The sequence below is a fragment of the Candoia aspera genome, chromosome 1 (genome assembly GCF_035149785.1).
Source record: "Candoia aspera isolate rCanAsp1 chromosome 1, rCanAsp1.hap2, whole genome shotgun sequence".
Taxonomy (NCBI): Eukaryota; Metazoa; Chordata; class Lepidosauria; order Squamata; family Boidae; genus Candoia; species Candoia aspera.
In genome coordinates this window covers 238,666,862-238,738,950 of record NC_086153.1, presented here as the reverse complement: position 1 = coordinate 238,738,950, position 72,089 = coordinate 238,666,862, and the positions used below count along the sequence as shown (strand labels likewise).

The 72,089-nt window shown below is 40.4% G+C and overlaps 2 protein-coding genes across 3 annotated transcripts in view; both read left to right on the top strand.

The window, feature by feature from the left end:
- SLC25A22 (solute carrier family 25 member 22) overlaps positions 1 to 35,646 on the top strand; it is a 79,130-nt gene extending 43,484 nt beyond the window's left edge. The window contains exons 5-10 of the mRNA XM_063289297.1: positions 3,331 to 3,421; positions 12,907 to 13,025; positions 17,261 to 17,432; positions 18,066 to 18,220; positions 19,409 to 19,484; positions 23,039 to 35,646. Of these exons, the coding sequence (XP_063145367.1) occupies positions 3,331 to 3,421; positions 12,907 to 13,025; positions 17,261 to 17,432; positions 18,066 to 18,220; positions 19,409 to 19,484; positions 23,039 to 23,192 (767 nt within the window). The 3' untranslated portion in view covers positions 23,193 to 35,646. The remainder of the gene's footprint in view (positions 1 to 3,330; positions 3,422 to 12,906; positions 13,026 to 17,260; positions 17,433 to 18,065; positions 18,221 to 19,408; positions 19,485 to 23,038) is intronic.
- Positions 35,647 to 39,022: 3,376 nt separating this feature from the next.
- CEND1 (cell cycle exit and neuronal differentiation 1) lies at positions 39,023 to 64,413 on the top strand. 2 transcript variants are annotated; one of them, XM_063289316.1, is made up of 2 exons: positions 39,023 to 39,163; positions 61,705 to 64,413. In XM_063289316.1, the coding sequence occupies exon 2, from the start codon at positions 61,917 to 61,919 to the stop codon at positions 62,337 to 62,339; it is 423 nt and encodes a 140-aa protein (XP_063145386.1). In that variant the 5' UTR covers positions 39,023 to 39,163; positions 61,705 to 61,916; the 3' UTR covers positions 62,340 to 64,413. The 2 variants fall into 2 exon arrangements, with proteins under 2 accessions (XP_063145386.1, XP_063145387.1); XM_063289317.1 differs by lacking the exon at positions 39,023 to 39,163 and adding an exon at positions 57,906 to 57,973.
- The last annotated feature ends 7,676 nt before the right edge of the window (positions 64,414 to 72,089 follow it).

Genomic DNA, 72,089 nt, shown 5'->3' with positions numbered 1-72,089 from the left:
CCATTGTGCCAAGATTTTGTGTAATTTGGGTTTGGTCTTGTGCATTGTGCTGACTACTATAATCTGTAAACCATAGTTTACAACTTGCCATGATTTGTGTTCAGGGCAGTGAAGCAATTAGCTGAGGGTGGAAAGTAAGCTCACTGGAATGCACACAACGAGGCTTGAACTGGTTAGCTGGGCCTTCTCTTTTAGGACTGGGAAACCTAGAAAAGTAAAAACTGGAAACTTCCTTCCTTGTTAGAAAATGCTGGATTCCTTTGCAGCCTCTTATGCATCATCCCACTGCCATTCCTGAATAGCAGCTCAGAGCCTGGTAGGTCATCCGTTTGGACCAGCCTGCGAATAGTAGTGGCATGAAATTGCCTACCAGCTTGCTCGGCTTCTTCTCCTACCTTTCTTTGGACTGGGAACCCGCCAAAAACTTGTCTTTGCCAAGTTGTCTCCACAGCACAGAACTGCTGCAGAGCAGACTGTGCAAGACAGACAGCTGTCTTACTAAGAATAACCTCTTCCTCATCCCTGGGTTTGCAGTGAAACAGGCAATTTCTAGCCAATGGGAACAAAGTGAGCCTTTCTTTTATTCAGTACCCATGTATTTATATACTTCATGCTCTTCCAATTGTGCTGTACAGGAGCTTGCTGCATAAGACAGCCAGTGCCAGGCCTTTTGATGTAAAGGGTGTGCTGGCATTGCTTAGGACTTTTGTTTTGTTTTTTACCCTGAAAAATGCAAATAGAGACAAAAATTGGCATAACCTTGTTCTCTTTCCACACATACATTCGGTGATGTTGAGAATTACGTAAACTAGGAAATGGCATACTTCCCTGGCGACAGGAGGTTGGGAAGCAAAGCACCAGCCCTTGTTCACTCCTGTGGCAGAGAAATCTGTTCTGCTCTATTGTTACTTTTCTCCCCACTCTTCCTCTAAAACAGGATTGGCCTAGGCCCATTGCAGCGGAATAGTTTTAATGCCAGTTCACCGGTCCTCATGAATAAATGGCATTACTGCTGTCTCAGTATCTTGCAGAGACAGCAGAGCTCGCTCATATGGTAAACCTTGAACTGCCCATATTTGTAGGCAAAGGTTTTAAAAACATTTCCTGTCTGGTGGCCTGGGCTTTCTCTTGAGGGTCACCTGTGGTGATCTTAGCTATTCAGGTGGCAGAAACAGAAGTATCAGAACAGAGAATACTGTAATAGAATGATTTGCCTCTAGTTGGCAACCCCAAGGGCATCCTTAACATTTGTAATAATTCGTACCTTGTTTTTGTGTCCATCCCAAGAGAGCCGAACACCTCTGTATTCTAGCACTGGCTTAACTTTTGCTGTGAACCGCTGTTGCCGAAACAACAACAAAAATCCCACAAAATAAGAAGCTGACAGTATTAATGGCACTAGGTATAGGAGCATGCTGGTTTTTAGATTATGCAGACCTCTTCATAATTAGTTGTTAAAGTATACTAACAACCAGTTGAATTTTCCTTGGGTTGACTCAGTAATAGAGACAAAACAGAGTTTCATGGTGCTGTTGTGCATGCCCAGAAAGATTATGTAACCATATCTATTTTAATTAGAAGCATTAGCAGGGGTTTTGTGGGGAAGCGCAAGGGCTAGTAAAAGAGTGAATGTTGCATGTAGCTCTTCTCAGTTGTATTCAGCCAATCTGTCAGCAGAAACAGCAGCATCTTTCTAAGTAACAATTGCGTTAGAGACAACAGTTTCTTTGCAGAATGCCAGCTTCCCATTTAGTTATTATGGCCCTTTGTGAAATTGGTGGATAGAGCAGATGAAAGATTAAAATGTTTCAAAGGCAAACACAGGCTTGGCAGATGCTGGACTCTCTTCCCTGAGTGATTTCAGTAAAGTGGGTCACCCTAGCATTGCTAATACCCCTTTCCTTTGTTCTCCCTGAGCTGAGCACAGCTTGGGATCTTCTCTGCAGCCCTGGGATTTGTTCTTAGGTTCTCTATATAACAGAGTCCCTCTTTCCCATGTTGGTGTAAAAGGCTGTTTATGTGCCAGGGAGCAGAGCTGGCTGAAAATGGTGCTCTGATGTGGTTTCCTACAAAGAGAGAATTTCCTCTGAACAAGATTTCATTCAAAAGAAACAGGTGTCAGGCCTAAGGAAGGTCGACCTGTATTGTCAAGAAAATGTTAACTGATGAATATAAATATTTATGCAGAGTTTCCTGAGGAATGAAAATATGTGAGCCTTATATGCATGATTTTGGCAGCCCTTAAGACACCGTTTTAAAGAGGTCTTAAGCATTATTTGGGAGAGAGGAATGGAGTCGTTGAAGGGGGCTTGCCTAGGGCGCCCAGGTAAATACGTGACAAATAAGATTTGAACAAGTTTTTCCAGTTTGTACCCATCCCTCTTAAGGAGATTGGAGGAACCTACCAATAACATGGATGGATTTTGGACTGAGTCAAATTATTTTGAAAGGAATAACAGCTCCTTTTAACATGTGGTGACAAAGATTACATATTTTGTAAACTGAATAAGTCAACCAGGGCAAAGAGAAATGTTTCTGGAACTCTCACTGGCGATTTCTGGCTTTGTCTAATGAAGAATGCTGTTTCTTTTGCCAGTGGTTATTGCAACATCAGTTGGGTCCTAAATTGTAGAGCTTGATTTTGGAATGCCTGTCCTGAAAAGGTGTTTACATTCTTCAGTGCATTGACTTCACTGTGTGCAGGTTCAACCTGATCCTGTGGATGTGCTCTAATTCAGGGGTGTGGAACCTGGGGCCCTCCAAATTTTGTAGAACTTCAATTCCTATAGCCTCCATCTGCTGGGCCAGTGGGGAGGGATGAGTGAGTTGTCGTTCAACAATATTGGAGGACTGCCAGCTCATAAACTTGTTCCAATTAGATGCAATGCAAATACCAGTTTGCATTTCTGTAGCTGAAGCATTACCTGATCAGTGGCACTGGAGATGACTGACCCTACCCTGTCCAAGGATTAATCTCCCTTTCCCCACCATCAGTTCTTGGGAAAAAATTGTACCCTTCCTCTTTTTTAAAAAAAAAATCCTAACGAAGTTCTTCCACAGTTTAGCTGTCTCCCAGTCGGTGCTACATGTATGAATGAATGACTGTCTTTATGTAGCACAGTTACAACACAATATGGGAAAGAGGATAAGTACCAACACAGTACTTGCCACTATTTACTGGCTGCCAATCATAACATGCCTTTTTCTGGGTGTGGCAACCACTCCTAGGATTGACTTTTTATTTTGAGCACAGTGGATTGTCACCATACAGAGATGATTTAAAATCCCTGAAACCACTAAGCTGTACGTTCTCTTCTCTTTCTTGTCCAGGGGCTGCAGTGAATCTCACACTCGTGACTCCAGAAAAAGCCATCAAGTTAGCTGCCAATGATTTCTTTAGGCACCATCTTGCCAAAGATGGGTAAGTGTATGTAGAGATTTCCAACAAAAATGGGAGGATATAAGATGGAATATGTCACTGTTATCCCATTGTTGTGTATGCCCCATTACAGTGCATGAAACAGCCAAACATCAGTATCTTTGTTGATTTTGCTGCTATAATCTTCAGCTGCTCTACTCTGCTCACAATATAGAGATGGACACATCTCACCTCTAGAACAGGCAATTTGTGTATTTTTTGGAGTGGGACAAACTAATTTTGTAGCTTTTGACATACCTTATTTGGTAGAGGCCAGTGGTCAAAATACAGTATCCTCATTCCAGTCCAGGAATGGCTGCTCCTTCCTCTGGTGTTCTAAAAGTAATGTCAAGGTTAGCTTGTTGCATGATTGTTGATGCATCATATTGTGGTTTAATGAAATTCCAACTTCCATATTAAGACAATATCTTTAATAGGCCAGTTAATATGAAATAGCACACAAGTTTTCCAGTTCACCAACATTCTTTAAGCAGTATAGCAAGGCAAGAAAGCCAGCTTGGAAGCCATGAAAACTTCACATTGTCATGGTTTTATGGCGAAATTTGGGAGAAGATTGCAGATCTCCAAATTGTCTGACAAGACACAGGGAGGATTTCTGCTTAGCACCTTTCCTAGAACTGCTTACTTTTTAGAAATACAGTATTTGCAAAGGAAATAATACAGCACTGACCAAAATTTAATTATTCAAATCTAGGTGTGGAGCTTATAATCACAAGATAAAATTGTTATCAATTGTCAGAGGGAATTCCTTTCTCAGGGACAATTAAATCATTGTATTTGGTTGATATTTGCATGACATTGCCTTTACTATATTAGCAATGACAATCTTTTGAGTTCTTTTGGGGAACTCAATGCCAAGTCAATCAGTTAAATATGCAAATGTGTACTTTCTGTCTGTTTTCTTCTTAGAAATAATAGCTTGGGGCAGGGCTACAAGCAATACCAGTGCTTAATTCTTCTCCATGCTTATACACCATGCAGTCCTTTTAAATATCTCCCCCCTCCAGTAGTTGCTATTCCCTCAAGAGGAAATCTGACATCAGCACCAAGATTTGGGATAGAGAAATTAAGGGAAATAGACCCTTCCCCACCCCCACCCCCCGCCATTTCCCTACATGTTGCAATCCTAAGCAGTCCCCCCTATTTTTTAACTGCTGTTTTTACTTGCACTTGTCTATGATTATCTTGTTGATGATCAAAGTGAAATGTCAGTAACACAAACATGCAGTTTTTCTTGACTTAATTTTGGATTGCACAAAATATTTACATGGCTGTAGGATGTCATTCTGCATACCTGATCAAAATGATGCATGTGGGAAATGAAAGTGAATGCCAGTCCCCAGCTTCCAGAAATAACAATATTTCTGTCAAGGTTACTTGCTGCCCAAGTTCCCATGGGAAAATATCCAGAAAGGCAGTGCTTGCAATTATTACAGCTAGTGTGGCTCAGTCCTTTATTCCCATCACTAATTTGGGCTGCTAAAAATGCTGTGTTTAACAGGAACAGACTGAACTGAACTGGCTTAATTTTTGACAACATGCAGTAAATGGTATAATTGTGATATATATGTGATATATCACATATGTCACGTATTATATATGTGATAATATATCTGTGTATATTATCACATATATTCTTCAAAAACATTGTGAATTTGATTAATGCTTGTTCCATTTTCTTCACAATTCCTGGGAGATAGGAGACAGAGCACATGATGTCTTTTCATGATACCCAGTATGCAATCAGTGGGGGGTGTGGGGAGCAGGTTGCAGGTTAGATATTGACAGAAAGAGGGGCTTAGCTAGTCCTTTCCTCCCAAGATATTTTCCCCATCAAAATCAGCTCCCCCTGCAAATGCTATTACGTTTACGGGTGAAGAGAGAGGGTGAAGTTGCTTAGGTCCTGTGTGTTAGGAAGGAGCTACTGCATAAAGCCCATCTTGTTTGGGAAAAGGGGCCAAAGGCAAAAGATTATATATACAGTACATGTGTATGCACTCCTGGAGATATTTCTGCTCTGGTCAGATTTGTTAGCCAGAGAAAGAGGCTTTTGAGGTTGGGAGAAACCATCAGTTTTGCATTTCCTAGCCTTCAATCCAGATCTATCCTTGTGCTATTTGTCAGAATAAATAATTGCAAAACATTATGATCCTTACTTACACTTAACTTCAGAATGCCTGCATCTGGGGAAGGCTTACTAGAACATGGAATGTGAATCCATAGGTTTGAAGCTTTATTATCTTTGCATGAAGAGTAATTGTGGAACAATGTGTTGAAATAGAAGTCTTTGCTATAGCGAAAGCTGGACCAGAAATAATGCTTTGATTTGGGATGAAGCTGTTCATTGTGGGGCTCTGGCCATATCTTCTCTGTGCCTGCTAGATAAGGGCCTCTGCTCTTTCCTCAGGTCACCTAAAAAGATACAAAATGTTCAGTTGATAATCACACCATCTGAATTTTAATGGCCCATGTAGAAGATGAATATTGTTTCCCTGCAGAAGGTGACTGGCAGCTTGAATAAATATTATCAGTTTAATCGGTATTGTAGCACATGATAAATTACTATTAATTTTGCAATAAATAGAGTAAAGCAAGCCCTAAAATCATCCATGCAAAGATTCAGTGTCCGTTTTCATCTGAAACTCTGATTTCTATTAAGCGACCACAGGATATTGCTTTTTTTCAGGGGGTTGCATAAGTAACGGCAGGATTTTTGTTTAAGCAAAATTGCAGGGGTTATTAAACTCAGTACTGTATCTGCTTTCATATGTTCCCTATACGCATTCTCAGTCATGAATCCGTGGGCTGATCTATAGGACCTTTACAACCTTGGGTGTTGCAGCCCCTGTATTTGTGATAATCTAAAACTGTTGAGGATGGGATTGGCCTCAGAGTCAGATTTCTTGTGGAATGCATGGAACTGCAGTCTTGACACACATAATTAGCAAATTAGGGCTGTTAAATGGCTTGTTGATAATAGCAGGACCAGATTTGTGGAACTGGTTTTACCTGTTGTAGACATCTGGCTGCAAAGGCAGTTTTGTAGCATCACAGATATATTTGTGTTAGAAATAGCAAGAAACCCAGTAGGATGGAATTGGTTCCACTGTTAACCTTAAGTGAATGTGCATTCATATGTATCTAGATATAGCGAAAGTATTAGCACTCTGTTTATTAATATATGTGCTGCTTTTGCAAATGAGTGATTGCAGAGGTAACAAAAAAATCTGCTGGCACTATAGTTGGAATTTTAATGATTTGATTAAGCCCTGCAACACTCAGGTCAGTTTTGGAGAATACCGAGCTATGTTTTTAAATTTCAAGACCAGATATAGAATTGTTTCAAGTGAACATCATGTTGCTGCTGATGTCCACACCTTAGCGCCCTCAGTGTGCCAATTGGAAAAGCAAGGAAGAAGGTGGGAAGTTTTCCTATACTCCCTGGGCATCTTGCCTTTGTCCCTGGGGTTGTGTTTGGAGAGGGGAGTGAGGATGATCAGCATAGAGAATAGGGGACCATGTGTGGAGGGAGGTGGAATGGGAGGACTGCTGGTGGGGACTCTGTATTCCACAGAGTGGCACCTTTTGATCCAGTTAATGTGATCATGGGCTGCCAGAACCAGTGGTAAGGAGGTTAACTGGGTTAGTGACTAAGTGGGTTAAGCATGTACAAACAGTGTCATAAAACCAACTTAAGAATAAAATTGGAGAGTTATATCTTGGGGCTTTGTATGCCCTAGGTATTCCCTGAATATAATTAATCCCTTTATTTGTTTGCATGGTGTGCACTGCAATATATGTGCTATCTTAATTTTAGAACTTGCTGATTTTTGCCTAAGAGAACTATTACCCTATTTATTATTCTTAATTATATCCTCTCTTCCATTTTGTGTCTCTACCAAGCACTGTGACTTAAAAATATCCAAGAATGATAAAACAAATAATTAACCACCAGAAGCATAAAAATACTCTAAAAGATCCAGTTAAAAGTGTAACAAGTCAGGGGCCAGCCTTAACTCCAATAGTCAGCTGTTCCATAGTCCAGCCTCACCACAAATAAACAAACAAATAAATAAATAAATAAAATTAGCTGTTGACGTCAAACATAAGATCTAGGAATGTGGGGTGGCCTATTAATTTAAGTGGGGACATTCAATATTGTCTAAATAAGTACCGCCATTCAGGTGGAGGTAAATTAAGTCCCAGCAATTGAGACTTAACCATGTCCTTCTCTGGGTAATTTGATTATATAGGTTCTGCTTCTTCCTCTTAGAATCAGTTGGAGGTCTCCATTAAACCTCCCCAACATCTACCTAAACATCCCTTGTAAAGGGGAGCACTTCTCTGAGTAATTGGTTCCACTGTCAACCAGATTACCACATGCGAATGGTAAAAATAGCATATAGTAAAATGTTGGAAGGATGTGTTAGGCTATTGTCTTACCACAGTTCCTATGGCAGCCTTCAACAAAACGTTGCAGTGTATTTCCAGTCCTTCTAACAGATGTCACCCAGTTCAAGGTGCTATTTGGGATTTATACCAATGATGGTAGGTCTCAGGAGGGGAAAGAAGAATGGTCAAGGCCTCTGAAAGACACAAATCCTCTCCAACACTTTGAAATTTCCATCTAAGTAAATATTTATGGGGCTTTATTATCAGAACAATGTGTATTTGCAAGAGTCTGAAAATAATACCTTGCTTTGTACTGCATAACTGTAATTTCTGCAGGTGATTTTGGAGCAAATGTACACTAGACCATTTGGCCCCATTGGTTATTGTGTCTCAGAAATTGCTAGTAAAAAACATTATTTTTCATGAACTATTTTCAAACATTTAAAAAACATTCTGAATACAGGTCCTCATTTAGCGACTGCCTCATTTAGTGACTTTGTAATTACGATGGTGATGAAAAAGTAACTTTGAGACCAATCCTCGCATTTATGACCTTTGCAGGTCTGTAAAGCAAAGGAAGGCTGAAGTAAGATCATAAGCACAGTCACGTTTTCACTTAGTAACCACTTTGCTTAATGCCTGAGTTGCCGGTTCCAGTTGTAGTCGCTAAATGAGGACTATCTGTATTATTTTTTCCAAAGGAACTTTTTCTTCATTAATATTGACTCCTTCCTGTGGTGCAATATAATCTTACTCTTTATCTTGACCTTCACATTGTTGTTTAGGAATGGCCAAAGAAAGTTGCTGAGCTTTGTTCTTTCTCTTCCTAGCTATTAAGCATGGTTGCATTAGCTGTTCCTTGATGCATGCTCTTCTAATCAGCAGGGAAACTGATACCTTTGCCCCCTCCCTTTTATGTTTCTTGTAAGTGATACTGTTTTGCTTGATAAACAGAAATGAGAGAGAGCTTATGCTTATGATGCCTAGTTCTCTATAGTGTGGGGATGGAAACATCTTCATCAATTCACTTTCTGGTAAAGGATGTTCTCTGACTGGCTACACACACTGTAACAGCTATTCTTCTGAAATGCCCATGACATGTTTTCAAAAATCTAAATGTGCCCACTGGCCCATCCCCCAAATTTGAAGTCCATTTTACTAGGTTGTAAAAACAAATCAGATTAATTTGGTTGAAAGAGTAGAAGCAGAAAGGAATGGGATGATGAGAGATGGGATAATCAAAGATAAGTGTAGTAGTATAACTTTGATACTGTAATGGTATGTGGGAATGACCTTGGGAGACAGGAGGAAGAAGCTGCAGCCTAGACAATAGTCTGATAAACAAAATCTGAGTCCAATGGAGTAGTGGAGGTGGAGAAAGCATCTCAGAAGGGACCCTCCTTAATTTTCAGGAGTGTAAAAGTAAGGGAGGGGAGAGGTACTTTCACACTTGCAAGATTCTGTTACCATAAAGTTACAATAAGGGTAGTGTTGGTAGTCATGGTTGGTGCTTCTTGTCTGGACTAACTCAAAGGGCTGACAGATACATAGACTGGCACAAGAAATTCTGAAGATCACCTGGACGCCCTTTCCAACCTTTTCTTTACTCATCAGTTTGAGAGTCTAGAATATGTGCTAGTTTTATAGTCAGGAGAGAGAGAAAATTTATTTTTTCTAACATTACATTTATTGGAAAATAGTTTGAAAATACTGAATGTTCAATTTGTTTATTTTTAGTGCAACTGTAATTATGTACATGTTTTTTGCTAAATATGGTACGATATGCTCTTTTTTTTTTAAGGGTCTACCATGGGTCTTCAGCTTACTTATTTACTCAAGACCTCTAATTTGGGAGTAAAGGCTTATTTAAGGGATTTCTGATTAGTGATAATGCATTCTTGAGTACCTGTAAGTAGAAGGGTGGTTTATAGATGATGATAAAAAAAATAATGATTAGAAGATTAGATAATTTTCATCTAGTCAAGTATTCTTTAGAATAGTGTTCTTCAGAGCTGCATCCACCAAACTGCAGCTTCCAGAATTATTTCAGCGTTCTAATTAGAAATATCAGGAATTGTGGTTCTAACATATTTGGAGAGTTTTTCCGAAGTAGCCTTCTACTAGTCAGGAGATACTCAATAGATACCACAAGTAGGCCATGACCTAGTTTCTGCCCATCCTGATCTAGAAAATAAGATTATATCAGTCATGTTTCAGTGAAAAATTTGGGGAGAAAGTTTCAGAGGCAAGTAACAAACTAACTCCAATTTTTAAAATATTGTAGCTCATTTTAAAAGGGTTAAAAGTATTTTTAAAATACCTAGTGCTTACTTCACAGTTTTTGAGTGCCCAGAATAATTTTCAACAGATATTCAGAAGAAAATCTAAACCTATGAGGGAGCTAAGAGGTATTTTGTGAGAAATATTGATAAAGAAAACCAACCTCTTAGAGAATTTGATTCCCTACCAGATTCTATTCAAGGAGGGAACCAAGTGCTTTAACAGATTAAAAAGGATGTTGCCAGCTCTCTGGTTTCGTTTTGTACCAGTGTGACTTGGGTATAGTGAAAATTCCTTCCTATGTTCTCAAAGGAGAAATCTATTTTTAGTGATTTGATCATCTTTGCTGTGGCCTTACACCTATAATCTCCTCAGATGGGAGAGCACCGCACCTAAGCAGCAATCATGCAGACTGAACCAGCTGCGTGTGGTTGTCTGAAGCTATTATTCTGAACTGGAGCAGAAGCTTGAAGCAGTGGCAGTCCCTCTAGGTAAGCGCATGAATGTTACACTGCTCCACGCTTCCCACAGGGTAGAAGGTATTGATGGATCACAGATGCTAAGCTCCAGCTATGTGGTGTGGGCTTTGAAAAAGTAATGGGGCAATGCACCACCGCCTTTCCAACTCTAGCCAGTGGCCGGTGGCCAAGGTCTTTGGCTGCTCTGAATTCTCTGAGAAGTGACAATTGACCCCAGTGCCAGAAATAGGCCAGCCTGTGCATTCAGAACGAGGAGTCTTCTGTGGATCTGTGTGTGATTTAAACTAGGCTTACCTACACTGTTTTTTCCTGATCTTCTTTATTCAGTGTAACTAAAGTGATTTAATGGTCTCCTCTCTTTTTTTTCCATCATGTATAGTAGCAGATACCATAAATTAAATATTCAAAAGAATGAGCAAACTAAAATGTGAAAGCATTATTTCAAATCATTCTTCCTGATTAGGTTGGTCATTGGTCCATCATGGACAGAAGCTGGACTATTTAGATGCCTAGTTAAAAATCCCTTTTAAAAAACCGTATAAACATAGTGATCCTGGAATTTACCAAAAATAAAATAAAAATATTTCAGAGCATGAATTCAAATATTATGTTAAAAAGAAGAAAACAAATTCTCTGAGTTCTAGAAGAGGGCAAGAGTGAGGGAGGATTTTGTTTTTTTAAGCAGGTAACATGTTATTTTAATTCTGGCTCTGACGTAACCTCTTGATGACTTGAGTGTGATGGGATTTCAGCCTCTTCTGCTCCAGATACTGTGAACTAACCTCCTTTTGCCTACTATCACAGGCTAGGAGCTTGAGATTTGATCACTTATATTATGCTGAGTTACCAAAAGTATGTGAAACTTTCTGACCTAATCCTGTTTGTTTGCAGCCAGTAGTGGAAAGCAAATAGTTCAATATTTAATTCAGTTAATTCCCATGTATTTAACAATTTTCCTTTTGTCTCATGAAAACATTACAATGTGGTAGCAATTATTAGAGGACAGAGTTATCTATGAGGCTTTTAAGATCAGCAGATTACAAACTCTGGTAGCAGTAGATTATATGTGAAAGGTGAAAGGTCCCCGTGCAAGCACCGAGTCATGTCTTACCCTTTGGAGGGACACCACTTTCGCGACATTTTCTTGGCAGACTATAGCGGGGTGGTTTGCCATTGCCTTCCCCAGTCGCCACCTTCCCCAGCAAGCTGGGTACTCATTTTACCGACCTCGGAAGGATGGAAGGCTGAGTCGACCTGAGCCGGTGACCCGAGAATCCAGCTTCCGCTGGGATTGAACTCAGGTCGTGGGGAGAGTTTTGGTTGCAATACTGCCGCCTACCCCTCTGCACCACATGAGGCTCTTATACCTCTGTGTTAAAAGGTAGTTTGATGGAAAGGGCTAATACCTAAAGATAATATGCCTCAAGGTTAAAGGGAGGACCCACGATGCAGTTGCTTTTCTCCTTCATCACCCTTATATTTGCTCTCTTTGAAAGTGACTTCTTTCCCAAAGCGTTGTCTGACTAAGAAGACCAAATCCCTTTCTTGTCATCTTCCTTTGCTCTGATGGTGATGACATTCCTGGTGGGCACAGTCTTCTATCACATTTTGACTTTGTAATGTCATCAGGTGATGACAGCAGCATGTAGTATTATGATTTGCATTACACTTCTGCAGAAACAAAATAAGGGAGAGATTTAGTGCCTAGCACTGCAGTGGCTTTGTTTCCAAAACAGAATTCTTGTCAACCTCTTAGGGCTTTAGTATTTTGCCTTTTGCCTATTACAGATTAACATAACTAATTCCCTGGAATTTTTTCCCTTCCTCCAATGTTTATGGTTCATTTGTTTGTGTCTCCAGTGTCTTGCCAAATAGTATGTTTGGATAAGTTTGCCTGTAGTTTTTTTTTAATAACAACATAGAAATGGTCTTTAAACAAAACAAGGACAACATACCTGCATTCTTCTGAGTGCTGCCTTTGTACATTAAAAAAAGCTTTGGTCTTTCAAAATTGTCCTGCAGTACTGTATTATTGAGTTGGTAGCCTTCAGATTTTATATTTCATTGGATTCATTATCAAGAAAACCAAATCTGAACAGGTTTGATGACTTTCATTCTCTACAGTTTGTCATTTGATTCCTTAGCAGTGAGAACTGTGCTTTCGACTGAAAGAACAAAACTTGGCTGGTTTGTTCTGACTGTTGCTTGGAACCAGGTTATGCTGGGTGGCTGGATCACTTAGCTGATTTATTTTCTTTCTTTCTTTCTTTCTCTTTCTTTCTTTCTTTCTTTCTTTCTTTCCCATCTTTTCGCCAGGAGGAAGCTGACATTACTAAAAGAGATGCTGGCTGGCTGTGGGGCAGGGACCTGCCAGGTGATTGTCACCACTCCCATGGAGATGCTTAAAATCCAGCTGCAAGATGCAGGCCGAATTGGTACTTTATCTGTCTCTCTACTCTCCTTTTAGTGCTCATTTAGTAACAGAAAATGCATCCGATGGTTCCCCGAATAATGGGAGTGAGCTACCTCATGGGTAGAGGGACTTGAGTTGAGCTACCCTAGTTTAAGACTTTACAAAGATACAGCTATCCCAAACCATCCATCTTAGACTTAGATTAAAATACCCAACATGTCCTACAAATGGTCAGTAGTCATGGAGATAACAGGAGGTCTTCTACAGAACAATTAAAGGATGCCAGATTGGGAATATTGAGTTAATTTGTTACTTATATTTTTTAATCCATTGCAGTTAATAAAAGACTCAGCAGGTTACAATCACAATGCTAATAAAACATCCATGGTACAATTATACATTTATAAAAATAATAATGGCAGGATAAAAATTAAATAAATAAATACATCCAAATAAACAACCCCAAGACTATTAAAATCATTAAAATAAAGATCATAGAAACAACTCAAAAATAAGCAATAAATATAAGAAATGGATGATTACATTAAGAACTGAAGGTTCTCTTAAATAGTTCCATTTTTAATAATTAAATTGAATAAGATCTGGGAGTGAATTTGGAGTCTGACAGATTAGTTCTATGATGACATCAGTCCCTCCTCTTTGTTTATGGAAAAGTTTTTTCTCTTTCCCAGATATGGGTGATCTAGCCTCGTGTGGCACAGAGTGGTAGGTGGCAGTATTGCAACCGAAACTCTCCCCATGACCCGAGTTCGATCCCAGCAGATCCCAGCGGAAGCTGGATTCTCGGGTAGCCGGCTCAGGTCGACTCGGCCTTCCAGCCTTCTGAAGTCGGTAAAATGAGTACCCAGCTTGCTGGGGAAGGTGACGCCTGGGGAAGGCAATGGCAAACAACACCGCTATAGTCTGCCAAGAAAACGTGAAAGCGGCGTCCCCCCAAAGGGTCAGAGATGACTCGGTGCCTGCACAGGGGACCTTTCACCTTTCACCATCTCATTTATAGAATCCCTTCTTAATGAAACTAGACCTCTAGGTATTTAAATAGTGGAGAAGAGACAGGCAAAAGAATAGCTTTCTTCGGTGGTAAATTATTAACCTGGAAAACTCACACAAGGAGGAGGATTAGTCACTCGATGCTTTTATTGAACTTACTCTTTTTCCCCCCCTTCTACAATCACATTCCCAAGCCCTAGATCTGTATCAGTTTTACCCTTGGCAAGTTTTATGTCCCACTATTATGCCGTCTCCCCCCACCCCACCCCACCTTTTTTTTTTTGGGTGGACTGGTCTGAACTGGTCAACTTCAAAACAAAATCTAGTACTGAATCTGTGTGTGAAGCATGAAAAGGATGAATGTGTGTGCTCTGAAATGGTGTAATTCACTTCAGCTAACTACTGCATTAAACCTTAATTTTAATGATTCAGGAATGGGACATTCATCTCTTCCCCAAATGGACACCTTCCAAGTATGTGGATGCAGCTGCCCAAGCCAACAGTCCACAGGGCTTCTGAGAGCTGCATCCACCTCCTTCTGGGGGGATGTTAGTGTGGGACATAAAGTTGGAGTTAGTGTGGGACTCTTCCTGGAGCTGAACCAGCCACACTGTTCATTTCATAAAGCCCTTCTACAGTACAGATATTATGTCAAGCTGGACTGCTGTGAATGAGCACTAGCCTGCATTCTCTCTTTATACTTTCATTTGCCTCTTTTTTCTTATGTCTCTGCATTTTGCAGCTCAAATAAGCTAAAGCAGATGTGTTTGTTACAGAAAATTCTCACTGCAGCACAAAAGTGGACCTAAGTTCCTTGGTTGCTGCAGAAGCTACCTTAACTCTGTGTATTAGCTTTGGTCGGGCTTCATGTAGTCCTCTCTGTGGAAAAAACAGGAGGATTATAAAGGGAGTAGTTAATGGGAGAAAGCAGAGGATGTCAATCTTAAATTAGAATGGCTGCCCCTAATTAAGCAATACTCTCTTGCTGCTGTTCCATTTATTTTTATGTCAAATACAAGATACCTTATTTATTATTTTTATGACAAATTATTTTATTAAAGATTGCAATTTACAACTATAAAAACTAAGAAAAAAGAGGAAAAAATAGAAAGAAAACTAGAAAAGAAAGAAAAAATATGAATATAATAAAAGATAAGGAATATATAAAGAAGTGACTTTCCCCTTCATGACAACAGGTATAAACAATTTTAATAACTTACCATCTTCTCTTAAAATACAGCAAATGACCTCTTCTTCCCATATAAACAAATCCATAAAACCTCATCATTTCAGTCCTGATGTCAGCAAGTCTATTAAGGGTTACCAGAGATGATAACATACATATTTTAACCTTGATCAAATAAACCAAGTTTATATTCCCTCCTTTTACTTGTAACAGTCTTGTTCTTTAGTCCATTCCAATAATGTCCTAAAACGTGATTTCTTTTCATTTTTTCTTTTTGTCCCTTCTCACAAAATTCTTCAAAACTTTAACAAGCCTCTTTTGTAAATGCAATATAGGAAAATTATCCAGGTCACTCTCTTGGTTTGTTATTTGTATATCCCTTTTAATTACTAAGACATCAGCTGATTTCTTTTGTATGTCCAGTGTAGCATCTTTTTCCATATAATTCTTGTAGCCTGTTGTTTTTAAATCCACTTTCAGATCAGTCTCAATCTTGTCAGGTAAAACTTGTTCTTCTTTCATAACATCTTTGAAACCAGTCTGTCTATAGGGGCAGACACTCTTAAAATTAACTTCTGGGTCCATTGTTCAAAAAGTGTTTTTTTCCTTTAGTTGTAATCTTTAGTTCCTTCTAGTTCCCTCCAGTGTCCAACGTTCAGAGTCCCATCCTATCATTTTTTTAAAAAGAATTCAAAACAAAAGCATTTTCCCATCAGAAGAATTCTTATAATTCATTCCAAAATCTTATTTCAAATCTATCTGGAGCCTTAGTCCATTTGTAAGTTTCCAGAATCAAAGTTCTAATCACCCTTTTGTTGTTTGTTTAAAAAAAAAAAGCCAGTGTGAAGCCAGTGTCCTTTTAAAGGAACTGACCGTGGTTTGAGCAAGATGGCTATTCGCTCATCTCCCAGAGCTCTAATTCTGCCGTAGACTGCTGTCTTGCGGTCTCCTCACAAGGAGCAACTGTCTGGAATGCTTGTGGGCGATCTCAAGTCCTCTCCTTGTCTGGAGAGGAATTATTGAAGAGCCAGTCTACTTGCTGGCTCTTCCTTCTGCTGCAGCTTTCAGCAGAGCCATCTTCAGTTTGCCATTTCTTTCCCAGAAGTCTTATTCATTATTTTTAAATATATTTATTATACTTCAAAAACATTAACATTTATTTTACAAAAAAACCTTTAGTTACTAGTTCATAATATTCTGTATTATCTAAACAGCACTATAACTATAAATATTATAACTATATTATTAATGCATACAGGACTACATACTATATGTTTTTATGTAAAAAAATATATATGCAAAGTTATATACCTATAGTGAGTTATATACAAAGAGCGAGAAATTTTTTTTAAAAAACAACTACTCTAAACTACCTAAGGAAGGGAAAAAAAGATAACCACCCAGAAAAGGGGGGGAAAAACTTTAAACAGAAATTTGAAGCAAAACTAAAAACAAAAACAAAAACCCACACCTACATTGTATCTAATTATAAATATATGGGGGGGGGGGTGGAGTGTAATAACAAAGAAAACAATATATCAGATTTTTAAGCAGTGAATTAAACCTAAACTTTATACAGTGATATTTTCCAGTCTTGCCTCTCCTTTGGTGCAAAGCTAAGTCAAAGGCTGAGTGTTGACAGGTTTTATTACACCAACATTTGGAGTCTCAGACATAGATATTCTTCCAAGAGTGTATAATCACCTTTCTCACAACAGTCCAAGCTTGATATAGCAAGAGTTCTTCATAGATAGGATACCAGATTTTTTGGAATATAGTCAACATTAGCATGTTTAACCCTTAATGCCTTCCAGAAACCTGGCTCACCACAGTGGTAATAGCTAACCATTAAGAAATTAGAAGCGAGCACACCCCTAACATACAGTACATGCCAAAGTAATCTTTTGCATGAGAATAAGCAAAATTCTGTCTTGTGCTGTTGTTCTCTTTATTCTGAGGTCCAAGAAGGATACCTTATTTAGCAGCTTAACCCGTCACGGTGCATCCTCAGACTAAAATGGAAGAGTCTAAGTGATCTTGTTCTTTTGATTCCTCTGCAGCTGCTCAGAAAAAGTCCATGATAACACAAGCGCAGCTCAGCCCATCCACTGGCACTGGGGCCGCCGAGTCGGTGGTGGAGACGCGAATGACAGCGATGCAAATCACAAGAGACTTGCTTCGGAGCAAAGGCATTGCAGGACTGTATAAGGGACTTGGAGCCACATTGCTCAGGTTGGCCAGATGCAACACAACCATCTCAGTTGTGTTTGTGTGTGTTTAGGTAAAGGGTCCTGGTGCATGGAAGTTCCTGCCTTTGAGCACAGCCGTTTGGCTGCATCCATGTTGTTCAAATTAAATAATGTAGCATTGCTGTCTGTCTCAGAAGTGTGGTATTTAATATTTCTCAGGTATTATTAAAACTATGTTAAGAATCTCTATTATTGCTGCTGCTGCTGCTGCTGATTTTGTTAGTTACAAGCAAAATAAAAATAAATAAAACAAAAATCCCCAGAGACGAATCTTAGTTCCTTAGAAATTTCCTTTGCATGCAAATTGGAAGTGAGAAAATATTGCAGGAGAGAAGAAGGGGCTTGGCTGGAAAGGAGTGGATCTGGATGAGTGCCATTACCTTCACTTAGGTGTTCATTCAGTCAAGAAGGCCAAAAGCTACCCAGGGAGGCTCTGTGGAGTCAGCTTTACAGAGCTAACTGCAGCTGTATTCCTAAACTGAGAAACAGAATTACATTCTCATTGCACACACGAGATAGTTACAATGAATGAGTGTGTGGCCAGCTAGTGCTATTACAAGACAGAAAGGAACAGCTCTTCCCTCATGCCACTCATTGCTTGCCTCTCCTCTTGCAGGGATGTCCCATTTTCCATTGTTTATTTTCCACTGTTTGCCAACCTGAACAAGCTGGGGCAGAAGAGCCCTGAAGTAAAGGCTCCATTCTATGTCTCCTTCCTGGCTGGGTGCATGGCAGGCAGCACCGCAGCCGTAGCGGTCAATCCTTGCGATGGTAAGTGCTGCTGTCGTGTTCAGCTGAGGTGTGGTGGGCAGGAAGATCCATCAGCATTGCTGGCTATGGATGCTGAGGGGAAACAACCAAACCAAACCAAAAGCACTAAGAAAGATGTTTTTAAAAAATTATTTAATTAAAATAAGCCCTATGTGTTTTGGTCCCAAAACATCAAAGACAAATTTACCGACACTGGAAAAATCTTGTCCTTATTAGCAGGTGAACATCAGAATTTTGCTGTGTTAACACTGTCCAGTGAGTTAGCACAGCTGAATTCTGATGTTCATCTGCGAATAAGGACAAGATTATTAGGATAATTTATTCTCTCCTGCTATTCGTGAGAAATGCAAAGAACCAGCTAAGGCAACCCATGTAGAACAAAGGGTTAACTCGAGGTCATCTGAAAGCTCCACATGGCTTCCTCTGAAGCATCAGAGATTTCTCAAGGAGTTGGCTTACACGTGTTGACATCTATAATTCTCATGAACCATTCTTTTGGACATAGTTTATGACCATAATATAGTTCACAAATTGTCAGCCCTTTGAGGTAATCCAGACAAGAAGCACCAGCCAAGGGTACTAACACTATCTTTACTGTAAGGGTACAGTAACATAATCTTGCAAGTCTGAAAGCATTTCTCCTCTCTTTTACTTTTACTTTCCAGAGAACTAGGGAGGGTCCCTTCTGAGATGCTTCCCACACCCCTTTTCCTTCTGTGGGCTGAGATACCTTTTGCATAACAGTTGTCTAGGCTGTGGCTCTTCCTCCTGTCTCCCAAAGTCATTCCCACAGCCCCTTATACAAATTGTCCATTACCAAAGAATGTATGATTCCCAAGGAGACCCATTAGTTACATCAAAGATGTAAGGGCAAAGATGTAAAGTCTTACATCAAAGACTTAAGAGCTCTTTTCCCTCCCAAAGAAATGGTTGTTGAGGGGTCTGCACAGGTATAGTGGAATGTTCTAAGAAGGATGTGAGTTGCTGCTAATAGAAACAGTTTAGCAAAATCAAGATTAAATGTTGATATATTCTTGGAGGGAGAATTGTAAGCAAATCATAAGATCTCTTCTAGCACAGCTTTGATAGATTGCTTACAGGTACCTGTAACAACTAAAAAGCTTGCAAAAAATAATGACGTGGATTAAGGCACTGATTGTAACAAACTCTGCTATCATCTTTCTCCAGTAATCAAAACAAGACTTCAGTCCTTGCAGAGGGGAGTCAATGAGGACACCTATTCAGGGATAATAGACTGTGCCAGGTAAATCATCTCTGTCCTAAGGATGTTGTTAATGAGTAGTTAACAGAAGGTTAGCAATGGAATGTTAGTGTCCTGATAGCGGTTGGCATAAAACTCGATCTGCTGCTGAAAGGAGTGATGGCTGCTTAAAGAAATGGTGGGGATCCTAATAAAATGTAAGGGGTTGAGATACACAGCTGGGTAACATCAGCGTAATGACAACACCTGATCCTGAACTGACAGAGGACCTCACATACAGTAGATGTCAAACAGAAGGGGCAGGAGCACTGAACCCTGTGGCATCCCACATATCAGGAGCTCTGGGCTCTCTCCCCTGCCAGCACTGACTGCAGCTGTTCACAGAGAAAGGAGGAGAACCACCGCCTCCTGGTGCCCCCCACTCCCCCGAAAAGGGAAGGTTGGAGACTGGACAAAAGTCCAGAACCATTGGCCTCTTGAGAAAGGATGCACCGCCGCTTTCTTCCTTTTTTTTGGGAAAACTTTATTAAAGCATTTTCAAAATATACATAAAAACTAAAAAGACTGAAACAAAGCCTACAAAGAAAAAGAAACAGAACTAAAAAGGTGTGAAAAAACACAAAGCAAACTACTACAAAGTGACTTCTGACTTTCTATAACAAGATATGGTGGAAGGTGAAAGGTCCCCTGTGCAAGCGCCAAGTCATGTCTGACCCTTTGGGGGGACGCCGCCTAAGTCAACATCAACCTCTTACTCCAATTCATATTATAGTAAACATTATTTCTATAAAGCATTTACATTTTCATTATTACATTCCCTTCTAAAACAAAATTACCCTCCCAGTTAAAGAAAAACAAACAAAACCCTTCACACATAATTTGGAGCCCAACATAGTAACAGACACGACCCTTCTGCACTATATTTTGCTCCTATCGGCCAACTAAACTAACATTAACCAAAAATATAAAAATTATCCAGACAGCATAGACATTTAACTAAACCCTTAAAAAACCATCTTGATAACCACATTTAAACAATAACCTAGGCATTTACCAAAAATGTAAGAATTTTCAAGACAGCATAACCATCTATCCAAACCTTTAAGAAACCATCCTGATAAACACAGACAATTATCCCACTTCGAAGTAAACCAGGCATTTACATGTCTCAGTATTAGGTACAGAGCTTTCTTCTTGTCAATTTCAAATTCTACAACCTGCTTTAAAAAGCCCAAATATTTGTCCAAAATCTTCCAGCCTTAGAGTTTAATTCTCTTTCTTGATCATGGTGTGGTGGCAACACTGTCTTCTTATCTTCAACGTTCGACAACTCAGTTTTCCTTTGACTATTTAAACGTAAGTCACCAATTCTCATCTTTTTCTTTGGAGAAACCACTTTATTCTTAAGGTAGTTTTCAGCCTTATCAATTTCTCTCTATTCTTGTGACAATTTGGACTCCAAGACTTGAATAACAGCATTGTAGAGCTCTTTAAATATCAAATTAATTTCCTCCATATTTCTTAACAGTAAGATAGATTATGGCGCCCTCTAGTGCCTCAGGAAGGTAAAGTCATTAATGCTGTAACTGAATACTCTCTCCAGCCTTTTTATCTCAGATGTGGCCAATCAGGAAAATAAAAAGTAATAACAAACAGCATTCCCATGGGAAAGTGAAAACAAATAGAACTCCAGTCCACAGATTCAATGAAGAGAAAGTTTTATATTCCTCAAAAATCACTTTAATAAAAAAGTAATTAAAAAAACAAAATTCTTTAAACCTCAATACAAATTGTATCTAAAAAGCCAAATTACCAAATTAATAATTTTCAAAAATAATGAGAGTAATCAAGAGATTCCACATTTCTTTGTTGTAGAAAGCCTCTCTTTGGTAAAATTCAAACAAACAAAAAAGTGCTGTAGAAATGGGGTGGGCAGCTTTAAGGTCCGTTTTGGCTTCAGAGTGGCTTGGGAAGAAGATGACAGCCCTGCCTCCCAGCTGATCGCATACCAAACGATCGCAAAATGCCGTTTTGCGGTCTTCTGGCTGTGACTAGTCATCTGGAGAACACATGGGGTGATTCCTGAGATTCTCCTTAATCCAGAGAATGCTTCTGGGCTCCAAGGAAGCCTGCCTGAGCCCAAGAAAAGAAGCCACTCTGACAGGTCAGTCCATAGACAGTGGAAAAAACCAGCTCAAGCCACCATTGTCCCCACCAGAAGTCCACCACCACTTCCTTCAAGATGGACAGAACCATCCCTCCCTCAAGGAAGCTGACACTACACTACAGCACAGACCCAACCACACATGATCTCCCTCACAACCTTCACCAGCCTGGAGGACATGGATCTTATACGTGGTTAGGTTCACACTCCCAAGAACTGTGTCCACTTTCTCAGGAGTTACAGATTCAGACTTATCCCAACTAAACATGTAAGGCTGAGCTTCAGTCACCTCAATAGGACTTGCCCCAGTGGAGTCCAACTCTGTGCAAATCTGAGTGACTTTATTTGCCAGATAACTAAAACATTACTTACAGCAGCCCTGCAGATTTTTGCTGCTCTTTTTGCCGCCATGTAATCCCTGATGTGGGCTCTTACTCATTCTTGATCAGGTTCACTCTCTGTCTTTCTCCAATGATGCCCTAGGTGTCTCTTCCAGTGCATCATCTCCCAGAGTTCCTAGGAGAACCAAGGAGTACTCTGGGATTGACACACAGTGAGAGAATCTGATCCAAGGCCCTCATTACATGCCCATTCCAGTCTGCAACTGAGGCTACAGTGGAACTGCCCACCAGCTCCTTAAGAAAAATCTCAAGCTCCCTCTGGAACCCATTTAAGTCCATTAGTCTCCTGTGGGTGGATCACTCTAACTACCTTCCTGCAAGCCAAAAAGCAATCATAGAGTGATCCAGCTGTGACAAAGGACTGATGGTGATATCCTCCACATTACAACTGGCCCGAGATAAGACCAGATTTAGTGTGCGACCCCCAGTCTGTGTTGGGCCCTCAATGACTTGGGTCAAGTCCATGGTTACCATGGTGATCATGAACTCCTTAACTGCCCCAAATTGCATGTCACCCAGCAGCAAGTTAACATCCCCAAGAACTCTCAGCCTCAGGGGCTGAACTGCTAACCCAACAATGGAATTCAGGTAGAAATGTTGCTGCACAGCAGGGAGGCCAGTACAACAGCAACAAATCCAGCTGCTCCCTAAAACCCATCTTGAAGGGTCTCATATCTGGTTATCTCCAGAGAAGAACCTCTGGGAGCCATCAAGACCTCCCGGATTGCAATTGCTCTCCCCACCCCGTTTCACAACTGGTGCCAGATTTGAGACCTAGGTGGGCACATGCCCAAGAGGGCAATTCCCTCTTCTGGGCTCACCCAGGTTTTGAGTGTGTAAACCTGGTGTGTAAAGTGGTTGATTTGATTTTGGTTTAGCATATTTGGCAAATCCAGACAGTGTGGTTTGTAAGCTATGGTTTATGGATTAATGCAATGTATTCAACAAACCATTATTAAAACCAGTCATGGTTTAACATGATATGTGAAGCCAGCTATGGTGTCATCTCTTTTCTTTGTGTCCTTTTCTAGGAAAATCTGGCGTAATGAGGGTCCCTTGGCCTTTTTTAAGGGGGCTTATTGCAGAGCCTTGGTCATTGCCCCACTGTTTGGTATTGCACAAGTTGTCTATTTCATCGGCATTGCTGAATTCATCCTCGACATGCTTCCAGGGCACCGGGATTAACCTCCCGCACTTCTCCCCATCCACTTGGAATTCATCATAGTATTCTTGTCATTGTGATGTCAGAGCAACAGCACAAAAAGTTTCAAACAGTAATAGTGGGAATGAATGTTGTCTCCAAACAAAGTTATTTTTCCTCACATCAGCATGACCCAGGAGGATCCCTAAATAGTCACATCTGTTTTTTAATTATCAGTTTTAAAGACACTGCTTAGCACAGACTGTCTGACTGGCCTGCTGTTCCTCTTGGCTAGGGGAAGATGAGCCCCTCCCCCTGGAACTGCCAACAAATTGAGAAGGAGCAAAAGAACGGGACGTGTTTCCCTGCCCCTATTCTTGGGGTTAGGTCTCTGGGGAAAAGAAGGGGCTGGTACCCAATAAAAGGGAGGTCACTTTGACCGAGGCAATTATTGAGATCAAAATAGTTGTTTTTAGATAGGTCTCCTGAACATCCCTCCTAATGAACTTTTCAATATTGCGAGAGGGCAAAGGGAAAGCTGCACCTCAATGTTTTGGTTTTATGAAAGGGCCAGCCTTCATAACGGGCATGCATGGGCAAATGTACGCAGGACAACCGTGCATTTGCCCTCTGAAGCCTCATCCGTGGGAATACGGTGATGTCCAGGGTCATGAATTAGCTGTGAGCCATGAGAGTTGGGAGAAACCATATTATTTTTGGTTTGATCATTTTCAGAAAATAATATGCTGGATAAAACTCCAGTCTGATAACATAAATACTCCTCTCTTTCAGCCTGAGATGTCTATGCTACTTTTTACCCCATCCTGGGTTTCATTCATCTGTGTCTTTTTATCTGTCTGTAGAATATGTATGTGGCTCCCTTATTTTAGTCTGGAATTACAGATGATGGCAAAGGCAACTGAACTTTCTTGTGGCCAGTCAGCGCTACAAAAGAGCAGATGGAACAGAGAAGCAGAGTTTGGTGGGAAAAATCTTGCATATTCCTTGATGTTTAGGCACACCAAAGTCAAAGAAGTTAACCTATTTTATACCACCTGGTTACCAATTTTTCCCCTGAACAACACATTGCCTTTTTCAGATGCCAGTTTTAATTGTAAAGGGGAAGTTTGCCTATTTGTCTATTGTTTCCATAAAGTCATCCATGCATACATGTTCTCATTTCAAGCTGGCTTTCCTTTGTTTTTCCCCTGCATTTGCTGTTTTGATGGAAAAAGCCATTCCATTATTGGCTGTTTCTTTTTTGTTTCTTTTTCTTGGCTTTGGTTAGTTCAGGCAGCTGCTTCTCAGCGCTCTTTGAATATCCAACACTAGAGGGCAATTTTTTAAAAGGAAAATATTTCTTTTTAAAAATTACAACACTTTTATTCTTGGGGGACAGAAGATCTGATTTTTGGCATGTAAGAGGGTTTTTGCTTGCATTTTGGATTTCTTTTTCTTGTCTCTGTAGATTGTTTTAACTGTTATTATCTTTATCCCATTCCATAGAAAGGAATTTTATATAGATATGCCTTCTCTGTTCAGAAATGTTCCTGGATTCCAGATCTAAACGTTAACCATGTTCACATTCCTTATTGGATCCTTTGAACAATAAGAATTTTTTTTTTAATGTGGCATTTATTTTTCTACTTGCTCATTCAAATTCAATGTTAAAGCCATGTCTGTTTTGGAAAGTTAGTGTAGGGTTGCAAATGGTCAAAATAACTGCGGAGCTGCTAAGACTAGTTTAGAATAGGACCTATATTTAATAATATTTGTTTCATTACACCCAGATTTTTCTTCACTTTAAGTCCTTTTGTAAGCATTTAATCATGGTTTAAAACTTGTTTTGCGGTATTTGTCTCACCCAGCTAATCAGATGTCATTCAACGAAGGGATGCCTTAAGGATTCACTGTTAAACCACCAAATATAATGGCACATATCTGAGCTCATTGCAACAATATATTTTGATATTTATGAAACAGAGATCAAGCAAATGTTTGGTGTTTTAGGAAGCACAAGCATTAGGATTAGTTGATGCACTTTAATAAGCAAAGATTAGATGAGACCTTGTTTTAACCAACCCCTTGGTTAAATGAAAACTTTTAAAAAATATATTTGTCAATTAAAAAAAAACCCAGATGTTTAATGTCATCTGCAATAGTGTCTACAAGATTAATGGTCTGAAGTTCTATTTTAATTACAGGTGAGCCTTTGCCTGGGTGAAAACATGGATAAAGAAAATTACCTGTGCCTCAACTATATCCAGATTAATAAAGTTGTCACTAGATTGCAGCTGCATGCTTTATCAAGCAAATTTCCTGCTGAGTTGTGGGTCAGCACTACTGCTGGAAAAGGGAGAAAAAGCACTACTTTTTGGGGATAAGGAAAACGTTCCCGTGCCCCAGATGTAGTAAAATAAGGTGTTATTTCCCAGGCCTTCATATTACCTAGCAATTTAATGTTTAATGCTAATATTCTTATATCTATTTTAAGGCATGCTTATGCTGCAGAGACAATCTAATTGGAGTTTAATGTTTTTAATATTAGTGTCTGAATGCTTGTCAGAGGGCCTTGTGACTCCATGGGGCCATAGTTAGCTGGGTTCTTTCCTTCTACGGAAATTGTGAATCACTGCAGTATAGACAGCCTCTCTCCTGGAGTTTCCTAGGTTTCCTGATTCCCAAAGGATTACTCCAAAGTGCTTACTTTAAAAAAACAACAACAACCTCACGATGTGACTTCAAGCATATTTTAAGTTATGGAAGTTTTCAGTCTTTTTTTAAAAGATTAGAGTTTTTCTAGTTAAGGTCCAAGGGCTTTGACAGGCTCCTTGAGGTCTCTAAAGGGCCTACAGTGACTTTTCCACATTCCATGTAACACGGTTGTTTTTAGGATAATCTTGATAGACCAAAAAGACTGAACTGACAATGAATTGCTTGGATTCTTTTTAAATATGTGATTCTATGTGCTACCTAGTCTGTGATGACCAACACAGGCTAAAGTTTGCAACAAAAGTAAGATAGAATCCATAGCCAACCTGCTTCTTATTTTTATACAATGAGCTTCCCATTGCTTCTCTTTATCAATGTATATTTGAATCTTTGCATGAAAGCACAGGAACTTGTTTGCAAGTAAAAGCTTTCTTAATTGCATGTTTGGAAGAAAATGTGCTGGAGGTGAGCATCTAGAAATGGCCACTTGGCACAGTAGGGTTTGGGACTGCCTTAGAAGAGAACCGTGTAGGCTCTGTCTGTAGCAATATCCACCTGGAGTTTGGGGGGTGGAGATAATTAGAAAGGGAAAGGGAGAATTGATGTTTATCAAACTCAGGTGGAATGGAAGTTAATGGTTGTTGGTTTTTTAATAGAATAATGTGGATGTGATTTTGAACTCCTTTGCTTTCACTTTGGACATAGTATGGAAGACAACACGTACACCATAAAATGCAAATATCCGCCCTGCTCTGCGTGAACTCATCTAATACATGATATCACATTTTACATTGTTCCCCACCAGTGTAAGCATCAATATAAAGCTCAGTCCTAGGTCTAATCATGCACTGGTTGGTTGTCATTTTTTAATGACATATCTCTTTGTCCACATTTTTGTTTGTACTCTTAGGGTACAAGTGTGTTAAGCAGGTAACATAGATTAAAAAAATAATAATGGTTGGGAGATGGAAAGAGTAGAATTAGTCCCTTTCTAATTATCTCCACACCTCAAACTCTAGGTGGATATTGCCATTCCATGCTGAGAAGCAAGAACTTTTGAGGACTGATTTCATTTAGTAAATATGGATTAAATATTCCAGTTTGTGTATTATCTCAGGTCTTGTGCTCAAGAGTCCAGAAAGGGCTCAGGTTGACCAAATAATAGTACCATGACTGAACACAACAATAACAAATGTAGGCTGCGTGCTGGTCCTTTCTCCAGTTCTAAAAATATAATGCTGTTTAATTAAAATGGGTATTCTAGATTAAACATGAGAATTTAAAAAGCGGATGGAGGGGGTCCATAAGAGGTCTGAAGGCTCCAGTAACCCCTCCAGGAAAAATGTTTGTCCCCTTTGTTACCCTCCTCTCCCTTAGGAGCTCTGAATGGCATCTGACATTAACAGCCATTATTAACAGCTGAACAAATCTCAACTTAAGCCCAGCTGTATGTGGGAATATATGGGGTGACATTAACAGGGAAATGGCGTCACAGGGTGACTTTTGTGTCCTTCTTTTGAGATAAAACCTCATTTTGTGACTGTTACCACTCAGATACTAATTTTAAGAGAATTCATTTTGGTTAGTGCTTCAAAATATTTTAAAATAGAGCCAGAGAGATAGAGTTTCCTGTAAATGATTATATAAGCTAACCTGAACATACAATCTTTACCCTGTGAGTTTCTGCTGAAACCTTTTGCAAGGCAAGTCTAATGCTGAAGCTAACAAGATACCAGAGTTCATTTCTACTCTTTCCATTTACCAACTATTATTTTTTTATCTTAATATATCATTAAAACAATATTAAATACAAATAAAACCATCTAATGAACAAAGCAATCTAATAAATACAATCAAAAACCCATTTGTGACAGGTCTGCCTCTCACATGCACTTTGTCCTCTGAAATTCTAAAAGCAACTAGGCTCTGAAAATTACATGATTGTAATTAATGATTACAATATAACTTATCCGTAGAACTTGGAAAAAGTAAAGCATTAGCAGATTCATCTACTTGGGCATGATTCTGATGGTTTTTATGAATCGATGGTCTTTTACTGAGTGACACTGACAGAAGAAAATGTGTCTCTCACATGGACAGTTATACTTTAAAATAATTCTTGGTTATGGATGTTTGGTTATCTAAAGAGCTATTTTTCATAGAATCTATGAGCCCTATCTGAAAAGTTATTTTCAGTAGACTCATTGGTAGAGTATACCTCTAACCCTTAACCAAATCTAGCTTCTTTTGACAGAAATTACCACAATCAAGGTCCAAGATATTTATAATACAATCCTGTACATCTCTAACTAGAATTACTTCTGAATTTAAAGGGACATTCCTAGATAAAGTCTCTCATGCTTCAAATATATGTTTATTATAAGATATGTTGTGCTGATTGCCTTTTCTTAAAACTCAGGCCTTGCTTTAGCATGATTTTTTAATTTTAGGAAATAATTAAGTCTAGCTTTTATTCCTCCCACAGAAATAGTAGCTCCTATATGTAACATTCTGTCAAAATTCTTGTCAGTGAAAGTCAGATTTTAGACTTCTTGTTTCCACAGTATAATCTTTAAAGCTAGTTGATGTAAGTAGAACCTTTTTCACGTGCAGCTTTGTCTTCCTGCCATGTTAGATGGGAAGCAGCTCTAGTACTCTTATGTCCTCCTTTGCAAGGGCTGATGATTCTGCAGTCAAGCAGAGAGTACTGGTCCAGAGCAGCCTGCATCCACAGCGCAGGATATAACTTCTGAACATTGGAGAAACTGGTGAGCAGATGAAGGGTGGATTCCTGCTTTGTAGCTAAAGAGCCTATAGATGTCGCAGACCTCTTCAGAGATTCTGATGTCTACTCTTTGTTTGGACAGAGGACAGCTCTGACCTTCAAAGGGCATGCCATGGGACAGAATAAAAATTGGGGGTCTGTAATGGAAGGAAAAAAATAATAATGAGAAAGCCCATGAGAATCAGTGGACAAAGAATTCCATCTCAGTTTCTCTGTTCTAAATTAATAAATAATGGAATACATTTGCTTCTGGGTTGACTTGAAAGACTTTCTAAGTGTTCTGCTGTAAAATCAGTCTTTTACTGTAGAATCAGTACAGTTCATTGATTCCCCTCACCTTCAGATCCTCTGTTGCTATAATGAATTTATAAATTAGATTCTGGGTAGACTTGATAATTTCCCCCATCAAAGTTTCTGCTGTACAATCAGATGTAATGTTAATTAGGAGATGCAGACTTCCCCTGATTGAATTCTGTGCTATGTGCCATTTCTCCCTCTATTCCTCCATTAAATGAATTTTATCAGTTATTTCTTAATTATGGTCCCTTTGAATCTGGGAGTCTGTGTGCATTGGAAGGTACCTGGCATTCAGGCTGATACCCAGAAAAAAGTGAATGGGAAGAAGGAGTATCACACATAGGTATACTCAGAGGATAACAAAATCTATGGGATCCACACCAGCGAAGGAAGAGGATGATGAAAAGACAGTGGTATTGATAACATCCAAATCAAGGAAGGAGGTAATGTAAAGCAAGCTTACTGTCAATTTGAACTAAACTAGCAGGGCTAAAAGAGGCAGGAATTTAAAATTACCTTGTTTAATCTGATGCAAACTGCACAGAGATGAAAGGTGGCACAGAAAAATAGTACATAAAACAGAGTTAGCCATTAAATTTGTGTTTGATACTACTTGCTGCTGTGCCACTGAAATTTAGCAGAGGCACTTGAGCCACATGTAAGCCCTTGCTAGGGAGTGAGTGCCCAGGTTTGGATCTCTGCTGTGTCTTGTACCATTATTTTTCCATTAGGACAGGACTTGCAATAGTATCTATAGAACCTTAACATTGAATAATGCTTAATTTTACAAACAAAATCATTAAATTTTGGAAGAGTTTGCTATTGAAACCTTGCAAGATTTCAGGCAGTTGAACACAGCATCTCATGCAAGATACTGGCATTGTCACGTGAGATTGTGGATATGATATCATTGAACTTTGCAGATTTTTATCATGATTGTATTACAGTTGTTTATGCGCCAGTGCCTTTGTATGAAATAGTGCCTGGAAAAGCTTCCAGTTGATATACTTCAGGGAGCAACTTAATATTTTGATGATATGGCTGCTGATGGGAAGGGTTAATTTGAATGCTGTTTTCCCCACATAATTCATTGAAATCCTTGAGATTTCAGTGGTCAATATTTGCTATCAAGCTCAACCTATTGAGGAGGAAAAAATTCCAGTTGCTACTTGTATTTGACTTACAAAGTGGATGCTAATGTTTAAGGTACTATAAGATTCCTTGTCGCTTCTTCAAAACTTTCTAAGACAGTGCACTATGCACTCAGTAAGCCATTTGCTGCTATGAAACAGATTTCAATACTTGATGTGTATATTACAGCTCTGATTGTTGTATAAAAACAAAAAATAGCTAATTAAACTATTAAGTTTATTAGCGTCCCCCTTTTCGGGGGAGATGGGCAGTGATACAATTTGAAAAATAAATAAATAATCCTGTTATGTTACTGTGAGCTAGCTTACAATATATTCTTATGACATGAAAAGGAAGCAATTACATAGTGATATTTTTAAAATATCTGTATAATACTGTAAGGTTGCAGTTTTCTAGAGACATTTATGGGATCGGTTTTGGGAAAGTAAAATTAAGAATTCCCATTTTTCTGATGAAAGCTGCCATATGAGAGTGGGAATTAATATTTTATAGCTTTGTATCATGTCACTGTAACCTTAGAAGAAAGTCTAAGGAATCCAACTGCTTGAACCAGTGGAATGTGCTTTGAATATGAAATTAAGGTATACTTGAAGTCGATCTGAAAATTTAGGTGACATGTGAAATATGGGAAATGTATTTCATTATTAAAGGAAGGAAACTGTTGTTTTTGTTAGAAGAAAAGGAGACCATGAAAATCGGCTAACTTTTAATGTTTAAATATGGATTTTCAGTTTCATCTCTTTCCTGTCACAGTCCATACAGACAGCTAAAAGGTACAGCCTGATTCATTGTATTTTGTCCAGCCTCCTGCCTCCCGCCCCCCAGCATTGGTGTCTAAGTGGAATGCAAGCATTACTTGCATTCTGCTTCTTGCCACGTTCTTTATAGCAGCATGATGTCCTTCCTTGAATTCAACTGCTATTGTTCAAATAATCTTCCAATTGCCTATATGTAATTTACTTGCTTCTTCTCTGGCCTTGGATTTTTTAAAAAAAAATAATAGTGCATGTTTTTTTTTGTGATGCTCTATCTTTTGATGCACCTGTTTGGAAGTTGCTCGTGCCATGGATAAGTTTCCAGCCTACTCCATATAAGACACTTGTTTGAAACATATGGAAATGATGAGATACAATATGGTTTTTAAAACTGGAGGAAAAACATACAAGCAGGTAGTCTCTGCATGTAATAGACTACAGCAATTATCCATAGCCATCATGGGCATTGTAAAGGATATTTGCTTGTGCCAATGAGTAATGGGGTTTTTTTTCCTTTAGGATCTTGCATGATAATCATTTTTTAAAAAAATATATCCATTAAAACCTTTAAAAAGGTATGGGGCAAAGACTGAGGTCTAAGTCCATTTCAGAAGACATGTCATCTAGCTTTGCTCTAAGAAACGTTAGATGTCATAATTTTAGGCCAAATATGACTATAAGGACAAATGCCTACCATCTGTCCCAGTGATAATCCATAGCTCTTCCACAAATATTCCACTGATCTCCTTAATCCTGTTTATGCATGTTGTCTCCCCCTTCTTCTGCTTCCTTTAGCCTTGCCAAGAATAGTTTTTCTTCCAGGTCACCATTCACTCGAATCACATGCCCAGCTTACCAAGTTTCTGCTTGTTGATCACTGTCTCAAGGGAACAGTCTTTATTTTCTTTAGAAAGGATTGATTGTCCAAGGTTCTCTCAGTAATAGTCTCCAAATCCATAATTTGAAGGTGTCTATTTTCTTGCTTTTACTTTCGGTGCCCAGCTTTGACATACATTATCACTGGAAAAAACACTGCTATTCTGAATTTTAATGGCATTAAAATGTCCTTATCCTTCATGAACTTGTTTAAATTTGTGATTGTGTTCTCCCTACAATCAATTTCTACTTCTCCAACACACAGTCCATCTTTATATATTCTTGAACATAATGAGACAAAAGTATCTCCCACTATCATTCTTCCCATCAACTATAAGTTCTCAAAATATGCAGACTGACATTACCTTTATCTTAATATTTAACAGTAACCCTGATTGTTTACTTTCCATTTTTGATTTCATAATTTCATAGCTCTTCTATATCTTCTTCACTTTCAGCACAACATGGTGTTGTCTGCCTATTTTAAATTGTTAGAAGAGTTTTGATCTCTAATTTTTATTCCAGCTGTCATCTCTTCTAATCCTTTTATTATTTGCTAAATAAGTTAAACAAATATGGAGACAATATGCATCTTTGTCTCAATCCCTTCTGTATTCAGACTCTCAATGTTTTTCCAGACTCAGTTTTCACACTAATGAAAAATATTCAGGCAGTTATATCATTTAATTGATGCATGGGAGGTTGACTTCCAACTGTACATATACGTATTGGCAGTATGATCATTGTTTGGGGTGGGAGGATGAGGAAAAAGACAGATAGACCAGTTGGAACACATACAGTTATTGAACTGAGGTGATCCTTACCTGGGCAGAAAAGAGATCTGTCATCTGGGGCTTTGTGGACAATATTTACTTCCAAATCTACCATACAGCAAAACAATACACTTGGTATCCAGGAATATGACAAAAATGTAGAGAATATGTTTAATTAGCAAACTTGTACCTGGTGCAAGCTTCTCTCAATAACAGAAATTCCTGTCCTGTTATTCCCAAACTAGCTGGACTGTAGAATCTTCTTTGCTAGAAATTTCCACAAAGTAGGGGACAGAAAATGTTTTATCAATATAAAGAGCTACTAAGTTACCCAGACAACATGTAGCACAGGAACTACTAAAGCAAATAAAACCTTTTCCAATCTCATAACAATGAATTCGATTCAACGTGACAAGCTTTGGTCCTCCCCCAACTCTGTTATATAAATGCTGAATTGCTAACCGTGTGTGTGTGTGTGTGTGTGAGAGAGAGAGAGAGAGAGAGAGAGAGAGAGAGAACATATTCAAGTTTTGCATACCAGGCCTACTCTGGAGGATAGCTGTGTTTTTGAATGCAGGGATGTAACCAAGTTACAGCTTCACTGAGAGATAACAAGCCCACGTAAATGTCTCCAAGGACTGTTTATTTCTGATCAACTCATTTCTGTAGGGTTTTTTTTTCTGTCTTCACAATGTCAGAGTTGTTTCTTTGTCTAGGCATGAAATCAAATGTCAGTAATTAATAGGCAACAGCACACTTCTGCAGGCTTGTTTGAGACACTTCCATAGAATTTTTTCCAGGTTGTTGTGAATTGTATTTTGCAAGGGCATGTTGGCAAACAGATTTGTACCCGCAGATTTGCTCAGCTTCACTCTCACAAAAAATGTGATGGCTGATCATTATTGAAAGGATAAATAGCTCACATCTTTCTTGCTGCTCTTTCTAATCTTCAGGGTAGCCTAAGTGCCTTAAAAAAATCAACTTCACCCATAGCATGATTAGTTGTTGCTTGATTATTTTGAAAAGAACATCCATTGTAAAACAAGTTAGGGAGAGCATTGGGAACATGACTGCTGGAATTCCTTCCAACCCTTAATAATAGTCCTACCCTTCGTCACATGATGAGGATGGAGGGGCTTAGAATGGAGGAGTTGGCAGCATTCGGGCTGCCTGACAGCCTCTCCCATAGGGATGCATAGGGGGAGTTATTCTACCGTGGTTTTCTCTGCAGCCCCTGCTTGGATCAGGCCCATTTTCAAACTCCGTCTTCCTTTCGTTGGCTGATTTGCCTCCGCCAAATTTGGTCCCATTGGTTCTGTTTTTGGAGAGTTATCCTGCTGACAAGGTCCCAAGATCCTTTATATAATTTCTAACAGTCTGTTGAGTTGGAAAGCATAAAAAGCAACAATTGGGAAAGTGGGTTTGTGGTATCACAAGCACAAACTATAGTCAGTGCTGTGTGCATTCACTACCACTACTATTCAGTCCTAGGAAATAGATTTTATGTCGGTATCCAACAGTGGGTTTAAGTCTCTCTAGCACCATAGCCCTTTTTTAAAGGTATATCTGGAGAAACTTTTTAAAAAAGTTCTGAGAGAGCAGCTAGCCATTGTATGTTCTGTTTTTGAACCTCTTTTTGTTGATCTGAACTGGAATGAGAATTCTGGCTCATACTTATAAAAGAATATTGTATGTAAAGCTGTGTAGAGAGCTTCAAAATACATAGTACAGAGTCTTGGCAAATGAATTTATCTGACCAATATTTTCAGCATAAATTGGTCTCTGTTCTGTCACCTGGCGCTGTTACAGTGGTTTGTGGAACGTAGAGTCCGCTTTCTGTGTTCCAGAAAACACCTTGAGGTATGCACAAAGGCCATCACCTATGCACCAGACAGGTGAACCAAACCAATGTTTCTTGCTCTCATTTGAAGCCAGGTTATTCCAATAAATTGAGCAAATATGAGAGCAAGTGTGTAAGGGGGCAGTTGCCCCTTGTTAAATGATAGTGAAAATGCTCATGTTAAGCCTGCCTTTGTGGAAACTGTAGGACCCCAGGCATCCATTTTGTGTTAAGCGTGTATGCAGTGAACACTCTAACGTGAGTTCTTAGTGTGAGGTCTTTTTTGGCATGCAGAGTTCAGCTTTTTTGTATGGGGCTGTATTTTTGTGTAAGAATGTGCACTGCTGGATGTTCCAGATGGGAATGTTTAAAATTGTTCTTACACCATTTGCTTTTGTGGAGTGGCGAGGGGGGGTCATCTCTTTTTAGAACCTGCAGATTTATCACCGGTTCTCCTTGTTGCATCAGTGAGTTTGTTTGGACCATATATTATTCTGGAGAGCAGCAGTAGCATAGGTTCTCCTCTTTTTTGCTTAAACCATAGATGCTTCCCCCCCTGCTTTGGCTTTTCTGTTTCCTTGGCTGTATTTTTCAGGCCTCACAACTGTTCCTTCAGTGGTGCAGTTTAGTGTGTGTTTGTGATTTAGTGTCCAATGCAACACTGGAGGGATGGGGATTAACATGGTAAAATGGTTTTGGACAAACTCCCTCATTCTTAATCTAAGTTAAGAATGTACTTGTGACATCCTCTTTCTTCATCCATTAGAGTTGACTTTCTTTCAGATCTCAAGGTCAAGTAGGCCTTCTATTTCAAAATTTCTTAGACTGACATTTTGGGGTTTAAAGCCTTGGTCACTTTCAACAGAAAACAGGAAGGACCAATCAACTCTTCTGTAATGTACTGTTTTTAATAGTGTAATTTCTGTTAATAGCATGTCAGTTGACAACTTTGTCATCTTATGTGCACTATTTATTTGCTGATATTAAAAGATCTTGTCATTCCTTATCTTAAACACTCATTTGTTCAGTTAAATAACATTTCATGATTCAGTTCACAACTTTGGCCTGTGTGTGTACACAATTTTGTTTTGAGATATTCCCAAATGAAGTTTCAGATTACATTTTTAGTATATCCTGTTACTGAACATGAATCCTAAACTACTTGTACTGTGGTTTTTTTAAAGTGCTGCTTAAAGATAAAATCTAAAAGGTGAATTTTTTCTCCTGGAGAATTTTGAAAATTACTTTTGTGTATTGTCATGTAAAATAAATATCTAAGTAGAATTAAAACCTGATTCTCCAGTGCTATATGATCTTTTTGCTTGTGTTTTTTACTTCTATTTGTGATGTTCATACTAATTACCTAAATTAAAAATGTATTTATTCTTCAGGTTGGAAAATCAAAGGTAACAATTTGAACTAAGTCACCCTAATATTAATAGGAACATAGGAGGCCTTATTATATTGAGTTAAATCAGTCACTATTGACCAATAGCAACTGCCCACATTCAGTAGTGCGTTCCGAAGATATGTCCTAGTTGAAATTTCACTCAAGAAGTCCCCAAAATGTAGGTTTGATTCCCCCCTCCCCCCAAATATACTGTTTGGATACTATATAAAGGACAAATGCAGTCCTGTAAAAGTAATATAATATGCAACCTATCCAACAATGCATTTCTCAGGATCTGAGGTTTGAAAACATAATTGTCTTATAAAAGAGAACACATGCTTTCTTTAGTAACTTAATTATATTAAAGCTTTCTTGCTAGTCTTATTAATGAAAGTCAAATATATAATGGTGTTTTCTTTCTCTTTGGCATAATAGAGAAAGGATCAACTGAAAATATTTTAATCTGCCTTTTATATATGATCATTTTTCATCACTACAAAAATGTTGAACTGTAGAATGATGCAAAAGTGATTTTAAAATCCACAGAAGTCTGCTGGGCTTTCACAAAATGGAGTCAAATTCAGTTCTGAGATTACTTGAAAAGAGTTTGCTTAACCCCCAAGTTCAGTATGTAGCTTAAAGGCAGGGTTTTCAATTTTTACACAGCATTAAACATCATGTCAACCTATATTTCAAGTGTCCATTTAAGGTAATATCCATTGAAATTTCAAGTTGGAGTAGAGGATCAAATTTCCTTTAGCTTCTTGAAATCAAGCAAAGCATTTGGAATATGGGTCACTTCAATGCAGAAATCCAAATTTAGCAACTCTGGGAACCTGTTAATGCAGTCTGGTTTATCTCTTTCCCTGAAGACCCAATTATATGCAAGGTAGTTGGGTATGTCTCTGTGTGGCTGGTTGTTTGTCACAAATACAAGCTATCTACGTACCACCCCGTTACAGCCCCTACTTTTCCCCAGCAAGATGCATGTAAAAAGATTAAAAAATCAAGCTACAGCTTAATAGTTTCATGAGCTGATTCTCATTATGACCCAGTGATTTTATTCAGTCTCCATTTTCCTCTTGCCTGACTTAAGAAAATCTGATCTGTCTTTTTGCACAAGCAACAGGGTCACCTTGTTCATTTTTTCTGTTTGCTTCCCTCCCTCCGTTTTTTCTCTCCACAGTTTACTACCATCTTGTGGCCACTTGTAAATCTCCCGGCTTATCTTGCTCTGTGCATTTCTTTTTACCGTTCAGGCAAATAAAGAACCGGATTTGAAATGGTCTCTATTAAGGTACCAAGTTGTGTGTACCACCATGTATCACTGATAAACTGCAAGAGGAAAAGGAAGTGTGGCCAGATGCAAACCACCGTTCCTTGCAGTAGTGCAAACACACACTTGAAGCTTTTTGGAGAGATGCTAAATTTATTAGTTTTAAATGGCTGTCAATATTTATTACTGATTTGTATATCACCTCAGTTACAGAGTGATTCCAGGTGGTTCACACCATAGGGTTAAAATATTTCTTTGGAGGTTTACAACATAAATCCAAATCAAAATACACACAAAAAATAGACAAAACAGGAATTAAAAACATTTGTTTCCCTCAGATTTGGGATGCCAAAATAAGCCAAGAAGTTCCCAAAAGGTAGGTTTGACACCCCCCTCCCCCACAAATATACTGTTTGGATACTATATAAAGGACAAATGCAATAAAAGCAACATAATATTCAACCATGAATTTCTCAGGATCTGTGGTTTGAAAATGTAATTGGCTGATAAAAGTGAACACATGCCTTCTTTAGTAATTTAATTATATTAAAGCTTTCTTGCTAATCTTATTAATGGAACTCAAATGAGGGTGGGCGACTCAGTGAAATTTCTATTTGTAACAATGAGTTTCACTTGATACAAAAGGGTAATATCTACCATGGAAAGCCATTTGGTTTAGTGGTCAAGGCACCAGGCTAGAAATCAGGACAGCGTGAGTTCTAGTCCCACCTTAGGCACAAAGCCTTCAGCCAGTCACTCACTCTCAGCCCTAGGAAGCAAGCAAGGGCATTGCCAGGAGTCAAAGACTGACTGGAAGGCAACCCCTCCCCCCAAAAAATTACCACGGTCAATCTATTGAAGAGTTCCCTTTAAAGAAACTCGAAACTGATTTCTAGAACTGTTAGGTAAATCGAGAAGGTGATTAGTTATATTATACTATGTAATGGATGGATTTGAAGGCACACCAAGCTGGAAGATCATAAACTGATTCCATTCAGATAAAATTAAGTCCAGCGTCACCTTGCGACCACACCATAAAACACCACTATTAGGAGGACATAACGGGACTTCAACAGGTGCAGTGTTGAAGCGCGCTTCAAGTCTGTAATAACCCTTTGGTGTGCATGAACTGAAGCCAGCTACAGCAGCGGAACATGTTGGGGGGCGGGGGCAGGCACCGAAGTTGGAGAAGCGGCTAGAGGACAGTCCCGTCGCGTTGCCGCCCGTTCTCAGCTACAAGCAAAGCCACGCAAGGCCGCACGCGCGGGCCTTCCCAATGTAAAGTAGCTTGAGATACACGCGCTTCCTCTAATAAGCGATCGTGGAGATGGTTCTACTTTGCAAGCGGAAGCGGAAATCCATTTTACTGCCATCCTGGCAGGAGCAGGCTCACGTCTGAGCCGGGTGGCACGAGCCATCTCGCAGGGCGCGCTGACTTCTCCATCCCATTACATAACTCGTCCCTGATCCAAGCCACCCCTTTTCCTTACGTAGCACCGCGCGCTCCTGCGTGCGCTCGGTTCAGCCTTACGCTTGGCCTCTTCTGTATCGCAGAGAAGCCGTTTAACCCGAATACTTTTCAGTGGGTTTACAACTGATTGCGTTGTTCCGTTACGGTTTTGTTTTTTAATTTCTGCTTTTTATTTAGTCAGCCTTGTTGACTTCTGCAGAGAGGCGCTATTAAAAACAAACACGTAAAGAGCACTTCGCTTTCTCATTGCTTCAAGATATTTGGTGCATAAAACATTCTGAAACCCACCCCACCCCCTGCCTCCAAGATCAAACTCTGGCTAGTTAGCCGCCCTTTTCCAATCTTTGCAAGTAAACGCACCCATCACCGGACGGTCCTTAAGCAGGCACTTCTCACCCTGGTGGCAATTAGCTCTAACGCTGCTTTCTCTGCATGCATTTCAGCTGAGACAACCCGGGAGCCAAACCAACGTTACCTCATCTACTTTTTAGCCCCGCGTTTAGCCCTTCCCTCCGCTCCACCCTTTCCCCGCCTCTCTCCGGCTCCTTGGTTTGGCAAAGACCTGCAGCGAGGGATTGTGGGAAACTCCCAGTCGATCCCACCGCCCTCTCCTGTTCATCCGTTCCTCCTTTCTGCGGAGCATCTGGCTTTCAAGGTGTGACATCAGCAGCCGAAGGTGGGAGTGAAGGTATGGATGGGTTTTCCTCTTGCTTTTCTCGAACGCGATACGACTCCAAAGTGTGGGAAATATATTTTAAATGTACAGCGGGAGGAGAATCGGGATTGGGAGTCCTCCGGCGGTGTTTGTGAAAGGTGGTGAGGCTCTAACGTGGGGAACAGATCTGGCTGCAAATCTCAGGACGACCGTTAGATGGCAGTAAATAATTAGAGTCTTCTTCTTCTCTAGCAAAGGCTGTTCTCTAGTGGTGGTCTGGATGTTTGTGGCCTATCTATGCTATCCCTTCTCTGAATACTGGAGGTCATTTGACTGCTCCTGCTGCGACAAAAGCATTTTTATTAGAGCAGGAGCATCAGCCTTCTAGGTGCCATTAACCCAATCCTGGCACCTGAGTGCATTAAAATGAAGGTTGTGCTGCTGGTTGCTGTGCCCTGCTGTCTCTCTTGAAGGTCAGATTGTGGGTGTGAGCAGGCAGAGAAGCTGAAGTCGAACATCCTAACCTCAGGCTTAAATGGCTGAACAGTATCATGTGCCTTTTGCTTTAGCCATTTGCAGCTACGAGTATTCTGCATAATGGTTTCCCTGAGTGCTCAGAAATATTTCAGTTTGTATTACTTTTTCCTGGGGAAAATGTTACCATCCAGTCCCAAGAAATAGAAGGCCAACTAAAGCATACTGTCATAGTCCAGAAATATAGCTATGCTTAGTTTAAATTAAACCAGGAGGGGAGAGGGGAGAAAATTGGGACATCTTTAAAGGAAAAAAAAGGCACCTTTTGCAATAAAGCTCTGTCTCAGCATATAACAATTCTTTTCAATCTTTAATGAGCAATCTGGTTAATCTTATATTGCATTTTGCTGCAATTTTGTTGTGTTTGAGGTTTTTTATTTTCTGCCGTTTGATGTGGTGCCAGCCTGAATGCTGGTTTATACAGAAAATATAATGACTTGCATCCAGTCAAAAGTATCATATTCATTTAGAATTTTAATCTATGGATTGTGTTCTTTCCCCACCTACATACAGATACACACACACTTTCTACTAGAAAAGAATGGCACTTACTGTATCATAGCGTTTTTCAGATTTACAGCTGAGTTTATAAAAAGTAGGAAAGAACATAATGACTAAGAAATAGTTGTCCTTTGCTGTTTTCTAAAAATGAATTTACTAGCTAGCTGTTGAATTCATACAGAACTAAGTAGCATCTGTATAATGCTGGAAATCCACTTCTGCCTTGATCACTCCTGTGCTGCTTTAAGTTCCAGAGGAAAAAAGTGAATTCAATATCATATTTCTGGATTTGGGATCCAGAAAAGCTTAGCTTTCTTTTCATCCTTCAGACAAGGAGTGGATGTTTTTTCTAGCCTGCCTAAGAAGGCCAAACAGCAGTGCTCAGAGCTGTTTAGAGCAGAGTTGCATAAAAATATCAGTAATAAAATAAATAAGCAAATAAATAAAAAATTTGCAAAGCACAACTGCTGTAGTTTTGTTTATGACTAAATGTTGGGGATGTTGAGAAATCTATGCTCTTAGAGCGTTCTTATCCATAGACTCCCCAGGAGTTGGCTTTGTTGTTTATTCGTTTAGTCGCTTCCGACTCTTCGTGACTTCATGGACCAGCCCACGCCAGAGCTTCCTGTCGGTCGTCAACACCCCCAGCTCCCCCAGGGACGAGTCCGTCACCTCTAGAATATCATCCATCCATCTTGCCCTTGGTCGGCCTCTCTTCCTTTTGCCTTCCACTCTCCCTAGCATCAGCATCTTCTCCAGGGTGTCCTGTCTTCTCATTATGTGGCCAAAGTATTTCAGTTTTGCCTTTAATATCATTCCCTCAAGTGAGCAGTCTGGCTTTATTTCCTGGAGGATGGACTGGTTTGATCTTCTTGCAGTCCAAGGCACTCTCAGAATTTTCCTCCAACACCACAGTTCAAAAGCATCGATCTTCCTTCGCTCAGCCTTCCTTATGGTCCAGCTCTCGCAGCCATATGTTACTACAGGGAACACCATTGCTTTAACTATGCGGGCCTTTGTTGTCAGTGTGATGTCTCTGCTCTTAACTATTTTATCAAGATTGGTCATTGCTCTTCTTCCAAGGATTAAGCGTCTTCTGATTTCCTGACTGCAGTCAGCATCTGCAGTAATCTTTGCACCTAGGAATACAAAGTCTTTCACTGCTTCTACATTTTCTCCCTCTATTTGCCAGTTATCAATCAAGCTAGTTGCCATAATCTTGGTTTTTTTGAGGTTTAGCTGCAAACCAGCTTTTGCACTTTCTTCTTTCACCTTCATCATAAGGCTCCTCAGTTCCTCTTCACTTTCAGCCATCAAAGTGGTATCATCTGCATATCTGAGATTGTTAATGTTTCTTCCAGAGATTTTAACTCCAGCCTTGGATTCCTCAAGGCCAGCTTGTCGCATGATGTGTTCTGCATACAAGTTGAATAGGTAGGGTGAGAGTATACAGCCCTGCCGTACTCCTTTCCCAATCTTAAACCAGTCTGTTGTTCCGTGGTCTGTTCTTACTGTTGCTACTTGGTCGTTATACAGATTCTTCAGGAGGCAGACAAGATGACTTGGTATCCCCATACCACTAAGAACTTGCCACAATTTGTTATGGTCCACACAGTCAAAGGCTTTAGAATAGTCAATAAAACAGAAATAGATGTTTTTCTGAAACTCCCTGGCTTTTTCCATTATCCAGCGGATATTGGCAATTTGGTCTCTAGTTCCTCTGCCTTTTCTAAACCCAGCTTGTACGTCTGGCAATTCTCGCTCCATGAACTGCTGAAGTCTACCTTGCAGGATCTTGAGCATTACCTTACTGGCATGTGAAATGAGTGCCACTGTTCGATAGTTTGAACATTCTTTAGTGTTTCCCTTTTTTGGTATGGGGATATAAGTTGATTTTTTCCAGTCTGATGGCCATTCTTGTGTTTTCCAAATTTGCTGGCATATAGCATGCATTACCTTGACAGCATCATCTTGCAAGATTTTGAACAGTTCAGCTGGGATGCCGTCGTCTCCTGTTGCCTTGTTATTAGCAATGCTTCTTAAGGCCCACTCAACCTCACTCTTCAGGATGTCTGGCTCTAGCTCACCGACCACACTGTCAAAGCTATCCCCGATATTGTTATCCTTCCTATACAGGTTTTCTGTATATTCTTGCCACCTTTTCTTGATCTCTTCTTCTTCTGTTAGGTCCTTGCCATCTTTGTTTTTGATCATGCCCATTTTTGCCTGGAATTTACCTCCAATGTTTCTAATTTTCTGGAAGAGGTCTCTTGTCCTTCCTATTCTATTGTCTTCTTCCACTTCCGCACATTGCTTGTTTAAAAAATAATTCCTTATCTCTTCTGGCTAACCTCTGGAATTTTGCATTTAATTGGGCATATCTCCCCCTATCACTGTTGCCTTTTGCTTTCCTTCTTTCTTGGGCTACTTCTAGTGTCTCAGCAGACAGCCATTTTGCCTTCTTGGTTTTCTCTTTCTTTGGGATGTATTTTGTTGCCGCCTCCTGAACAATGCTGCCAACTTCTGTCCAGAGTTCTTCCGGGACCCTATCTACTAAGTCCAGTCCCTTAAATCTATTCTTCACCTCCACTGCATATTCCTTAGGAATATTAGTGAGCTCATATCTAGCTGATCTGTGGGTCTTCCCTAATCTCTTTAGTCTGATCCTAAATTGTGCAAGAAGAAGTTCGTGATCTGAACTACAGTCAGCTCCAGGCCTTGTTTTTACCGACTGTACAGATGTCCGCCACCTTTGGCTGCAAAGGATGTAATCAATCTGATTTCGGTGTTGTCCATCTGGTGAAGTCCATGTATAAAGCCGTCTCTTAGGTTGTTGGAAGAGAGTGTTTGTTATGCAGAGTGAATTGTCTTGGCAAAATTCTATCAGCCTGTGTCCTGCTTCGTTTTGTTCTCCCAGGCCATACTTACCTGTAATTCGAGGTGTCATTTGACTGCCCACCTTAGCATTCCAGTCTCCTGTGATGAAAATAACATCTCTTTTAGGCGTGTTGTCCAGTAGGTGCTGCAGATCCTCATAGAACTGCTCTACTTCAGCTTCTTCAGCATTTGTGGTTGGGGCGTATATTTGGATCACTGTGATGTTAGATGGCTTGCCCTGAATTCGAATTGAGATCATTCTATCATTTTTTGGGTTGTATCCAAGCACTGCTTTAGCCACTTTACTATTAATTATGAAGGCTACTCCATTTCTTCTGTGGTCCTCTTGTCCGCAGTAGTAGATCTGGTGGTCATTTGATGTGAAGTGGCCCATTCCAGTCCATTTCAGTTCACTGACGCCCAGAATGTCTATCTTTAATCTTGACATCTCACCAATAACCACATCCAATTTGCCCTGGCTCATAGATCTTACATTCCAGGTTCCGATGGTGTGTTGATCCTTAGAACATCGGATTCGCCGTTCACCACCAGCACCGTCGGCCGCTAGCCGTCCTTTCGGCTTTGAGCTAGCTGCGTCATCACGTCTGGGGCTAGTTGAGCTCATCCTCTGTTCCTCCCCAGTAGCATTTTGACCATCTTCCGACCTGGGGGTCTCATCTTCCGATGGTATACCGACATATCTCTGGTTGTACTGATCCATTTAGTTTTCACGGCAAGAATACTGAGGTGGGTTGCCATTACCTTCCCCAGGGATCGCATTTAGTCTGACCTCTCTGTCATGACCTTCCCGTCTTGGGTGGCCCTTCACGGTTTAGCTCATGGCATCATTGAGGTGCTCAAGCTCCAGCACCACGACAAGGTAACGATCCTTTGCTGAAGAGGAGTTGGCTACAGTTTGACAAACCATAGCAACATGCACAACATGTCTAAGATTTCTGCTACAGATGCTTTCTTTGGAAGGACTGGGTTTTGTTTGAATTGAATTATAATCGCAGTATAATGCACTGGATGCTCCTCTTGGTTTCCAGACTGTATACTTACCCGGTGCACTCAAGAAAACAGTTTCATCACAGATCCACAACCCAGATCAATGAAAAAAAAATTAAGTGCAACCCGGATCAGTGAAAAAAAATGAAGTGGAGTGAAGTTGCTTTTATTCGGTGTACAGAGAAGAACACTGGTTTTCTGTTGATTTTTAATCTTTTTGTGGGGGTATATCTAATTCTCTCATGACTGTTTTTGCATGTTCCATTGGACAGCCTTATTTCATAATTACGTAAATAAGGAACTAGATTATTCTTTTCCATGACTGTAATTTGCCTTCAACATTATAATTTATTTTACACAGGGACCAAGAGATTGGACTGTTCACCTTTTTTCAGCTCTCATGGGTGGTGGTTTTGGAGTGGTTAAGGAAATACATGGATTGAAATCAGCTGGTTTCTATGGAGGCCTTCATCATGATTAGCTAATTAGAACATGTCCTCACATCTGGAGGATGCTTTGAAAGCTCCTTGCTATAGGTGTGGCATAGAAATGTCAAGACTCATATAGAAGCCGGGCATTTTTTGGCAGCTGCTTTCCTTTACCACCACCCACCCTCCTGGCATTCTGCCACTGCCATCTCTGGCAAGCTTCAGAGCTCAGCAGTAGTCAGTTCTTTTGGCCAGATCGTTGACTGAAAGCTCACTGAAACAGGAAGACAATTTTGCTCTCTTCTTTTTTCTTTTGTTCCTTGATCATTTGAGTATAAATCATCCATCATGGAAAGCATCTGGTGCTAAGTAGCTTAGAGATGCACAGTTTCCCCTCTCAGTTTGCACAGGGGAATGGGCAGGAGAAGACTGTTGAATCCAGGCCCTCCCACTGGGTTGTATGCTATTATTTGTTAAAGGTCGTTGCTTCAAGCTGAGTCAGGATCTTTCTCTGCAGTGGCTTCTTGAATTTCCAGTGCGACACAGTAGCTTTGGACTGGTGCCTGTGGAAGACATCTTGTGAAGTCCTGTCCAATCTTTGCTTTCACTCAACAGAGCAAACAGAGGAATTGCTGGTGACATCTGGGCCACTGCATTGCTTGGAATCCAATCAGATGGAAACAGAACGAGCTAGTCACTAGAAATATAGATGAGCAAAAAAAAAAAAAAGCTATCACTCTCTTTAGAATCACTGCTCAGTCTTGTGTCACGACACTGAAGGTTTTGTTCATTCTTTGTGGTGCTCTGAATCTGCATTTGACAAAAAAAAGGAACACCCATGCACAAGTCATGGCTTGTATCAACCCCCTCTCCCCCAAAATAGAATAGCAGTATTGTAGCTAATAGAATTCTAAACTAAGCCATGATAGCCCAACTTTTTCGCAACGTTAACAGAAGCTTTCTGCTGTTAAACTGTGCCTCTCTATATGCAATGTTTGGGAGATAGTTAAACATTAACCCCAAAGAGTAGCATGAGATAACTTAAATGGGTTGTGCAAAGCACCTTGTTGCAAGCAATGCAACTCAGTGGTGATCAGAACCATAAAAGCCCACTCGAATCTTGTGCTCCTCTACTGCCACTCGGTACAGTATAGTTCTTCTTTGCTCTTCCCCTTGTAGCTAAGAAGGAATATAAGAGGGTATTGGCATTCAAGCATCTTGTTTCTCTTACCAAGCACAGTCTTATTGGGTGCTGTTTATTACATATCCTGTTCTTCATAAATTAAGGAATTATGAATTGTAATATTTAATGTGTAGTGGCTCCAGTTGCCAAGAAAATTAATCTTATGAGCCAAAGATTGAACCTTGAGAAAGATTTCTGTGTATCTGAGCTCTTGGTGGTAAAATGGCTAGATGAAATATATGCAGCCGAGGGAAGGATATGAAAATGGGGACCAACAACATTCAGCTTCCATCTGTTGAACGGTATTTCTCAGCTGTTTGGTGACTAAGAAACAGGATGGCCGCAAAATCATAATAGGCTGAATTTGCACAAGTTTCTTATATCGTAAATTCATCATTTGTAAGTCATGACAGCTGGGTTCAGTGGCACACTAGGCCAAAATCAAACCAGCAGTATTACAGCTTAGCACAATAAGTGAATTCAGCCAGAACTTAGATCAGCCTTCTTCAACCTGGTGTCCTTTCTATGGACTGGCCATGCTCACCGAAGTCAGTGGGAGTGAAATCCCACATACCTGAACCTACATATCAGGTTAGGGAAGGCTGCTGTGTAAACAGACCCAGGCATGATTTTTATTACTTTAGTTCACTAGTACCAAGAACCACCTCATCCCACTAGGGCCACGTTCATACAGCTGCTTTGCTCTGCTCCCCTCCCATCCAGGAGCTAGGAGGAAATCATGCCACCCTATCTCTTGCTGCCCCCACAGCAAGCCCTCACTGTGCACCTGGGACAAGTGTGTGCTGTGCAGCTGTCCATACTGGTTTAGTGCAACATTTAAAGCCATGAGTGATGGTTCCCTTGGCTGAAATCCCAGCTCTGCCCAATGACACATCAAAAGGCACATCCAGTTGGCATGCACAATGCTGCCACATGGTGCATTTTTTTTTCTTTACCTCTGTGCAGTAAGGATCACATTAACTTTTTGTTTGTTCATTTGTTTCAGTCATCCTTGAAACTATGGTCAAGGTGGTAACTGGTTAACTGGTCAAGGTAGTAACAAAATACAGCTTTTTAGTAACTTGCAGCTGCCATGAAATGGTTATCAGCCAGTGGAGAAGTGCCAGTGAAAAGCTGGTGTTGGAGAAAGGGATTGAGCTGTGGGAGCTATAATCATCCTGAGAGCATAACATGAGAAGAGGAAGCCAGGAGCCAAGGCTTTCCTAGGAGCAGTGGCCTCTGGGAAGGAATTCCCTGCCAGAACTTAGGTTGGTCAATGTCAAGGCTTTGCATTATCTAGGTCAGTATTTCTGGCTGGGGAATTCTGGGGGTTGAAGTCCACACATCTTAAAGTTACCAAGGTTGAGAAACACTGACCTAGGTCAACCGGTTGACTAGCCCATGAAAAAAAAAAGTGACTGTGGAAGCTGAAGTTCTGGTCTCCGGTGTCCCTTGCAGCCAAAAGAGGACTGAGGAGTGAGCAACGAAGTCAGGACCCAGAGTGAAAGGGATGATCCCATAGAAAATGATTGGAGCCACAAGATTGGAAGCACAAAGCATGTTGTTTCAGGCCATGTCTGTGATGCACATTAACCCACCGTACCTACATTGCTTGTATGCAGCATCTTGAAGTGGGATATTAGGGAAAACACCACCTCCAGAACCGGGCACATTCAGCTGTCCTCTGGCTGCCCCAGCTGGGGAGGAGCCTGAAACAGGATGCAAATGGAGGCTTGTGGGCATGTGCTTGGGAAATGGTTAATGGGGTGTCCTCTTGCTGGGGCAAGATGGCTGGTGATTTGCCCAGGATCCATATGTATCTCTTTACTTTTGAAAAATTATTTCTGAGTTGAACTTAAGACAGTGGTGCATTAAGATTAAAATTTATATGTCAAACATTTAAGCACCATTTCCAAGTTTGATAGGGTGTGTGTGTGCATGTTTATGTCTTTCTTGGAACTCCGGGGCCATATTAAGCATAGAGCTTTAGAAAGATTTTGGTCTGCAAAATAAACTTGCTACTTCTCCTCTGTCAGAGGCAAGAGTTCCAATAATGGGTTAGAGAATGAAGGAAAAAAAACCCTCTAGATTGATAAAGACAGAGCAAAGTCTGGGGCCACTGTGAATCTGTACACTTACTTATGCAATATTTTCATCTGAAACTTTCCTTGACCTCAACTCTGTTTGTCAAATGTGCCAGTGATCTTCCTCTTGGCCTCACTTTCTTGCTGTGCACTAACCATTTCAGTGGAGTTTCTGTGTTGTGGGTTGTAATAACACCCAAAGAGGCTTGACTTCCCCTTTCTGCCAGTTTGGTACCATGCCATAATTTTTATGTCCCCTTTCTCAAAGTCAGTGAGGTAGTGCCTAGGTTCACACTTCAAATTCAACCATGTGCTGTGGCCAAAACTTGGCCCACCTAAAGCAACCAAATCATTTTGAAGGTACAACGTAATTTTATTAGGCATGCGAACAATTGGCAGCTTGCTGGGCAGCCCTGGGCAAAAGCAGAACCGGAGCTTATATACCTTTGGCCTACTACTTTTCAAAGACAGGACAAAGAAAAAGGCAGACACAGTGTAAATTACAGCATGACATTGGAATGTTTTAGATAAACCGATCTGGATGGCCTTCTCATTATTTATCCCTTCCTACTAGGTCAGCATGCTAGCTATACTATCTTTGAGATATGTCAGTAAATATAAACAATTTGGTTTACTGGGCCACAGGTCCCTGACTGATTCGTCCCCCTGTTGCCACTCAGGGTCAATTCAGCTTGCTTTAATCACAAGTACGCTTTAAGTAGTTCATATGCATGGGAGGGGGCATCTTATAGGTTTGGTAGTGAATGCAGCTCACGTGTGTATGGAGGGAAACCACACATGTTTCAACATTGGTTTATAAGTTTAAGTCTTAATTGCCAGGATATATTTGATATGAAACCATAACTATGATTTACAGATCAAAATGGACAAATTTACACATTCTGCTAAGCTATCTTGTAACTTACATTATTTAGTTTTGGCTTAGCATAATGTCTGAATCCAAACTGTGTTGCTCTTTGGCAATTTCCTTTTGCATTTCATAAATGATGTGCCCCATCCTTTGGTGGAACAGAGCATTAGTTTATGAATTAATGAACTCAAGCAGTATCTTTTTTCTTGGTCACAGGTAAGAATGATTTTGCATGTCTGCCTTTGATGCCCTGTGGGTTCCATCTCCAGATCACTGAAAAATAGCTCCTTGAGGGGCTATCAAGACTTGATGCTTCCCCTTGGCATGCCAGTTTTCCATATGTGAAGAATTACGCTGTGGGCAACATGAAGGGGTATGCTTGCTGGGTAATCACTTCTGGGAAAGACAAATGGGAAGCATGTGATTTTTCTGATTATTTAAACGTACCCTGCAGAGCCAATGAGTGGCATAATTAAGGAAAAGAACCTTATTCTCTCACTGTCAGATTGGGTAGAAGGTGTTCAGGTGACCTCCACTGGGCTAGTACAGCGTGATTTTCGGCATGTTTGGTCAAGTTTAGAGGGCCAGCTCTCCGTCTTGTGAGGAGGCTGCAGCTTGGAGAAACAATTGCTAATATTTGACTTTGGACGGTGTCACAATTCCAAAGGAGGGGGGATCCTCTGAGGAGCTGGAGTTGGGAGAGGGAGAGACTGGTGGTTTGAGAAACTGAGTTACAAATACATGATCACAAAACTATGGATCCATGTTGCTTGCTATGTCTCATAAGCACCAACAAAATGTGTTTGCAAGGATATTTCTCCAGGTGCTGCACAACTATATACGATCACTTGTTATATAACTTTGGTATATGAACTGTTTCCAATATAAGGACAGATGTACATATAGATTATGTGTGATCCTCAGCAACAATGCTCTCAGGTCCTGTTCACATCACACACTTAATTGGATAATGGAGGGTGGGGGGTGGGAAATAAGTATCTTGTATAAACATTTACTCCAGAGGTATTAGCTTTAGCTCCAAATTGTCCTCAGTGACTTGCAAAGCTTCTCTAGGAATTCGATCTCTATTTACATATATAAATCCTTCACAGCTACGTGAGCAGGAGTGAAAAAGGGCAAAAACGGGGAGGGTATGGGTAAATGCTCTATAAATCCATCAGCAATTGCATTAATCACATCTGACCCTCTAGTTTTTAAAAATTCCTCTGGTAGATGGGGGATAAATGGAAATGACAGCCCTATGAGGGCTGGGGGGATTTAGAAAATGACTCTTCCCCCACCAACTTGGCCAGAGAAGTGAGTCTGTTCATCAGGGAAACTGGGTCAGCTGTGTTGTGTGAAAATAGCCACTGTATACATTTGAATCAATGGCATCATTGGAGAATGAAGAGGTTGTGCTTTTCACATTTCAGACCTTGTCTGGATAGGTACTTGAGCCTTCCTGAATTTGAACTGAAAGCTAAGACCACACTTCATGTAAGCAAAATGCCCTAACGTTTGGAGGCTATTAGATACATGTGGAATGCTATAGATGCATTAGAGATGCTGTGGCGAAAAGGAGGGTGGGAGGGACGGCCTATTCACGACATGGGTTTTCATGGGGACTACAGCCAGTTACAAAGCACCAATTTACCAGAACATGACCTGACATCACTTCTTGTCCTCTCCCCTTGGGACACTCTTAGTTATTCTGCTTACCTTTGTTCTTTTCCAAGGCAGGTAGACACACCTCCAGCACAAAGCACTAGCCTGCACACCACAACATTTTTATTTCCTAATGAAGTTGATAGGGCCCATTTGGGCTCCAGAGAAATTCTGGGAAATAAAGAAGATGCTGAAGGCTGGCCCTTACGTTGGTTTGAAGCATGTCACCTTCCAATTTTTATAACTAAATTACTTTTAAAACATGTAATAAGTCATATGCGGCACGGAGGCAAGGGAGGCATCACCGGTCTTCTGTGGCTGACTTGATGTCACATAATCAGTCAATCAACAAATCGATCAAAAGATGTAAGCACACTTTTCCACTAGCAGGTTTACCCAGTGGTCTCTGTTAATGCAGGACTATACTTTTTGACCCTAGCCCAAACGGGAATCTGGTTCAAATATGCTGAGCCCAGAATGTGGTTGGTTTGGTTTTGGCTTAGTATGTTGCAAGAACATACAGCTGCAGTTGCAACTTGTTCAACAAAAGAAAATTAAACAGGCCATGGCTTAGTACCATGTGTGAACCAGGCCTGTGTCTGCAGGGCTGCATGGAGAGGCATCCAGTACAAATCATGATGATGTCATTTGTATCACAAACATCTCTTGTTCCCTCGCTGCAAGAACTGTAGAACTTTTGTACAGAATAATCCCTTTGATGTTTTGGCTCTTGAGCTATACATTTCTGCTGGATTATTTCTGGTGATATTTGTCCTAACAGGGAGCCAGTTTGGTCTAGTGGTTAAGGTTCTGGGCTAGAAACCAGGAGTCTGAGTTCTAGTCCTGCCTTAGGCATGAGAGCCGGCTGGGGGACCTTGGGCCAGTCTCCCCCTCTCAGCCCAACTCACCTCACAGGGTTGTTGTGGGGAAAATAGGAGAGGGGAGTATTAGGTACATTCGCTGCCTTGAGTTATTTATAAAAATAATAAAGGTGGGATAGAAAATAAATAAATAACATGCAATGTCCTTTATTCTGATTCCATTGTCAGCTACTTTATTTAATGAAATTTAATGTAATTTAAATGCAGTGAATTATTTTAGTCAAGAAGTACTAACATTTCTTATACAGGTACTTGACTGTATTTCCTGAAAAAGATTTTTAGCAATGCTTTTATACACATATCACTATATTTAACAGTACAATACATATTTATTTATAACAAAAGGAGTGGAAAAGAAGGCGAGTCAGGAATGCAGTTAAAGGAAACAATAAAATAGGCACACATAAAGAACAGTTATAGCCATGTTGTAATGATTGCCTATCCTAAAACACCATCAGACTCATGAACAGGTTCATAAAGGTATCTGATTTATTAAAGAATAGTATGCAGGATCACAAAGAAAGCTGAGAATGATAAAAGCGCGCCAAATGCAAACTAAAAACCCTCGGTGCAAATGAGTTCCCTCCCCCCGTAGAATCTTCCCAGGCTCACAATCCCAGGTGCTCCTAACGGCTTCTGATGGTCCGCGGGAAAAGTCCTTGAGCAGAGCACATAACCCAAACACATTCCATCGAAATGAACATAGATAGAGAGCTTGGGACAAGGTTTCACAGCAGCTCCCTCCCAAACAGAAACGCGCGTCAGCGCCATGGCATGTAAAACGTTACGATGTACAGTGCACGTTGAAACAGTGAACATGACGTACTGCCCCCCCAAAAGAAAGAAAAGTCTAAGCCGAAGGCTTCAAAGGGTAAGCTAAGTGGAAACGGTTAACTAAAGCAGGAGCATTAACGTGGCGAGCGGGCACCCATTCAGGATGAGGAAAGTGTTTCCAGCGGATCAGGTACTGGAGGGTGCCTCGAAGCTTGCGGGAATCAACGACCTCCTTGACTTCAAAGTGTTGTTGCCCGTCAGTCATGATTGGAGCAGGAGGTTGGGGATGCCAGTGGGAAGACTGGTGAACAGGCTTGAGCAGGCTGCAATGGAAAACAGGGTGCAAGTGTTTCAAATTGTGAGGCAAGTCCAACTTAACAGTAACCGGATTGATAAGACCAACAATAGGGAAAGGACCAATGAATTTGGGAGCAAGCTTTTTCGAGGGCTGTGGGGACTTTATGAATTTGTTAGAAAGATAAACCTGATCCCCAATTTTGAAATCATGTTGCACAGAACAGCATTTATCGGCTTGGAACTTGTAAGCAGCCTGGGCATCAGCCAAAGCTTGCTGAATCACTGGCCAGGAGTCAGCCAGCTGAACAGCCCAGTCAGAGGCAGAACAAGATTGGGGAGGAGTTTGTGGCAGCTCAGGGATGGGAACAAAGTCATGCCCAGAAACCACACGAAAAGGGGTCTGTCCAGTGCTCTGATGGACAGCGTTGTTGTAAGCCACCTCAGCAAAGGGCAACAAGTCAACCCAATTGTCCTGATGGTAATTTATGTATGCTCTAAGGAATTGTTCAAGGGTAGAGTTCAAAATCTCCGTAGATCCGTCAGTCTCAGGATGCGATGATGTGGACAACGCCTGTTTGGTGCCAATCAATTTTAAAAATGATTTCCAAAACTGGGAAGTAAACTGTGTCCCACGGTCGCTGACCAAACGGGAGGGGCTACCATGGAGACGGTAGATGTGGATGAGAAATAGGCGGGCCAATTGCGGGGCCGACAGGATGGACGCACATGGAATGAAATGGGCTTGTTTGGGAAAAAAATCCTTTACAACCCAAATTACAGTTTTCTTCTGACTGGGAGGCAGGTCCACAATAAAATCCATAGAAATCTCCTCCCAGGGATGGGATGGGCTGGCCACTGGCTGCAGAAGCCCCTGTGGTTTACCCCCTTTTTGCTTTGACATGGCACAAACAGGACAGGAAGCAACATAGTCCTTTACATCACGCTTAAGGCTGGCCACCAAAATTGACGGCGAACCAGATGCAAGATTTTGACAAAACCAAAGTGTCCAGCAAGTTTATCATCATGGGAACGCTGCAGAACATCAGCCCTCAAAGTTTCAGGCACATAAAGGCGGTGCTGCACCCACGCCAGGCCGTTTTCAAAAGAAACATTGTCTCTATTAGCTAGCAGCAACCAACTGTCAGATTTTAGTGCCTGGAGAAAGTCTTTTTGTAACTGACAAGGAACTTGCATTTTCCACCTCCCAGACGGGGCTGGGGGCTGGGTTGCCTGTGCACAGGTCTGGCTCCGGGTGATGGCAACCAAGCCTAGTTGTAGTTCAGTGAGAACTGTCCCAACTATATCTGTCACGTGGTCAGAGTCTTGAGGCAAACGTGACAAAGCATCGGCTAGAAAGTTTTTCTTTCCCGGAATAAATTTTAACTGGAAGTCAAAGCGACTGAAAAATTGAGCCCAGCGAATTTGTTTAGGACTAAGACGCCGGGGTGTGTGGAGGGCTTCCAAATTCCTGTGATTGGTCCAAACTTCGAAAGGGCATTTAGCGCCTTCCAGGAGGTGATGCCAGGCTTTCAAAGCAGCTTTTACAGCAAAAGCCTCCTTTTCCCAAACATGCCACCGGCGTTCGGTTTCAGAAAATTTTCTGGACAGATAAGTGCAGGGTTTTAAGTGATTTTCAGAATCTCTCTGTAACAATATAGCCCCAACTGAGGAGTCAGAAGCATCAACTTGGACCACAAAGGGGCGTTCAGGATCGGGGTGCTGTAGAATAGGCTCAGCAGTGAAGAGGGTTTTTAACTTTTTGAATGCTGCCTGGCATTCAGGTGTCCAATTCAGCACTGCCCCAGGGTTTTTTACTTTGCGTGTCTCCCCCAAGCCCTTGGTACAGAGTAAATCAGTGAGGGGCAAAGCAATCTCAGCGAACCCCTGGATAAGTTGGTGATAGTAATTACTGAACCCAAGGAAACTTTGCAATTGCCTCCGGGTGTGAGGATGTTCCCAACTTAGAATCTCCTGAATTTTTGCAGGGTCCATTCCAATGCCCTTGTCAGACACCCTATAGCCTAGATAGTCAAGTTGGGTTTTGTGAAATTCACATTTGGAAAGCTTGGCATAGAGTTTGGCATCTCTAAGCTTACTTAACACCTGTTTGAGGAGGCGTTCGTGTTCCTCCTCGGTTTCAGTGTAAATGAGAACATCGTCTAAATAAACCAGGACCCCTTTAAACAAATGATCATGTAACACTTCATTAATCAATTGCATGAAGACTCCGGGCGCCCCTGCTAACCCAAAAGGGAGGACTTTGTACTGAAATGAACCCAATGGGCAATTGAAAGCAGTTTTCCATTCGTCTCCCTCTCGTATGCGGATGTGAAAATAGGCTTCATGAAGGTCGAGCTTGGAAAAAATCTTGCCCTTGGACAAATGGGCTAACATGTCTTTCATTAGAGGCAGAGGATATTTGTTGCAGACCGAGACGGAATTTAACCCCCGATAGTCCGTACAAAGTCTAAGCGTGCCATCCTTCTTTTCCCAGAAAAGCACAGGGGCCCCAACTGGGGAATTTGCAGGTTCAATAAACCCCCTTGACAGATTTTTGTCAATAAAGTCCCGCAATGCCTCAAGCTCTTTCTGAGTCATTGGATAAATTTTCGACTTGGGCAATTGAGCGTTGGGAACCAACTCTATTGCACAGTCAGTCTTTTGATGGAGGGGTAGCTGATCTGCTTCCATTTCCCCAAATGCGTCTGCAAAGGCTTGGTATCGATCGGGCAAGCCTTCTAAATGTGCCAAACTAAGGTGCGGTGTGGCAATTGCAGCCCTTCCAACCCCTGCACGTGAAGCTCTCTCCGCTGTAGGGGCTTGGTAAAACCCATCCTTAAAAGTCACAGTTCTGTGTTCCCAGTTATATATGGGCTTTGATAGGTCAACCAGGGAATCCCCAGAATTACCAGGGGATTGCCAACAGGTACCACTACAAATTTTAGAGACTCACAGTGGCTGCCCATTTGCATCGCGACAGTTCCAGTGAAATGGGTTGCTGCCCCCCCCCCCTGCCGTTGAACCATCTAACTGTGTGAAGATTGGAGGCTGCTGGAGGGGATAGTGAGGCAGGTCCAAAGCAGCCAGATCAGGGTGAATCAGACACCTGGAGCACCCAGAGTCAACCAAAGCCCAGACTTCTGTAGTCTTTGTGCGGGAACCCAATTTCACTTTTACTGCTAAAGTGGGACAGTCAGCACTCACCATAGCATCCTCACGCCCATCCCCCTCCACCTGCCCGCAGGCGCCCTTCATGGCAGGTCGCTGGCGTTTCCCGCCGGCTCCTTAGAGTCATCTTCAGCCTCTCCCGAAAAGTAGGCTACTTCCTCAGCGTAGGCTGCTCCCTTTGCTGCTGTCATCCTCCGCGAGCGGGGTGGCGATTTGGCTGGCAGCTTGCCCGCTCACGCTGTAGTCTTGGCTTTGGGGCAATCAGTTGCTCAATGCCCTTCCTTTCCGCATCGAAGGCACTGACCCCTTGCATAGCGCTGATCTCTCTCCTCTTCCCAGGCTCTATAGCCTGACCGGGCAGCAGTCACAGTACTTCGGGGTCCCCTCATGGTGGCTGGTTGTTTTTCAGGTCGTGTGGCTTGCATGAAGGTCTGCTGGGCGTGCTCAGCCTTGCCAGCCAGCCAGATCCATTCATGCAGTGTTTCTGGGTTGTCTCTACCCAATGCCCACCGCAGGACGTCCCGGTTGAGCCCCTCTTTAAACTGTTCTATTAAGGTTGACTGCAACCAGTTGGGGATTTTCCCCGCTAAAGCCCTAAATTCCAGGGCGTAATCAGCTACAGACAGTTGCCCCTCGGTAAAATCCTTCAACGCCTTTTTAGCTCTTGCCCTGGCTAGAGGATCCTCAAAATGCAGCTTTAATGCCCCCATGAAGTCTTCAAAGTGCTGAAGCTCAGGGGAGTCAGCCTCACTTAATTGAACATACCAGTCAGCCGCTCGTCCCTTCAACTTGGTGGCAATGGCAGTTATTTTAGCCTCTTCAGAAGGGAAGCATGGTCCAAACTGCTTCATGTAACTTTTAGCGTTAGTGAGGAAGAAAGATAATCTGGTTGGATCCCCATCAAACTTAATGGAAAAGTCTTTCACCCCCACTCCTGTTGGAGCTGAATCAGCTGCCGCTTGAGTGGTTGTGGCCCCGGTTACCACATTTCTCCCTCCACGGGGTGGGGGCACTGGTGGTTGAACTCTGTGGGGTTGGGATTCATCCCGGGGCTGTCTTCGTCCCTGCTCCGCCGGCAGTCCGGGCGGGGGAATGGGGGATGATTGCGTGGAGCTGGAATCTCCTTCGCGCCTTGGCTGCCCCCCCCCCCATGCTAGATACAAGGTTCTTAGCATGTACTCCATCGATTCTAATTTTGCCTCTACCACTCTTAGCCTTTCAGGGGTTTGAGATTCCTCCCCCCCCCCCGCGCGTGTTAGGCTGTCTCCCCGTTGACACCGTGGTAAACTCTACATCTGGGGTCAGCGGGAACCGATGCAAGTCTCTCACTGCCTCCCAAGCAATCGACTCTGCGGGTGATTTGTTGGGTGACGGCGGCTCTGGTTCTCTCCCATCGTCGGACTCCTCCGCCGCAGGGCTGGAACTTGGATCCTGCCTGAAACCCGAGGGTTCCGGGGTGAGGTTCAGTTCTTCGCTCTTACCCGTTGGCTCGGCCATCGTTAACTATTTTCCCTCACAAGAATTTTTCTTGGTAGGAGCTAATGATATAACTTTTGTTTTGATTCTCAGCTTTATGTAATGATTGCCTATCCTAAAACACCATCAGACTCATGAACAGGTTCATAAAGGTATCTGATTTATTAAAGAATAGTATGCAGGATCACAAAGAAAGCTGAGAATGATAAAAGCGCACCAAATGCAAACTAAAAACCCTTGGTGCAAATGAGATCCCTCCCCCCGTAGAATCCTCCCAAGCTCACAATCCCAGGTGCTCCTAACAGCTTCTGATGGTCCGCGGGAAAAGTCCTTGAGCAGAGCACATAACCTAAACACATTCCATTGTAATGAACATAGATAGAGAGCTTGGGACAAGGTTTCACAGCAGCTCCCTCCCAAACAGAAACGCGTGTCAGCACCATGGTGTGTGAAACGTTACGATGTACAGTGCACATTGAAACAGTGAACATGACACATGTTGACTGAGCAGGGAGGGGGAATAACTTGATTGATACCAAGCATGTAAAAGTTTTTGAATTCTCCAGAACTTTTCATTAAGTAAAATGTCAAAAAAAGAAAAAGCAGAGCACAAGAGAGAAGGCCCCCAAAGCCAAATGTGTAAACCATGAAGCCTTCAGCTCAGCATCATCCTGAAGATGGAGATGGTAAATTGAATGTCTAGTTAGTGCTGCAGGTTGTTGACATCAGGTCATATCTAATCTTCAGAGAGAGAAAATTCTTGAGGACACAAAGCCAGTTAGCAACTCTGCCATATCAGGTTTGCAACATTCCAGATGACCACTAGGTGGATCAATTTTGCAGTTCAGCTATAGTAAGCCTAATAATAAATATATAAAGTTATCTTCTTCATCAGGAAGAATGCATCCCATTTCTTTGCCATTTTTCTTGATGAAGAGTTCTAGAGAAGCTGAAAACCTACATAGTCTTCTATGACATTTTAAAAAATCCCAATAAAGTTATTACCCTCTGGTTTCTGAATTTTAGAATAAAAACATGGGAGGTGGTTGGACTATCAGGTGAAGTGCTTATACAAGCAATTGTACATATAAGACTGGTAAATTTAATTTCCTTGATTAACACTAAAATCCCCACAGCACCTTTGATTGTTGTTCTGGGTACCGAAATCTTAGCCCTGAAGACGAGCAGATTGGGGACAGCTGACCTAATCAGTGAGTGGGTTCAACTTTATTCTAAACTATCATACAGTTTGTTTGGATTTGTCTTAAGATAATGTGTAAACCCACCTTCTGTGCCTTGTAAACCATGGTTTATGGCTTAACTGTGAATTTACCCACTGTGGCTTATTCAACAAGCCATGGGTAGAAATCATGACTGAATGTGATAAGTAATCCTAGCTATAGTTGCAAAAGAAAGAAAGAAACTACTTTGAGCTTTACTTTGCCTATGAATACCAAGATGATGGAGCAGGATGAACTGAGTGACTGAGACTTTCTAATCAAAGGAAACAGTTTTCCAGTGCTGTATCAGATATTGAATATTATAATATCCTTTGATTTGAATTGAATCAAATTGAACTGAATCTGAAACAAATCCTAAAATTAGTGCAATCCAAAGTTCCTACGCTGCTCGCCTACTTCAGTGTCAAGGAGTCATGCCTGATAGACTGCCCTGGTCAAAAGTAGGAATTTGAAGCAACTTGAATTAGATATCAAAATACAGGCTGACCAGGAATCCTGAAAGTAGTTGTGTGGAACAATGTATATCCCTGTTCTTAATCTGGTATCTTTTAGGGAGGAAATAATAAGTGTTGGACACAGAGGGTGGTACTTGTAGAAGAAAATTTTATTTATAAAGATAACTCTTTATAAGAAAAGTAGAGTGACTCATCCATTTGTTGCAGGGTAGATGTGTTTCAACAGTGCGGTCAAGAAAAAAAGTGAATATGCTTCATTTCTATTTTTCTTGGGGAAAGAGGAATTTCTGAGAATGGGAATGGGATGATGATTTGAGTCATTTGGGAGAGCTCAAGCCCACTGAATGCAGAATAACACTCCCATAAAAAAAAAAAAGCTGGAATTGAGTAGGTTCAACGACTTGATTCTGTGAAAAGCAGGGAAGAATGACTCTTCCCTGTGCTGAACAGGACTGCTTTATCCACTTTTCTCTTCTTCTCTGATATGTCCTGTGCCTGTTAGCTGTCTGCTGCTTTTGGCTGTACAGATCTTTTAAAAATAGTCTTCACCCTGAAGGTAGCATTCCGCTGGGTTTGTTTTATTTTTTTTTCTTTTTAATTATCCATTTTGTAAGCTCTGCTTCCTCCTTTATGCAGAAAGGCTAACAGAACCCAGTAATTTGGCAAAAGTGAGTATTACTGCAGAATACTAAATAAAAGGAAAGTGGGAAAGGCTGGCTTCGTAATCCATGTTTTGTGTGTTCTCTCATCAGCACAGGATGCTGAACCTATGAAGAAAAAGCATGGATAAAAAAGCAGATCTGAAACATGGAAAAAGATTGATCGGAGTAGGAGTCATATTGGGGGGGGGAGAGTTTTGTTCCATAATTAAAAACCCATTCCAGATACCAGCTCTACTTCTTCCAAAACTAAGAAAATGCAGAGAGAAGTGGGTTGATGCTGGTACAAAATAGAAACTGTTTAGTTTAATCCTTTGTCCAGTACAGGGAAAAGTAGGCTATTTATTTGGAAAAACAGCCTTTGTACAATTTAGATCATATTCCAACATAGTTCCATAGGAAGGGTTTACCGAGCATTGGATTCGTTTAGGATAGTTACTGGTGAGCAAGTGATGCTGGCACTTTGCTTTGTGATGATTGACACATTGGTGCCCCAGAGACATGCTCAGCTTATAGATTTGGGGTTGTTTACTCTACAGCACTCATTAATATGTACCATTATCTGTTCATCACATGCAGCTGAATGCATGAACTAATCTGATGCTTTTCAGTGGTGCTTAAGAATTGGTGTGTGTGAATAGTATTCACAAACATTTATCTGAATGTGTAAGGAATTATTTCTACAGTCATCATAAGATAACTTGATCCATATATTAGTGGACCAAGCTTAAGGTTTCTCTAGTTCTACCTGGGTGAATCTTGTCCTTCTAATGAGTCTTTGGTATTAAGTCATGGCTTTTATACATTTGGTTTTTAAAGTAAATACAGCCTATTCCAAACCCATTATAAACAAAACCCAGATGGCTGAAACAGAAAAATGGACTGTAAGTATGCTTTGAAGCAGGCTCCTTAGGCTTTGCAGTTTTATCCAGTCTGTAACTTTTTGGCCATAGGAACATAGTGCATTTTCTAAACAATCATCAAAGCTCTCTATATTGCATTTGCACTATTTTTCTATTTAAAATATCTGAATTTTAATATCTAATTTATAGAAACAATGAAACCAGTAAAAACAATAAAAAACCAACCCTTCCTTATTGCAACCCAGTTCTCAGAGTTGTGAAAGCAAAGCAATTGAAAAAGGCAGGAAAACTAGGTATTACTCTAAGAAACCATCATTACTTTCCTCTTCTGCAAGACAGACTCTAGTTTGTTAAACAAATAATGATGTGCAGCACATTAAAAGAGCTTGCTAGAGTATGCATTGAAAATGGCCATATCCTGGTTTTACTGCTTACTGGAGACTCAGCAGATCAGAAGGAAATGAGCTTATGCAGAAGGAGCCAAGAGATACAAAGGAATATACACACCATATCAGCTAGTTCATCTGCTGAAAATCCGTGTGCTTATATTGCATATTATACAAATAGAAAGGTGGAGTGATTGACTGATAATATGCTATCTATGTGTTAGCTCATAGTGACCACACAAATAGATTTTCTCCAGGTGATCTGTCCCCAACCTGGTCCTTAGGTCTTCCAACAGTGCACCCATCATTGCTGTAACTGAGTCCATCCCCCTTGTGCTGGTCATCCTCTTCTCTTTCTTTCCACCTTTCCCAGCATTATAGACTTCTCCAGAGAGCAGGGTCTTCACATAAGATGTCCAAAGAAAGGTGGGGTATATATTTAATAATAAAAATAAAAAGGATGATATACAAAACCTTCCCCAGTCTCATTTCCCTCCCAGATATATGAACATCTACTTCCAGAATTCCCAGTCAACATGGTGATTGCTGAGAATTTTGGAAGCTGAAATCTATGCAACTGAAGATACCCCAGGTTAAGGAAGGCTGGCATATGAACTGACATGCTTATGAATCAGGAGTACTGTATACTGTAAACAATTTGCATTATTATGTCCTCATGAGCTTTCCCTGTTTCAGAGCCCTGTGAAGAGCTTCTGTATGAGGAAACTTAAATGTAGGCTTTTTAATAAACCCAGCTAGCATGGGGAGTTTCACATTTAAGGATTGTGCTGTTTGTCGTACAAATTCACAATAACTATCTGTGTGAAGTGATTATCCACATTTTATTAGATTCAGATTCCTGATCTGATACTAGCAGTATAAAGATTTTGGAAACCTTGTGGATTGATCACTGAGTTGTCAGCAGGGATTCTTGAAACCATGATGCAGGAGACTGAAATAGAAGGCTCCAATTATGGCCCAGGGCTTGAAAGAGAAGAGCGAAACTTGTCCAAAGACATAATGCTGTTAATGGGAAAAAATGCTGGCGCATGACCCAGTTTGTTGTAACTGCAGCCAAACCGCCATACAGGTGCATAGCATAAAAATACTATAGTACAAACAGAAATTAAAAATGGAAAGTAGTGTCCAAGTGCATGGTGTGAAGAATGATACTCTATATGGGAATTATATTCTGACCGGGGTGTTTCTGCTTCATCTTGCAGGATTTGTACTATGTTCAGGCAGGATATCATTTGAGCAAGACAACTTTTGGAGAGGCAGAGCCACAGCTTTCCCAAGACCCAGAAGTGAGAGGCAGGTCTTCCTTTTGGGCTGGCAAGAAGGGCCAACTGGAGAGAGCCATCTCAACAGCCGCCTTCACCTCCCTCTGCTTTGGTTGAGCTGAGTTTAGGCGATATCCACCTTTGCCACTCTCATGAGCAGAATGGAGTCTAAAGAAAGCACCCGAAGTGGAAACAAGACTGATAGCAAGACTGCTGGCTCAGCAAAGCCTGAGAAGCCTCATTCTGGGCCTGCGGCAAGTGCGGATAAGAAGGAAGCTCCTAAGGAGCAGCCAACTCCTGCTGTCCCTGCCCCTGCAAAAAAGGGTGCCACAGCAACCAGCGAGGCAGCCATGCTGAATGACCATAGCAACCTGAAACCTACCGCAGTGCCCACAGCTGAGGGGCCTGAAGCCACCACCCATCCTGCCAACTCCGAGCATAAAGGGAGCAGTGCAGAGGAGTCGCCAGGGAGCAGCAACTTTGAGAACATCAAGCCCCTGCTCATCTTTGGGGGGGCAGCAGTAGCTGCCATAGCTGTGATCATAGGAGTAGCCATTCTAGCTCGGAAAAAATAGGAAACCTGAGGAGCGCAGGGGAGAGCATTTCCCCTGGGTTGTGTACTGTTCCTTTTGACACCAATGCATGCGATCACTTCTATACATACCTATAAATATGCAGTATATAGCGAGAGAGGTAGGTAGGTCTTGCTTGAGGCTAGTGTGCCAGGGTCCTCAGTCCATTCATGCTCTCACATGTAATATAACCTGTGGGAAAAAAATCGATAGTTTTTTCCTGGTCAATAGATGCTATTCTATGATTTCTTTCCACAGCTCCTTCCCGTCCCACTTTTTGGTCAGCTTTTAAACTTGGTTCCAGCATCATTTTCGAATCCTTTGCTTTTAGTTGGGCCATGGAAGAGCAGATGAAATGACCATTTCCATTCAGGAGGACCATCTAGTATTCTGTAGCTCAGCTCACTGAAACGGCAAGTACTTTCGAAGATGCATAAGATTGTAGCATCTTCTCTGAGGACCATGTGGTCCCATCCAGTATTCATCTACTTCAATTCATTGTCAGAGCATCAAAGTACACTCTCATCTAAATTACAAAGCTCTCTTTGGAGTATGAGAAGCTGTCAGAGTTCAAGAAGCGAACTTAGTCTACTGCAATTACTAACTGAAGCCCAGAAAGCATCACCTTGGCTTGCCATCCATTACACAATGTCCACAAAGCATGGTACTAAAGATAGCCTGGCATTGATTTGAATAGCTTTGGAACCTAGTAAAGTAGTCTTTCTCCACCACTTAAATGCATGTTAAATGCAACCCTGGCTCTGCATTGGCCAAGTACCTTTGTAGAATTTAGATACCTTTAAAAGAGTGTTTTTTAGGGAAAAATAAACTTCAGATAATTAAACCTTTGGGATGTTGATGAGCTCATCTGTGCATATGGATTTTGAACAAATGCTGGAGGTTCTCCATATAAAGTTATATACCTTTTTGTGCTATGAATGGGAAAAAAGGGAACAACTATAGGAATAAGATGTGTATTTTCCTTCATCTGGAATATGGATTTAAGAAATAGTGATATATACTGCCCAAATGCAAGAATTTGAACCCAATGGATGATCTTCATTTCAATGACATTTTACAGCTTTAATGCAAGATATACCAGAGGAATGATATAATCTCATATATTTCATTGGAAATTATGTAAAGAAATAACAGAAATTGATTCACAGGAGTCATTTTTTCCCCATAACATTTGAACTGGGATGCTGAAGATACGAGGAAATTCCCTGTTTTGAAATATCCTTGCTGTGTTGTTGGTCTTCTTGAAATAATTAAAACCAGATTGAGAGGGGGGAAAGAGTTATTTATCTTTGATATATTTACTAAAGATGTTTCCTTGACAGAAAGAGTTTGGACACTGGAGCATTGATTATAATGTAAGATGACTGAATGGCCATCCCTTACTTTAGTAGATTTTTTTTTTTTGCTGCTTGGACCATGCTAGTGAAATAGGTGTGTGTGTGTATTAATTATACAAACTCACCCATACCAATTGGCTTAATTTTAGTAAAAGGTTGGTGTTTGTGGTGTGTGTGTATGTGCGTATCACATTTTCATCCCATCATGTTCAGAAGTTAACCTACACACTACATTTTTTTTTTTTGTATTTTTAGCCCCACTAACTATAAACTCACAAACCATAAATCCAAAAGTATGGTAAAATGATGGCAGTGCGTAGACTACAATTAATCATCTCTCTCTCACATTTATGGCTGTGCTGTCATTGGTTAGGTCTATAAGGGAATCATTCACTGGCAGCCATTGTTTAATACTGTGGTGTCCCACTGTTCTGAATAATTTTTCAGAACCTGCTCCCCATCTGAAAACCTGTATTCTTGTGTATATGTGTACAAGCTTTCCTAACCCTGCCTTATTTGAGAATATGTGTATATACATTACAATTTATGAAGCCTTTGTAAAGCTACAAAATCTGTATTCTTTGTAGAAAAGCAGAATGCAACCATTTATTTGCACACCTGCATTCACACAAAGTGTCTGTGTTTGTGCCACTTGCATTCCATTGTACAGTAGCCAAAACCAAAATTTCCTTTCAATAAACAAAGATACATTTAGCTAATTGATGAATGTATAATAATCCGTCTTGTGCTTCTAAGGAATTCCTCTACAATTGATGGACTATTGCTCATACAAAAGAATTTTCCTTTCCCTGCTTGCCTCTAGCAGAAAAGGGGTGGCCAGGGAAGGAAGAAGCTATTCTGCCCAAGGAATGGCATCACCAGACACTCCCCAATGCACTTAAATCAATATAATTTGCTGGTGTAACTCTGGATCTGTGTGATAACATGTGCAAACTTATTCCTTGAGATTTAATGTAAACGTGGTGGTGTATCATCCTTGCCCCTGCCCATAACTGACCCTTAGGGAAGCAGAAGGTGATCGTGTTGCTACCTCCTGGCCATAGCGATAGTGATGCAGAACCAGGGCTGATTTGCTGCATGTGTTCTTGTATACTCTACATCTCCAGCCTATTTCACTGCAACAATAAACAAGGCACATGCTTCCTCATTCCTGCTTTGGATGGTGGAATCTGGAAACTCCGTTTATGTAGGTAGGCCAAGCTCAATGAACTTGTGCTTTATGGAAATGTGTAACTTGTAGTAGAAAGCCTAATTAGGTTGGAATTTGGTAAGCAATGCCATGTAAGCACTTGAATGTGCATCCTGTCAACAGTTTTTTTTAATTTGTTTCTTTGAAAGCTGAACAAATCAGCGTGCACTGCATCCTGATTTGTTACAATCCCTGTGTCTTCTCATTAGCAGCTTTTGCTTGCTGCTTATTGGCACTAGGGAGATTGCTGCTAAGTTTGGCGTTGGCATCTCTGATATTGGCTATATGTCGTACAGGAAAATGATCCAATGTACGCATTTCTCTAGTTCCAAACTTGTTAATACACATCTATCATCACTAGTGATAAAGTAACAAAACCCTTCCTTCAGAAGGCTAGACATCTTCAGCAGGGACTCTTCTGATACTGTTTGCGTGGGGTCAGGATTACTTCTATTGATTTTTTTAGGGTTTTTCCCCCAACTTTAATCTTTGCCAAACTGCTACTAGCAAAATTGTATTGTTTCTGTTTATTGTTGCAGATCAGCTGGATTATTATACAACTCATCAACTAACTGTTTTTATACTTGGTATTTTTATTCTTCCCTTCCTCCCAAGTTCACATACTACCCCTCCTCCATTGTTTAGACTGAGAGTGAATGGACCAGGGTGATTCTGTGAGCTTTGAGGCTGAGAAAAGTCTAGAACTTCAGCTTTGATGATTCAACATTACACTGCTTTTTTAAAAAAAAATTACAGTGCAATCCTCAGAAAGTATATTCAGGAGTGAACACTGATTTTTAAGGTTTTTTCCCCCCCAAACAAGTGAGTGCAGCTTCTTCTGTGGGTAGGAAATGGTCAGCCAATACTAAATGTCTCCAGTAGAAGAGAGTATCTGTAGCTCAGGGTTGAACTGTGGAGTCCTTGGTGCTCTCTGAGCTTGGTTGTTGGCTTGCTGACGTTTCATTACCCGACTAGGTAACATCATCAGTGCACATATTAGAACTGTAGTTCTTGCCCCCATCTTTTAATTTTAATTTCATGGAAGTTGCGGGCAACTGACTTTGGGACAGTTTTTGAATACTGAATAGATATGGTAACTTCAGCAAATTCATTAACAAACTGCTGTGATATCAAAGTAACATCTGTCATGATATCATTATACAAATGGTACAATTATGTAATGACATCACAACATCTGATGCAAGTAGCTGAGTCACAGCTTTTGTATTGTATGATGATGTCATGATGCATATATCTTCATTCTTCCTTCTCCCAGTCTACCCTGTGGATGCCCATGTATAACCTGCTAATAAAGGAATACACATTAATTGTAAGTCTATCATGCATTATCAAAAGACCCACATTCAGCATGCTGAATTTCCTGTATATGCTTGTTTGCTGGGGAATACATCAGCTATTCTCATTTTTATGGAGATGATACAAAAGTTTTCATTCTGCATATTAATTTGGAAGTACGGTTCCCTCACATTCCCTCTTTGACATGTTGTGGTACTATACAATGCAACCTCTCAATAATAAATGTTAAGATGTATTAGCAACCTCAGTTTGGCCATAAACGTGTATTACTAGAGTTAGGAAGATCAGCCCTTTATCAGCCTTGTGTACAGGAGATTAAAGAGGGTTGCTCTATTAAACATACTGGCACTTACACATTAACTGAGTATTCAAGGTGACACAGATATAACTGCAGCAATGCTTCAATTGCACCAGTAATTCATTCTTGCTGATACTTTAATTCAGTGTGTAATTTTCCCAACTTAATGTTTGTGCTTGTTTGGCCTGAAAGAAAGACTCAGATTTCACTATCCAATGTTTAAAAATGAGTTAGGGGAGGAATGCCATATATTCTTCTCTGGTTTTAAATTAGGTGTTGCCCCCATGCAGTTCACAGAAATGGATAGTGTTTCTCTCTTTTGTGGCTAAAGTGTGAAAAAGAAAAAGGGAAAACTAGCAGAAGGATAAGAAACGCCTTCTCACCCCCAAAAGCCACTTTTGTTGTATATTATGGTCTGGATGGCTGTTTTAGGTATGTGAGGACAATAAAATGTGATGATAAAAACTAGTACGTAAAAACTAAAAGTGATTTACAGTTTTGACAAATACATGTACAAGTAGGCAAATGTGATGACTAAAGTTACTTCTATCCAAAATCCTGGCTCCATCTATCTTACATTCTCCCATTCTTAACACCACTCCTTGTTCCCTGAACCCTTGATTAAGATGCACAGTGTGCAAAGCCCACTTCACCTTCTCCACATCACAGAACCTCCCACTCTCTGCCAAGCGGTCTTCATTTTAGTTTGTCTCTAAGGTCGTTTTAAATTATGATTGAATTCTACTCCAGGATGAATGAAAAAAACAGCACTGGCTGACGTAGTCACTTAATATTTCTCATGTTTCTTACATAAATATGGCCCAAAGCAACTGGCATATGAAAGATAGCTCCATTATAATTTTCTATTTCAGTCTCGAAGTCACGCCTTGATTATAAACAACCTGTTAACACTGGCAGCTACAGTTCCATTGTTATACCTCATTGTGCAGTATTGACGAGCGCTACATTGATGCAATTAAATTGTCTAATCACTTGCTAGTTTTTCAATCATAGAAGCTTCAACCAGTTTCCCAAGCTATCAAAAATGCAAGGAGAATATCCCTTTTGTGATATGCCTGTGTCCTTGTTCGTAAATGTACTTGAGGTGATCTCCCACCCCTCATATTTCTTACGTCTTTTCCTATACTGGTGGTTAAGGGAAGGCCCAAAGTAATACTTGTAGATGGGAAATGCTAGTTGATTCAATCTGAATGTTTGCTATCTGCTCCTAGATTCATTTGAAGAAAACAACAAAACCATACAGAATGTACTCCACAGCAAAATCATTTCTAAAAATGTAACACTTCTAAAAGGTCTCCCTATTAACTTGAGTAGCCTATAACACTGATTATTTCCCTTGGTTAACAGGCCCACTTACATGACCAACTTGAGGTCCTCCATATGTGCTGGACTACAACCCACCCAGTTCAGAGATGTAGTCCAGCAGAACTGGAAAGAACAAAGTTGGAGAATGCTAACTTACGTTGGCCTGTGCGTAACAAAGAGATTTGGGTGTTTTTTCTCCTTTTCATTTTGAAGTCAGCTGTTGCAGACTGCCTTTCTCAAAGCAAATGTGAAACAACACCACTTTAAGTTAGAAAATAAATTTGTACCTTTTAAATTTTCTGATATTGCCTATGCTTCTATGGACACTTTGTATGGGCTGCAGCTCAGCTCCTTAAAATGGCAAAGAATTTTTCCTTTCCCATATAGTATTCTTTTATTTGAATTTTAAAATGCGTATAAATGCAATAATGCAGGTAGACTAGAAATATTAGACTGAAAATTAAAGTAGTTTAGCTTGTCCCATTCGTGACCTACAGTGTTGTATGACACCCAACACTGTATCCTAGCATTCTCAAGGCTTTCCTACGTAGCTGAATCTAGTCTTAGCTTTGAACATTCATTGTGTGAATGGCGGGGTGGGCTGACTGGGAATGTGTATGCTTTACACACCGTATGTTATTTGCATCAGAAGCTATATGGCCATTCCATTTTCTATGGAACTGTAAATGATTCCCAATATACCTGTAACTCTTATCAGGACTGTGTGAAATAAACTATATATAGATATACATGTATATTGTATAATTCCTACAGTTATCTTCATATTTTATTTTCAGTATACTCCTTTAAAAAAAACTAATACATAACTCATTAGGGTAAGAGTGTTTTCTGAACACAGACCAAGAATGTTTTATCAGTTAGTACAGTAATAGGAATCCTGTTACTTAAAAAACAAATTAGACAAATGCATAATCAAATTTAAATTTACACATCTATTTAAAACTAACAGTAAAAGGACCCTCAAGACAGGGAATTTGGGGAATGCAAAGTAATATGAATATTACTCCAACTTACTCAGGGTTGTATTATATGGTTATACTTTATTCTGCCCTGCTATAATTTCAGGAAGTAACACAGGGAAAACGATAGTAAAGAATAGCAGAAGTAGCTGAAGGGACTGGGAATTATATCGAACAATATTCAGAACAATGCTGCTAGCAATACACTTGCACAGGGTTTTTTTTTATAACATATTATTATTCAGGAGCAATTTAAGTGAAACAATACATTTTCTTTTTTTATGGGGTTTTCTTTTTTTTTTATGGAAATCCCAGGAAAGGGATTTAGAATATAAGGTTTGTTATTACACATGGTATTAGACTATTGTTTTCTCTAGTCTGTAAGGAAAACAGATTGGCAAATTAAATACGTTATCTAAATTTATATGAAGTTGTTTGGCTTTATGACTGAGTTTTATCAGCTTGTACAGATGCTAAAATATAGGGGACCATGACAGTCTTCTGTGGGAGATAGTGATAGACAGCTGGCATGGCTCTCAACAATTCTGAAATATAATCAAACTGTTCAAACTGCTGCAATAAAATATTGAGAATGCTTGTTGCAGCTACTATTACCATAAAAGAACCGGATATTTAAAAATGTTCCCAAAAAACAGCATATAGTATAATAGAATGTTGGAATGTAGGGAGTGGCTTTGCTCCTTCTTCCCTAAATGGCAGCCCATTGAAGAAATATACACCTTACAAGAAGAGTAATACCTTTGAGATAATTTCAGCCATACAGCACTTCTCTAGATTGTGTACCTCTATTCCTAACTGGAAGGTAATGTCGTCTTTACAAAATTAGTTAGCCTGGAAATAGGAACTCAGCCTTCAACCATACGCATCACTGATTTGTTGGCAGCTCACTTTGGAACTAATGATTCCATGTGCAGGTCTCCTAAGTATAAGAACCACATTTGCAGTGTTCTTGAATTTTCTCATAATGCTTAGAAAGATACACGTGGTATGCTACTGAAAAACTGGCTTCTCACAACCACCCCAAAGGTGGTATGGATTAAATGTATAGAATGTATCTGAAGAAGAGGGGTATTGGTCTAGGACAGTGAGAATGATGAATTGCAATGAGAGTCACTTTGCTTGCTAGTGATTAACACAAAAGATGGTCACCCAGTTTTAAAATGTTACAATTTAAGACATGGTTTGGCAACTAATAGTGTTGTGGCTGGAGAACTACACCATAATTCTATGCAGGGTTTTTTTTTTTTTACTCCAACCAAATTCCTTGGGACTTATTCCTATGTAAGTGTGCATAGGATTGTGTCCACAGATGGATAAAGCAAGCTGTATGTATCTGAGTAGGAAACTACATCTTGCAGATCTGCAGCAATTTTCCATTCCCCATAATTTAAAAACATAATTTTATGGTGGAAAAAAAAAGTGGAAAAGCAGAGCGTCCATTTATCCATTTGTGCTTGCATGCCCAATGCATGCTGCATAAGGAAAGCCAGCACATGGCAACAATAAAACTACATTATAATGAGTAGACCTATTAATTAAAAAAAATCAATCATGTCACAATTAAAAACAGTGCAAACATAAATGAGCTTCAAGAAGGGAATATTGGTTTAGTAAAAATAAATTTTACGTTATGCCTAAGTCAATGAAAGAGGTGCTTCACAAAGCAGTAAACATCCTCAAAACATTAAAAAGCTGTGTCTGAGAGCTATCTTTGTGCCTGTGTGCACAGGTGAGTGCTAGGCTAAAGTGAAGCAGTTGTGCATGGACGCACAGGTGGCTTTGCAAAGCAAATGCTTTGCACAGCTATATCATTTAACCCTTTCCTGTGGACAACTAAATCACAGGCACTTAATTTCTATGAACCATGTACAGTAGAGAATCTGTAAAAAAAGTGCTGTAGAAGTTAAATATCCTGTTCACCCACATTGTTTTTTATAATCTAAATGCCTTCCTCTTGTTCCCTTAAAAGCAATACAGTAGTGGTCAGGTATCCTTTTAGGGCAGGGACTATTCTCTTCTTTGAAATGCTGTTTCTTTTCTAAAGGTAAGGGAATTTATTTATTTATTTTATTTATCATATTTCTTTACTGCCCATCTTGTATTATGACGACTCTGGGCAGTTTATAGGGAGAGGTATGTAATTATTTCTAAATTTGTTTCTATACAGCCAGTTTGGCCTTTCCTTTTTTGTAGGGAGGGCAGATAGAGGGAAGATTGTATAAATCATATGACTGTGATTGTATCCAGGTGAGAAATCACTAATATATGCAGTCCTAGCATCAGGAAATCAGCATGCATTCTGCAAGCACAGAAACATATTTCTGATGGAAACTACAAATCTCTTTAAGGCTATGTAAAGACCCACAGAACTCTCATGTTCTATTATTTCATTTGATACAGTTCTGGTTCCTCTGTGTATTATTATTTTATTATAAGATAAACATTGCACTTCACTCTTCTATTTATTAGATTTTACAATTTCCAGTTTTAGACAACATTTTTGACCATTTGATATATGACATACTAAATGCCAGTTTTCTGGACTGTAAGAGGCTCCTTCACCAATCCAGATTACAACTTGTGTCTCACGTTTGGAGGATGAGATTTAAAAAGGTTCTCTTTCCAGAATATTTTAATCATGTGAATATATTGGCCTTTATACATACAGTACCAAATTTCAGCCTGTCCAAGACAGTTACCTGACATTGGTAGACTAACAGATGGTATTTATCTACTCAAGTCAAAGTGCAGAACATCCAAAGCACTTGAGATGGAAAATCCCATAAGTGTGTGTCTCTCTGGGAGAACAACAGAATCTAAATAAATAAATGTTGCCCCCGATAATTACACCCGGATCAGTTCACTCTACATTATGATAGGGATAGCACTGTGAGAAAAGCCTCTTACAATAATATCTTTAGTTTTTCTAAGGTTTTCTGAGGATGAGAGACCAGAATGAAGTTACAATTCTTGTTCCTTAACCCCCCAGTTTCAGGAAAAAATAATCAAAACCTGTTGTTATACATAAATCTTTAAAGAGAATAAATGGGACAGCTGTATCTTAAGAGCAACTTAAGAAACAAAATACAAAGCAGCCCTCATTCAAAAATTGAAAGAAAAGAGTAGTTGTTCAACTTGCTAGGGGGTGACAGCTCAACAAGATTTGTTTTGATCTTGTAGAGATCATTTATAGAAATTATAGATTTATAGAAATAAATTTCATATTAGCTATTTCTGAGTTTC

Bases quoted from the DNA above. Each gene is read 5' to 3' on its own strand.
- CEND1 (XM_063289316.1), top strand. From the start codon at position 61,917: ATGAGCAGAATGGAGTCTAAAGAAAGCACCCGAAGTGGAAACAAGACT.